This window comes from Rana temporaria, chromosome 5 (assembly GCF_905171775.1).
Source record: "Rana temporaria chromosome 5, aRanTem1.1, whole genome shotgun sequence".
Classification (NCBI taxonomy): Eukaryota; Metazoa; Chordata; class Amphibia; order Anura; family Ranidae; genus Rana; species Rana temporaria.
In genome coordinates, this window is record NC_053493.1 from 52,434,324 (window position 1) to 52,506,412 (window position 72,089).

Below are 72,089 nucleotides of genomic sequence, written 5' to 3' on the forward strand. Positions count from 1 at the left end.
CAGCCCGTCACGGGGCATCAAATACAGTGTAGGGGGGGGGGGGTCAGCCCGTCACGGGGCATCAAATACAGTGTAGGGGGGGGGGGGGGGGGTCAGCCCGTCACGGGGCATCGGATGCAGTGTAGGGGGGTCAGCCCGTCACGGGGCATCGGATGCAGTGTAGGGGGGGTCAGCCCGTCACAGGGCATCGGATGCAGTGTAGGGGGGTCAGCCCGTCACAGGGCATCGGATGCAGTGTAGGGGGGTCAGCCCGTCACAGGGCATCGGATGCAGTGTAGGGGGGTCAGCCCGTCACGGGGCATCGGATGCAGTGTAGGGGGGTCAGCCCGTCACGGGGCATCGGATGCAGTGTAGGGGGGGTCAGCCCGTCACGGGGCATCGGATGCAGTGTAGGGGGGGTCAGCCCGTCACGGGGCATCGGATGCAGTGTAGGGGGGTCAGCCCGTCACGGGGCATCGGATGCAGTGTAGGGGGGTCAGCCCGTCACAGGGCATCGGATGCAGTGTAGGGGGGTCAGCCCGTCACGGGGCATCGGATGCAGTGTAGGGGGGGGTCAGCCCGTCACGGGGCATCGGATGCAGTGTAGGGGGGTCAGCCCGTCACGGGGCATCGGATGCAGTGTAGGGGGGGTCAGCCCGTCACGGGGCATCGGATGCAGTGTAGGGGGGTCAGCCCGTCACGGGGCATCGGATGCAGTGTAGGGGGGGGGGGGGGGTCAGCCCGTCATGGGGCATAGGAGGCAGTCTAGGGGGTCAGCCTATCGCAGGTAGTCTAGGGGGTCAGCCTATCGCAGGTAGTCTAGGGGGTCAGCCTATCGCAGGTAGTCTAGGGGGTCAGCCTATCGCAGGTAGTCTAGGGGGTCAGCCTATCGCAGGTAGTCTAGGGGGTCAGCCTATCGCAGGTAGTCTAGGGGGTCAGCCTATCGCAGGTAGTCTAGGGGGTCAGCCTATCGCAGGCAGTCTAGGGGGTCAGCCTATCACAGGCAGTCTAGGGGGTCAGCCTATCACAGGCAGTCTAGGGGGTCAGCCTATCACAGGCAGTCTAGGGGGTCAGCCTATCACAGGCAGTGTACAGTTCTGCAGCCCCCGGACCCACCTTGACAGCGAACAGCCTGTTGTTGTTCTTCCTGCGGCCCAGATACACCTTCCCAAAGGCGCCCCGGCTGATGGGCTTCACTATGTTAAAATCCTCTATGGAAGGCGGTTGCGGCACAGGGAACCTCTTGTCCCCGCACAGGGACCTGTCCCCCTTCTCCGCCGTGTCCGCTTCCCCGACCCCCATCCTGCCCCGAACTCCCTGTGTGTCCGCACTCCGCCGCTCCAGTTTAAATTCGAGCCACACCTCTGTGCGGCGTCATTCGCTATTCCCACCAATGGGGTGTGCTTCACAAGACAAGACATGACGGCAGGATGCAGAGAGATTATTCGTGGAAGCATCTGAAGCCACGCCCACTGAGCGCTCTTACTGCGGCCATCTTGCTTTTGGGCAAAACATGCTCGTGCATGTTTGTGAGAGCAGGAGTACAACGTTTTACTGTAATTCCAAAGCTCTGTATTTTTTTTTAATATAAGTTAAACTGTACTTAGGAATAACTGTGTGTGCATATATGTGTGTCTATATATATTTTATTATTATTTTTTGCAACATGAAAGTAAATAATGCAATTTGGGTTACCACCTGTTCGGGACTCACCCAGACAGTTTGGGTGATCTGCCGATATGGTTCCGGCTAACAAGATGGTTCCTGTAAGGACTACTCAGGCGCAATCCTTGCCGACGGAAATCTCCGAACCTCGGCCGGCATCCAGGGTGACGTGGAATTTGAGGAAAGTGGCCAGTCGGCCTCACGTCCTCGCTTCGCTCGCTCGGCCTCCTGGCTCTTTTTTTTAACATCCTCCAATCCATGGGGATGTTAAGAAATGGAGCCTGGATGCCGGCCGAGGTTCAGAGATTTCCGTCTGCAAGGATTGCGCCTGCGCAGTCCTTACAGGAACCATCTCGATAGGGGAACCTTAACGACAAGTCACCGACACTAACAGTTCCCCCACGCCTCTACACACACAGATCTGCACCTCTTCTCCCCAGCATACCCCTCTGTGTCTGCACACACTTCAATCCCCGGCGCTGTGCCTAAGAAAAGGAAAGTTGGGGCCGGAAATTTAAAGTCCGGCAGCCCCAGATACATCTGGATGAGAGGTGCTGACTGCCAAGGGTGAGTGAGCTCACCATCCATCCATCCCTGTCTGTGACTGAAGTCTCCCCCCTTCTCTCTCCTGCCTCTGAGTGAGTACACTAAGGTAAATCAGGGTTCTCAGAGCACCCCTTACATCAGAGTTCCCCCCTTACATCAGAGTCCCCAGAGTTCTCCCTTACTTTAGAGTCTGCAGAGTCCCCCCTTACAGTGAAAGGGGAACTCTGTGAATTCAGATGTAAAGGGGGAACTCTGTAGACTCTGATGTAAAGGGGGGGACTCTGTAGACTCTGATGTAAAGGGGGGGACTCTGTAGACTCTGATGTAAAGGGGGGGGACTCTGTAGACTCTGATGTAAAGGGGGGACTCTTCATATGATTAGAAATGTTATTTTATAGCAAAATATATGTATAGTTTATACTATAAAACAAAAAATTGTTGTATGCCATTAAAGTGTTTGGGTTTGACTTGAAGAAAAGGTGGCAACCCTACCTCTGAGTGAGTACACTAAGGTAAATCAGGGTTCTCAGAGCACTCCTTTCATCAGAGTTCCCCTTTACACCAGAGGCCACAGTGTTCCCCCTTACATCAGAGTCCTCTCTATCAGTTTTGCAAGTAACAGCGTTTAAATAAATGCCGTTACGTAACGATTGGCCTCCTGCGGGTAACTAGTAATCTACCTGATTACTTTTACCCTCTTGGCAACGCCGTTCCCACTACATGGGCGGCGTTACCGAGATTACCGATACTGAGCATTTGCGGGAGTACTTGTACTCCCACAAATGCCCCCGATGCCAGATCCTAAACTACCCCCCGCCGCCGCCACATACCGCAACGCCGCCGCCTAGTTAATCAGCGTGCAGGGAACATTACAGCTTTCATTTGATTAGCTGTCTGTTCCCCCGCCGCGCCGCGCATAGACACTCCCCCTTGCTTGGGATTGGACGGGTGATCTGTCTATCAAAGTGCAGATCACCCGTCCAATCCCGAGCAAGGGGGAGTGTCTATACGCGGCGGGGAACACACAGCTATTCAAATGAAAGCTGTAATGTTCCCCGCACGCTGATTAACTAGGCGGCGGCATCTAGGTATGTGGGGGACATGGCTCCATATGATGTGGGGGACATGGCTGTATTTGGGGACACATTTAAAAAAAAGTATCAGTATTCTTTTTTTTATTTTTATTTTTTTGAATGTGGTCCACCTTTAAAATCCTTTCTAGATTTCTAGGTTTGGTATAGATTTTAAAAAAACATGCCCTGCAGTAGAAAAGTCACACAAAGAAAAAAAAGGCATATGATTAACCGTAATTGCATTGTAGAATATAAAAAAAAAATCTCAGTTACTTTGCCGAGTAACTAGTTACTTTGCCAATAAAGTAACTGAGTCACTAACTCACTTACTTTTTCGGACAAGTAACTTGTAACTAATTACTTTTTAAAAGGAAGATGAGCAACACTGCTCTCTATACACCAGAGTCTCCCGAGTTCTCCCTTACATCAGAGTCTGCAGAGCCCCCCCTTACAGTGAAAGGGAAATCAGATTAATTCATATGATTAGAAAGATCTATGCATAGTTCTAACATCTATGCATACTATGAAAATAAATTGCTGTGCGACGCTGAAGTGTTCGGATTTGACTTGAAGAAAGGGTGGCAACCCTAGCTGCAATAGTTTTATTCTTTAACGCACCGCTGCCTGTATATTTACGTTGGCAGAATGGCACGGACAGGCATAGGTACGTACAGGTACGTCCCCTTTAAAATGCCGCCATGTGGTCGCGTGCGCACGGCCGGCGGCGCACTTGCGACCCTGACGCCTTTTCCTTGAGTCTGACTGCGTGTCCCGCAGCCTCGATCACCGCAGGGATACCCGCGATCGTCTCACGGAGAGATAGAGCAAGGAGGTGCTTATGTAAACAAGCATCTCCCCACTCTGCCTAGTGACAATGACAGTGATCACCACTTCCTGTAATCTGTCTTGTCACACACAGCCCATCCCCCCTACAGTTAGAAGCACTCATCAGCGCACACTTAACCCCTACAGCACCACCTAGTGGTCAACCCCTTCACTGCCAGTGTCATTTTCACAGTAATCAGTGCATTTTAATAGCACTGATGGCTGTAAAAATGAAAATGGTCCCAAAAATCTGTCAAAAGTGTCTGAAGTGTCCGCCATAATGTCGCAGTCACAATAAAAATCGCTGATCACCGCCATTACTAGTAAAAAAAAATATATATTAATAAAAATGCCATAAAACTATGCTCTATTTTGTAGAAGCTATAACTTTTGCGCAAACCGATCAATAAACGCTTATTTTACCAAAAATATATAGAAGAATACGTATCGGCCTACACTGAGGAATGTTTTTTTATATATCTTTTTGGGGGATATTTATTATAGCAAAAAGTAAAAAATATTGTTTTTTTTTTTCAAAATTGTCGCTCTATTTTTGCTTATAGCGCAAAAAATAAAAACCGCAGAGGTGATCAAATACCACCAAAAGAAAGCTCTATTTGTGGGAAAAAAAGGATGTCAATTTTGTTTGGGAGCCACGTCGCACGACCGCGCAATTGTCAGTTAAAGCGACGCAGTGCCGAATCGCAAAAAGTGGCCCGGTCTTTGACCAGCAAAATTGTCCGGGCTAAAGTGGTTAAAGAGGAACTGCAGTCTTCTCACATCATTTGTAATAAAAACATATTTGCCATTCTGAAGCTTCCCTCCAACCACTTTGCATATTATTTTATATATAATGTGATTCTGTACTTGCCAAATATGCTGCAGAAATCTCCCCCCACCTAGTCTGGCTGCAGCCATTTTAACTGTGGGCAGCTGAAGCTGATTGGCAAAATCCCGCTGCAGCCTGTGACAGCCCTGGTTAGCACATGTGTGCACCCAGGACAGACCGGATCACAGATCACATGTTCGCCCGATTCTCTTATAGTGTGTACGAGGCTTTTAGATGCCTGGAGGCTAGAGACATGATTAAAGGGGTTGTAAAGGTTCGTTTTTATTTTCTAAATAGGTTCCTTTAAGCTAGTGCATTGTTGGTTCATTTACCTTTTCCTTCAATTTCCCTTCTAAATGTTTTTTTTCTTTGCCTGAAGTTCTCACTTCCTGTTCCTTCTCAGTAAGCTTGCCCCCATCAGCCGAGCCGTTCTGGCTGGGGGTTAGTCAGCATGCTCGCCCCCTCTCTTGGGACTACATCCCTGCGGTGTTCACAGAGTCTCCCCGCAGGGATGTAATTCCAAGGGAGGGGGCTGTTCTGGCTGACTAACCCCCAGCCAGAACGGCTCGGATGATGGGGGCAAGCTTACTGAGGAGGAACAGGAAGTGAGAAATTCAGACAAAGAAAAAAAACATTTAGAAGGGAAATCGAAGGAAAAGGTTAGTGAACCAACAATGCACTAGCTTAAAGGAACCTATTTAGAAAAAAAAGGAACCTCTACACCCCCTTTAACCCTTTTATTGCTAGCAGATCCCTGGTGGCCGGACATGATTCTTGTACAACCACGCCCATGTTAAATGAATGCCCGCCCCTAATTTAAGTACAAATGCTTCTCCTACAGCAGCTTTCTGTACGCACAGAAAAAAGGTGTCTCTAAAAACTTTTATGAAGTGTTAGCAACTATGCTCTGGCCCAGCCAGGTACGGGCCCCGTGATTTTTAGCGGAGGCCCTTATTCCACCAATCATTTTTAGGGCGTAAACCAGGGGTAGGTAACCTTGGGTACTCCAGCTGTTGTGGAACTACATTTCCCATGGGGCATTGCAAGGCTGGCAGTTACAATTACTCCCAGAGGCATGATGGGACTTGTAGTTTTACAACAGCTGGAAGGTCCCAGGTTGCCTACCCCTGCTGTAAGCTAAGCTGAAGTGTGCCCACAAGACTTGTAGTAGAAGTTGTGTTGGGAGGTGTGCAATCCATTCCTCACAGATCACCCCCTTCTCTATGGTGTATAAAAATGTTGCACTTGCGCACTTTTATTTCACTTTTTATTTCATGAAACATCCCACCTGACTGTGCAACGCCTACAGCAAGGTGACCAATCCCTGGTCAACGTTGAATCCCCTGCAGCCATCTTTGATTAGGCGGACGTGACGTCGGTACCCCGGAAGTTCCTGAGTGTCGGGTTATCCGGGTCACCTTTGTTACATCACGTCAGGAAGCGGCGCTACAACCGGTTGCGGAGATTTGTAATCCGGGCGGAACCTTCCCCCGGTGTGCGGACGCCATGTTCTCGCTCAGCAGCACGGTGCAGCCGCAGGTGGGTTAGGCGACACGTTGTTGGGGAGAAGGGGTGTCCGTTATGTGACGGCGGGCGGGGGGAGTCGGTTGACAATGACAGCTGGGCGCTCCCGGGATACACGCAGCTCCGGCCAATCACGTGCTTCGAACACTGGGCAGCTGGAACTTCCGGCATGCTTTTCCCTGCCACGACTCCTGACTGGGCCTGGTTACCAGGGGCAACCCCGGGATGTACAGACACGAGGAGCCGTAGTGTCCCACTGTGTGTGACAGCCTGAGAGGGGACTTCTTACCTCTGGCTTCCTGTGTGTCACTGGGACCGGAAGTAGAAGGAACGTCTCCAATCACACCTGTAGCATGTCACTGCCCATGTAACATGTATGTAGTCTCTGACGTAGTTTCCTTAGTCTCCAACCACATCTGTAACATGTCCACAGTCTCCGGAACCATGTTCTGTTTCTCCAACAACACCAGTAACATGTCTATAGGATCTGATACTCTCCTACAGCATATCCCCAACAACACCAGTAACATGTCCATAGCCTCTGATACTCTCCTACAGCATGTCCCCAGTCCCCAACAACACCAGTAACATGTCTATAGGATCTGATACTCTCCTACAGCATATCCCCAACAACACCAGTAACATGTCCATAGCCTCCTATACTCTCCTACAGCATGTCCCCAGTCCCCAACAACACCAGTAACATGTCTATAGGATCTGATACTCTCCTACAGCATATCCCCAACAACACCAGTAACATGTCCATAGCCTCCTATACTCTCCTACAGCATGTCCCCAGTCCCCAACAACACCAGTAACATGTCCATAGGATCTGATACTCTCCTACAGCATGTCCCCAGTCCCCAACAACACCAGTAACATGTCTATAGGATCTGATACTCTCCTACAGCATATCCCCAACAACACCAGTAACATGTCCATAGCCTCCTATACTCTCCTACAGCATGTCCCCAGTCCCCAACAACACCAGTAACATGTCCATAGGATCTGATACTCTCCTACAGCATGTCCCCAGTCTCCAACAACACCAGTAACATGTCCATAGCCTCTGATACTCTTACAGCATGTCCCCAACAACACCAGTAACATGTCCATCAGATCTGATACTCTCCTACAGCATGACCATGACTATCAACATGTCCATAGCCTCTGATACTCTTACAGCATGTCCCCAGTCGCCAACAACACCAGTAACATGTCCATAGGATCTGATACTCCTACAGCATGTCCCCAGTCTCCAACAACACCAGTAACATGTCCATATGATCTCATACTCCTACAGCATGTCCCCAGTCTCCGGAACCATGTTCTGTTTCTCCAACAACACCAGTAACATGTCTATAGGATCTGATACTCTCCTACAGCATATCCCCAACAACACCAGTAACATGTCCATAGCCTCTGATACTCTCCTACAGCATGTCCCCAGTCCCCAACAACACCAGTAACATGTCTATAGGATCTGATACTCTCCTACAGCATATCCCCAACAACACCAGTAACATGTCCATAGCCTCCTATACTCTCCTACAGCATGTCCCCAGTCCCCAACAACACCAGTAACATGTCTATAGGATCTGATACTCTCCTACAGCATATCCCCAACAACACCAGTAACATGTCCATAGCCTCCTATACTCTCCTACAGCATGTCCCCAGTCCCCAACAACACCAGTAACATGTCCATAGGATCTGATACTCTCCTACAGCATGTCCCCAGTCTCCAACAACACCAGTAACATGTCCATAGCCTCTGATACTCTTACAGCATGTCCCCAACAACACCAGTAACATGTCCATCAGATCTGATACTCTCCTACAGCATGACCATGACTATCAACATGTCCATAGCCTCTGATACTCTTACAGCATGTCCCCAGTCGCCAACAACACCAGTAACATGTCCATAGGATCTGATACTCCTACAGCATGTCCCCAGTCTCCAACAACACCAGTAACATGTCCATATGATCTCATACTCCTACAGCATGTCCCCAGTCTCCAACAACACCAGTAACATGTCCATAAGATCTGATACTCTCCTACAGCATGTCTCCACCAGTAACATGTCCATAGGATCTGATACTCTCCTACAGCATGTCTCCAACAACACCAGTAACATGTCCATAGCCTCTGATACTCTCCTACAGCATGTCCCTAGTCTCCAACAACACTTGTAGCATTTCCATAATCTCTGACACTTTCCTGCAGCATGTCTTGTGTCTCCAACCAAAACTGCAGCGTGCCCGGAGTCTCTGACAGTCCCTGGTAGCATGTCTCCAGTCTCAGCAACCTCTGTAGCATGCCCATGGTCTCTAACAAGCTCTTGTAGCATACCCATGGTCTTTGACAGTCCCTGGTAGCATGTCCCCAGTCCCCAACCAAATCTGCAACATGCCCCTAGTCTCCATCAATCCCTTGTAGTAAGTCCCCCGGCCTCCATCAATCTCTTGTAGGGTAAGTCTCCCGGTCACTGAAAACATGCCCTGTGGCTTCAACAAAACCTGTAACATGCTCCGAGTCTCTGACAGACTTCTGCAGTAAGTCCCTAGCCTCCAACCACAGCAGTAATCTGTCCAGAGTCTCTGATGGCAAGTTACTCGTCTCCAACCACACCGGTAACCTGCCGGGAGTCTCTTTTAGCATGTGCCTAGCCTATCAAACACATCTGTAGTATGCCTTTATTCTCAGACATCATGCTGGGAAAATCACTGGAAAAAACACGCTGGTAAAAGCACTTTTAGTGGTTTAGGACTGTTTAAGAGCATTTAGAACCATTAGCATTTTATTGTAATTTTTGTAAAAAAAGTGGGGAAAGCTCCAACATGTTTAGGAGTGTTTCTGCTGGAAAAACGCTTGAAGAAACTCTAAAAAACATTATTATTTTCTGCTCCTAGACGCTGAAGCTAAAAAAAAGCTAAGGCTTCATGTACATGGGATGTTCTTACAACCTCTCCTGAGCGATTTAACCTGACAAATGGTAACCCACTTTTTTCTTTAAATGGGCAAAAACGATAAACGTCTATAAACTAAACGCTGTGGGTTACCACGTTTAGAAGCGTTTGGCGTCTGAACTAATTTTTTTGCCTTAAAAAAAGGCCTATAAACACAACTGTTTAAAAACGGCAGTAAACAAACATGTACACATAAGATAACGTTGAGGGCATGGAATTGGATCGCATGGGTGTTTTCACCCATGCGATACAATTTCTGTCAGAATCCACTGTTCGCACTGCGATTGATCTACATTGGCAGTTTGAAGAGGAATATCATTGGTATGGCAGCAGCTAGCTGCCATAACCCCAGGATCCTCTTCCTCAGTGGGTGGTCCACTTTCAGATAAAAGAGTTTTTTTTTTATTTTTATTTTTTTAATTAGGGGCAGGAGATGTAAGTCACATATGAAAACAGTGTGGTATCGCTGCGATTGTTAGATCGTTGGCAATAATTCTAGACCTCTTCCCACTCAAAACGGGTAACGTGGAAAGTTTTAAACGTCACCTATGTATATTTTTAAGAGTAAAATTTTGACGCAATTTTAACTCGGCGTAACTTTATCTTTCACAATGTAAAAAAAAAATTGGGCTAACTTTACTGTTGTCTTATTTTTTTCCAAATAAAAAGTGTGCGTGTAAGACCACTGCGCAAATACGGTGTGACAAAGTATTGCAACGACCGCCATTTTATTCTCTAGGGCAGGGGTGCCCAACCTTTTAAAGACTGAGGGCCACTTAAGCAACTTGGTAACCAGTCGCGGGCTACAATGAGCGGAGTGGGCAGATGACAGGTCTGTGTCCAGTCTACATATGCAAAGCATACACCGCCAAATCTACTCTATGGGCCCTCTGATCCAATCAGATGGAAGGGGATTGATCCACTTCTGTGTTTTTTTTTTTTTTTGAAGATCGGATTGGAGGTAGGCAGGTTTAAATGGACTAAAGTCACATCGTGTGAAAGGGGATTAAGGCTGCTTTTACACTGATGGTCTGCGGTCTACCCACACCGTGGGTGCGGCGCAGTGTACCTGTGGTTTTCCCGCCGGTTAGCTGCACTTTGCCATTGATGTGTATTATATCTTGCAGGTGTGGTGCACTTTCTGAAAAGCCTCTTGCTTCCTTTACCACCGGCTTCATTCACAACACTGAAGCTCTGGGATGGCCAGAACAGGAGGTTCAAATCGGAGGGCTCCTGGGGAATATATATAATTTTTGGTTCTAAGTCATTTTTATAGCAAAAAAATAGATTTTTAACTTCACCTCCCATATTACATGTACTGTATATCTCCTTTCAGTTCTGCTCTGTCACTGGCTCTTGTGTAACTGACACCTTTCAGGACTCCCAGCTAATGTTATGTGGCAAAATAAGTCACAAGCTTTTTTTTTTTTTTTCCGGTTATATTGTATAGTAGATATTGCCTTTAATATTTACTGTATGTGACCATTTGGCTGTCTTTTCTGAATATAATAATTTTATACATAAAGTACAGATGAGTTGTTTAATAAAAGCATAGAGATCATTCACATGTGTTCACTTTGAATACCCTATCGTGTTCAGGAAATTAAAGTAGGAGTTCTTTGGCCCCGTACACACGGGCAAGAATCTCATCAGGAAAAAAACGTTGTTTTCCCTGATGAGATTATTGGCAAGAATCTCTTGCCGCCCGAGTGTACACACTGACCTTTTCAAAAGAACCGCAGTTCTCTTGAAAGACAAGAACGCGGTGACGTCGTCGCATACGACGAGCATTCGCTCATCACATTCGATGCTGTCGCCGCTATTTTACTTCACCCTACCTATGCCGTGGAAGCTACTGCACATGCATCAGTCATTTTGAGCATGCACGGGTTTCCACGGCGACAGGTAAGTATACACACTCTTGGGTTTCTCGTCAGGAAACAGGCCGACAAGAATCTTGACGAGAAAAAAGAGCGCAGGTTCTTTTTTTTTCTGCAGAAACCTAAAACCCTCGTACACACGAATGGTAATCTCGGCAAGAAGCAGTTTTCTTGCCGAGAAAACCGGTCGTGTGTATGAGGCCTTAGTCTTAAAGGAAAGATAACCCCTCCACCACTCCTATTTATTTATTTTATTTATTTATTTTTCTTCCTTAACTTTTATACTTCTGTTCCAGCCTCGCTACGGCCCAGTGCGTCACGTCCTCTTCTTCCCCACTGCCTTCTGAGACCTTTGTGTCCCAGAAGATGGGGGTCATTCAAGAAGCGCTGTGCGACTCACGCATGCACAGTAGGAAGCGAGCGGTGAAGCCTCCACTGCCGATTTCCCTTAGTTGGAGTGTTTGTAGCTTCTGAAATTGTTTTTTTTTTCCGACTGTAATACGGCTTAAAGGATAAGTTCTCCTTTTAACAAAAACAAATAAATGCACATTTTTGTTAGAGGTAAAAATAATGTTCATTTACTATTTTGTTTTTTTATTTTGGAGCCTGGAAAGCATTGCACCAGCAGATAACTGATGCCATGCAGGTCTCCTGCACACTGTCAATGTGTGCTGTCTGCCAATATATCGTATGGGCATCAAGTTTTACACTGACAGGAAGAATCAAACTACCAGAGCACTCAACGGCACCGTGGTAGTTCATTGAGAACGACAAGCTGACCGCTGAAAAGCCTGTCGGCACTTGTAGTTTATTGATTCACAGGGATCTGTAAATCAGTGATGTGGCCGTGTGGGCGGAGCCCGGCATGTCTGTGTTCTGTGTTGAATTGTGAGAATATACCTGGGTGGGACAAGGGGAGGTGTGTGTGTGTGTGTGTGTGGCAGCGGGGACTGATGCTGAACATGTTACACCCCAAATGCTGATGTAAACTTATCCTTTACATTGTGCTTTGTGAGATCAGTTCTTACCATAAAGACATTATAACTGCACATTATGGCACACTTGCCTCACAAGTCACCTTCTCCAGCAATGACAGGTCCAGTCACTGTCCAAAGCCATCTCCCCTGACATTTATTTGGGGGAATCCTCTTCAGCCATTGGCTGGCAGTGGTGTGTGTGTTTTTTTTTTTTTTTTTTTTTATTATTTTATTTATTTATTTTTTGTCTTGGACCAGTCTGGGATTACAAAATGGTAAGATCACCATGCATGGCTACATGTCCTATTTATTGGCTTTGGACTAGGTATATAGATTCTAGGCTGGAAGCTTCTCCATGTCAAAGGATATCCAATATCTACTTTGTAATCGAGAAATTGTGAGATAGAATCCACACTAAAAGTTGGTTGTCAAAAACAAATTTATTCCAAAATGGGATAAAATGTTTTTTTGTTACAGAGCCAACAAATTTCCTTCATCAGGGCTGGAAGAAAAGGTTTGGTATATACTGGTCTGAAAAAGGTGTATGCAGTTTTCGGACCTGACTGGTTTACAAGTGCAGCATCAGATTTCTGGCGGGCCAGATGGTCCCCGAAGTCTCTATGATCATTCGGAGGCAGGGGGTGTGAAGTATCGCTGCCATTCCACAAGCGTGTGCAATTTTGAAGCGTGACATGTTAGGAATCTATTTACTCGGCGTAACATCTTTCACAATATGCAAAGAATTGGGCTAACTATACAGTTTTTCTTCTACAAAAAAAAGCGTTTGCAAAATTGCTGTGCGAGATAAAAAGTTGCAATGGCCGCCACTTTATTCTCTAGGGTCTCTGCTAAAAAAATATGTTTGGGGGGGTTCTGTGTAATTTTCTAGCAAAAAAATTATGATTTTTACATGTAGGAGAAATGTCAGAATTGGCCTGGTAGGCAAGTGGTTAAGCGGCCCAATAAATGGCAGCCTTTTTCTTCAAGCCCTGTGGTGGTGGGGAGGAGGGATGTTCTGGGCCCAAAATGCATTAGTGGTAATTATCTTAGGCTGACTGACCATCATTTTGGTGCAAAAAGGTTCCTCTTTTTCAAGGACTAAGGTCAAAATGTGTGTGTCGTGTTAATGTAATGTATATTGATGTGTTATGTGTTCAATGTATAATTTTTTTTTTTTTTTTTAAGTTTTAGTGAACGTAGTTACATTTTTTTTTTTCTTTCTCAGTCTGTGTAGTGCATTGTTCATTTTTAAATGCTGTTAAGATTTGCTTAAAAAATAATTATACCATGACTTTGTTACAGTTTACAGTACCGCTGAGTTACCTGATCACAGCATTCCACTCTCCCAAAACCACAGCGTACTTCCCAAGCGCTGCCTCCCTGAAGGTCGTCCAGCGTGAAGTCGCCAATGACAGTGAGACATGCACTACAGAGGTATGAGGGGGGAGTTCATTCTGATGGATTACTGGGCTTAATGATGAGAGCGGTTTATTGCGAATGATGGCTGGTAGAGGTGGTTTTGAAAGGCACAATATTGGGTTGATGGGGTGGGCTGATTGTTTATATATACTGGTCACAAGAATGTCAATATACATCAGGGGTAGGTAACTTTTTTCAGAGGTGGAGATATACATGGACAGCATGGAAGAGATCAAAGATCATCCCCCCCCCCATTTTTTATTTATTTTTATTTACTAGCAATCCCCCCAGTAAAGGGCAGGGATTGCACGGAGGAAACTTGAATACTCTACTAAAACTAATGCCTGTATAAAAATATAGACATGTCCTACCTTATGTTGGATTCAGTGACAAACTCTGCATTAACTTTTATTCACAATATTTTTTATTTTTTTTCCGTCTAGAGGGTAATTGGTCACCTCAAGCCTGTAGCAGGACTCCCCTGAGAAGGCAGAACTTCTTGTACTGCAGACTGACTTGCTCAATTAGTTTCAGGCCTGGCAGATCGGCCTTGCTTAAGGAGGGTCAGCAAAGCGGGGAATGAGCTTGGGCAGCTTTGGACTAGTGTCGGAAGCTGCCTGAGCTCAACCCTGCAATCTACTTGTCTGTGGTCGACCATTGGCTCTCGATCGATGGTTTGCTGAACCCCTGATCTACATTAAAGATACTGGGGGATTGATGTATTACATTCTTATGTATAATTTATTTTAATCAGCAAAAACTGTTTAAGACCCCTTTCACACTGAAGTGTTTTTACAACGGTTTAGCGTTAAAAATAGAGTTATCAAAGCGCTCGTAAAACACTCTCCATGCATCTGAATGGACCCTTTCACACTGAGTCCTGCAAGCAGCATCTTTGGAGCAGCTTTTGGGCGCTGAAAAAAATGCTCCAAAAACGCCCCTCTCCATTGAAATGAATGCGCTGTAAAAACGCCTTGCCCTTTCACACTGAGGCACTGCAAAAACGCCCTAAAAAGTTAGGGTCTTAGCGGTGCTTTACCAGCGTTTTTCGAGTGCTGGCAGTGTGAAAGGGCTCTGAAAGCACTCGGTCTTTCACATTGGGATTGCAGATGAGGCTTCGCCTGAAAAACGCTCGAAAAACGCCCCAGTGTGAAAGGGACCTTAGGGGGACTGGTACACTTTAACCACTTGCCAACTGGGCCATAGTCAAAAGATGTCCTCGGTAGGAGGTGGAATACCGGGTTTATGGCTGCAGCAATATGCCATAACCTTCTGGGTTTTTTTTTTTTCTCTAACCGATAAAAGTGGTCATAGTGGCTCTGGGAACCCATCCGGTGGTTGCATCTCTATGGTCTAGGACAGGGATCCTCAAACTACATCCCTCCAGCTGTTGCAGAACTACACATCCCATGAGGCATTGTAACACACTGACATTCAGACATGACTAGGCATGATGGGAATTGTAGTTCCTGAACAACTGGAGGGCCGTAGTTTGAAGATCCCTGGTCTAGGAGGACCGGAGCAATGTCATTTCTGGTTCCAGCATATTTAATGCTTTACATTTGTAGAGAATTCTTTTAGGGTCTTGGCTACCCCAGATCTCTCCATAAAAAAAGACCTGTCACTGCTTATAAAATGCTTTTCAAAAACCTGTAGCTATTTTTAAAGCGACGCTTATGGAGTTTTTAAAGTACTGTAGTTTGCTGCCACAAGCATGCGCAATTTTAAATCATGATATGATGATATGTTGGGTATCCGGCACAACATGTTTCATATTTGACCCAAAAAATTGGTTAACATATTTTGTGTGGTTTTTTTTTTATTTTTTTTTATTATTATTATTCAAGTGTATCTCTTTAAAAAAATTGCTTTTGAAAACCACTGCGCAAATATTGTGTTACATAAATTGCAGTGAACGCCACTTTATTCTCTGGGCCGTGATGGCGGCCCTTGGCAGATGTTTTGGAACTACATTTCTCATGATGCTCATGCACTCTGCAGTGTAGATGAGCATCATGGGAAATGTAGTTCCAAAACATCTGGGGTGCCAAGGGCCGCCGTCACTGCTAAAAAAAAAAAAAAAAAAAAAAAGATATAGAGATGTATAATCAATCATTTTGGGGGGGGTTCTAAGTAATTTTCTAGCAAAAAAACAGATTTTTACATATATGAGATAGGTGTCGGTAATGGCCCGGTTGGCAAGTGGTTAATGGGATACATTTTATATGCAGCGCTTGTTAGGTGCTTTCCAAGTTAAAACGGAACAAAATGGGAAGTTCCCCTTTTTATTTGGGGGGAATCTTGTTTCGCTTGGTACCCACTCCATTAAGTGTTGGGTTTTTTTTTTTTTTTTTGCTCCTGTCTATTACTGGTAATTTTTGTCTGGAGCTCCTCTTTAAATGTGGTGACCTGAACTTTACCCTGAATTTATTCACATGCCATTTAACAAACATCTGCTACTGTATACAGCTGCCTAATGATGCATGCTCTGATTTTATCTTGTTTTATATGGTGTTTGTTCTGAGCAAGATTTTTTATTTTTATTTTTTTTTCTTCCCTCAGAATTATGTTCTGAATACAAGTTACAAATAATACCAGTGATTTGTGTAGTTATTACCAAGCCTGTTTCAGGGGATTTTATTCCATTGAGGTTTGTCAGTTTTATTTCAATAAACACACTAAAAGTAATAAACTCCCAGTGAGTCGATGTACTCGCTGTCTTTTATCTAGTTTGTGTCATACTTGAAATGCTGAAATCGTGTGTATAATAGTGAGATGCCAAATACTGTTACAGAATTGGAAAGGACTTTGGTCTTTTAGGGATCTGATTCTTCTGACTAGGGCACTGGGCAAAATGGTGAATACGTTTACCTAAAATAATAATAAAAAAAAAAAAGCACAAGGAACTTTCCTTTTACCCAAATCTTTCTCTTTTGATGCTCCCCCTGCCACCATAATATTGCTGCGGCAGGGGTTAATAGAATTATTGGGCTGTGGTAGGAACTCCAGCACTTGATTATGCCTGACCTGTTCGTTTTTTTTTATTATTCTAAATGGGTTCCTTTTTTAATCTAGTGCATTGTTGGTTCACTTACCTTTTCCTCCAATTTCCCTTCTAAATGTTTTTTTTCTTTGTCTGAATTTCTCTCTTTCTGTTCTCAGTAAGCTTGCCCCCATCATCCGAGCCGTTCTGGCTGGGGGGGTTAGTCAGCGTGCTCGCCCCCTCTCTTAGGACTACATCCCTGCAGTGTTCACAGTGTCTCCCTGCAGGGATGTAGTCCCAACGGAAGGGGGTGAGCATGCTGACTAACCCCCAGCCAGAACTGCTCGGATGATGGGGGCAAGCTTACTGAGGAGAACAGAAAGTTAGAAATTCAGATAAAGAAAAAAAACATTTAGAAGGGAAATTGAAGGAAAAGGTAAGTGAACCAACAATGCACTAGCTTAAAGGAACCTATTTAGAAAAAAGGCTTTAATACCAGCTTCTTTGAATGGACCAGGTGGGCATAGTCGGGCACTGTTGGTGAGTGCCTGTCAAACTTTTTAGTTCTATTTTCACTCCCAATGCACTGGAAGATTGCAGGGGTGAGGGCATCGGAGGAGAAAGATTTTGTCGAGAGGACACATCCGCACAAGGGAGACATCTCACCAAAGGTAAGTATTGCCCCTTGTACTGAATTTTATTTTTTATTTTATTTTTTGTTTTAGGTAAGCTTGGGCTTTAACCAGTTCCTGACCATGCTATAGCTAAATGATGTCCTCCTGTGGTCATGCTTGTGTGGGCAGCGCATAAATGTACTACCACTTTAAGGAAACTTCCACCAGAAACCTGTCGCTGGGGCTGTTATGAATTGCTCAGTCTGTCTTTTGATCGTTGGGGTGAAATGCTGGCTCTGTGATTTTGTCGTGGGCTTTTTTTTTTCTCCAAAGCATTTTACGATCCAATATGGAGTAAAAATGTGCTTTTCTCTTGCAGCCTGTGTTCAACCTGAGGGACCTGGGTTTATCTGAGCTGCGGGTTGCACAGCTTGACGAGATCTTCTCAAGACTTCTTCCTGGCTTCTTTGCTGATAAAAAGAAAAGCCCATCAAACTGGCACACATCTCATGTATCTGCACAGTCTTTCTTTGAAAATAGAAATGGTAGGTGGAATCAGGATCCTTGGGGGGGGGGGGGGAGGGGCTTATTATCAATAGATGCTCTTTGACAAACAGTGATGAATGAATGAATGAATGAAAAACTTATAAAGCGCGGCGCATGCGAACTGAATCGCTTCTGGGCGCTAGTTGTTCGTGTCTCATGTCATCAAAAGAGCAGAGTTTTGATTCGTCTTCTGAAAGTCAGGTGGTTTTCCTCCAACCGAATGCTGGTTGGTAAAGCGTTCCATAGTCTAGGACCCTGAAAAGCAAACCTTCTTTCTCCTTTGGACTTGTATTTGGTTTTTGGTACCCTGACCAGATTTTGGTCGGTGGATCGCAGAACGCGATTCGAATTGTGAGGTTCTATCTTGTCGCAAAGATATTGCGGAGCCTTCCCATGGATGCACTTATGTGTCAGGCAGAGTGCTTTAAATGCAATTCTGTCTTTTACTGGCAGCCAGTGAAGGGTTCTCAACGAAGGTGAGATTGATTCCCATTTTTTTTTCCCAGTCACAAGTCTGGCGGCCGTATTCTGTACGACTTGCAGACGAGAGATTTGGTACTTTGGGAGTCCGAGGTAAAGGGCATTTGCATAGTCCAGTCTGGAATTCACGATTGTTCCCACCACGACTGCTACGTCTTCTTTGGGGATAAATGGAATAAGTCTGCGTAGTAGGCGCAACAGATGGTGCGCTCCGCTGACTACTGACCCTATTTGTGCGTCCATTGTCATGAAGGTGTCGAAGATGACCCCGAGACTTTTGACTTTGGAGCTAGGGGTGATGATTTGGCCCAGAATGGGCGGGGGTGTCCAGGTTGTTGCCAGTTGACTCTTTCGGCTGGCGTGAAACATAAGGAGTTCTGTTTTTGAACTGTTGAGTTTGAGATAACTCTTTGTCATCCAGTTTTCTATCAAAGAGAGACATTTCTCTAAACTGAGATGATGATCCTTTTTGTTGCAGATGCGAAAATACAGTTGCGTATCGTCTGCATAAGAGTGATAGAGTAGTTCTTGGCTACTGATAATATCAAAGAGAGGGCGAAGATAGATGTTGAAAAGCACCGGTGACAGGGGGGATCCTTGGGGGACTCCACATGACACCGTGCGCTTTTCCGACGTGAAACAACCCAATTTAACTGTTTGTGATCGGTTTTCAAGAAAGGAAGAAAACCATGGTAAATCACCTTCTGCGACTTCTGCTACCTTGGCTAGTCGCATCAGTAACAGTTTGTGGTCTACCGTGTCAAAGGCTGCGCTTAGGTCCAGCAGAACCAGGAGACAAGATTCTCCTTCGTCTGCGGCCTCGAGGGCATCGTCCCATATTTTGAGTAAGGCCGTTTCTGTCCCGTGTCCGGGACGGAAGCCTGATTGTAATGGATCCAGTAGATTGTGGGTATCTAGATGCTGTTGCAGCTGTTGTACCACTACTTTCTCCATTATCTTGGAGAGAACATTAAGGCCTGTTATGGGACGGCGGTGAGTTGGGTCCTTGGGATCCAGGTTAGGTTTTTTCAAGATGGGCTGGATTGTGCCCTCTTTCAACAGGGATGGCACTGTGCCTTCCTTAAATGACTGGTTTATAAGCTGTGTGATGGGTGGTGCCAGGATGTCGGCACATTCCTTCAGCAGTTTGGTGGGGATGATATCATTGGGCGATGTGCTGTTCCGCAAAGCACCAATGATATTTTTTGTGGTATCGATGGAGATCGGTTCCAGAGTGAACTTTGTTGATTGTAGAGCGTTTCTGTGGGTGTTTTGTGGTTGATTGACGGTGGGGTTGAGGGGGGTATTGTTTTGCATGATGCTTTCCCGGATTCTTTCAATTTTGTTGATGAAGAAATCCGATAGTTCATTGCAGAACTCTTGGGTGTCTGAGTTGGGGACTTCAAGACATCCTGGGTTCATGGTCTGGGTGACCATCTTGAAGAGTTCGCGGGGGCGGTTTAGGGCGCTGTTAATCGCCAAAGAAAAATGATGTTTCTTGGCTTTGAAGATTTCTTTATGATATCGTGTTGTTATTGCCTTGTAGATGATGAGGTTATCCTCTGCAGGACTTCTTTTCCAGGCGGCTTCCGCCCTTCTGCGCTCTTGCTTCAGAAGCGACAGCTGGTTGTTGAACCAGCCGGACTTTCTTTTTCGAATGCAGGCTTTGCGTTTCGGTGCTACTAAATCGGCTGACTGTAGCAGGGCTGCGTTTATGGCGTCCAGTGTATCTGCGGCTGTTTGATGTGGATGGATTGTTTTGATTCTGTTTCCCAAGGTAGATTTGAAGAGTTCCGAATGAGTTCTCAGATCTGCACGTGAAAAAGAATGCTGTACCACTCCTTTCCAATGATGCTTATACATCTATACCCATGTTTAATAACACATGAATATACCTAAGTGGTAATGAAAAGCATAGCATAAAAAAAAAAATCCAAATCAAATTTAAAAATGTGTGTGTTTTTTTTTTTTTTTTTTTTTATAATCACTCCACTATATACTGTGCATTTAACACCCTCTCTGTGTCTTTGTTAGTCGAATTCCACACTGTGCAGACAAAAACATTGTAAGTGTTCCTTTTTTTAACTCTCCACCACTACAGATGTGCCCTCACTGTATTTCTTTATCGTTACATCACGGGACACAGAGCGGCATTCATTACTATATGGGTTATATGGAGTACCTTCAGGTGTAGACACTGGCAATCTTCAAACAGGAAATGCCCCTCCCTATATAACCCCCTCCCATAGGAGGAGTACCTCAGTTTTTTACGCCAGTGTCTTAGGTGTTAGTCATGGTTTAGCTTGCCTCCGCATCCTTGGGATTAGGTGAGCTACCGGTTCTGTCCAAAAAAGCCTGCGCGCTAAAGTGGTCAGTAACCGGACCCCAAACCCTTGGGGTATAGCCCATAATGCTTTCTTTTTAAGAGAGCTGGACCCTGGGCCCAGAACTTAGAAAACCTTTGGGGCGCCTAATGTTTTCTGTTTGCCAGGGTGCTGTATGGGCCCAGGACAGTGGATCCTTCATGGAAGAAGAAGGTTCCCAGGGCCTGAAGGTCTAGACATCCCCACGGAGATGGGGGAAGATTGGACCTCTTGCTTGGCAAAGTCCTGCGGCATGGAGCAGGTAAGTAAGGGGAAAAACCTGCGGGGCTTGGCTCTTAGCAAGTTTTTTCTGGGAGGTCACAGGGGACATGCCTAAGGTTATGCATTGCATCTGGCAAACCAGTCACATATCATGAAGATAGGATGGCTCTATATGTTATATTTCCCCATAAAAAGTGACCTCCCTGGTAGTGTTGGAAAAGCTGTGAGTGGGGCCTTTTATGTACAAGTGTATGTGTGTGTCAGAGAGCTATGCTTACCTGCAAGCCTCCAGGCGATGCTCTATCCAGTCCTCTCCCTCATGCCTGCAAGGCAGGCAAAACGCTGACCTCCTCGTGTGTTCCAGGCCTGCGGCTGCAGGAACAGAGAGGCCCTTCCTCCCAACCCCCCCCCCCCCCCCGTCGGCGGGCGCGCGCGCGGTGCGCGTGCACGTGTTATAGACGCATTTGGCGCCGTTTTAGCTGGGGGGGAAGGGCGGGTCAGTGGTTTAAAGGAAGGGGCGGCCCTTCCTTAGATGCCACAGCTCATTCATTTCTCTGGCTTAAGGGAGGAAGGACTGGAGTGAAGCACGGGGCGCTGAGGACACACAGTGGCCAGAAAGAATACTACAGTCTTCAGAAGATTGTGGTTTAGCCTAGGAATAGGCTGGTTTTCTTTTCCATCTCATAGTCTTTTCTTTGGCAATACTACTCAGGGGGATAGAATGTTTTTTCTTGCCTAGATTGAAAAAAAAAAAAAAAAAAAGAAGAAAAGTTTTTCTTTGAAAAAAAAAAAAAAAAAAAAAAAAAAGTGTCATCTAGGGTAGAGGAAACATTTTTTATTCCCCAAACAGGTGTTTGGGCATTTAACTATTATAAGTCCCAGGTACCAATAAGTAGCAGGTGTACCTCGGTATTGTACCATGGCATCAAGATCAGAGGGTACAAAAGGTGGGGATTCCCCCGCAGAATCTGAGGTCTCGGATAGAGCTATGCCGCTGCTTTCCCCACAGGGAGCCTTTGGGCCATCGGGGTCTGGGGCTAGAGCTGACGCGAGTCAACCCAACCCTAAGGTGGTCACGGAGGAGGTGTTACTCGCCTCTTTAAATGAGATGCGGAGAAGCATGGGAGAAATGATAGCCGCAGCCATGCGGGGTAGTAAGCGGAATAGATCTCCGTCACCCGTGCGCGGACCCTCGGAAGAGGAGGTCCTTTCCTCTGGGGAATTGGACCTCTTGGACAGAGACCAAGTAGGTTCAGGGATCGAAGATCCGGATACAGAGGAGTCTGGGGCAGTCTCCCTGAGGGAGAGCTGGTGGATTCAGGGCTTGACGGACTTGGTCCATAAGGCATTCAACCTGCCTGTACCAGATCTCCAGGTATCGACGGTTTCAGCTTTGGGCTCACTGAGGGCGCCTCAAAGCAGTGCTGTGTTTCCGATCCATCCTCTATTGGAGGAAGTCTTGTTCCAAGAGTGGAACAAACCAGACAAGGTTTTCTTTCCACCTAAGAAATTTTCTGTCTTATATCCTATGGAAGAAAAGTTTTCCAAGAGATGGGCTTCTCCTGCAGTAGACGCAGCCATCTCATGTGTTAACAAATCGTTAACATGTCCTGTAGAAAATGTACAGGTTTTCAAAGATCCAGTTGATAGACGCTTGGAAGCCCTACTTAAGAACTCCTTCACTTCTGCAGGGGCAGTAGTACAGCCAGCCGTGGCTGCGATTGGAGTCGCTCAAGCTTTATCGGATCAATTTAAGCAAATGCTTGAACTTATTCCTGCCGAGCAGGCAGAAGAATTTTCGGATGTCCCTAAGGCCATATGTTTTACGGTAGACGCAATCAAGGATTCTATCCAACAAGCGTCACGTTTATCATTATCCCTTATCCATATGAGAAGACTCTTATGGTTAAAAAGCTGGGAGGCTGAGCCCCCATGCAAGAAGCTCCTGGCAGGGTTTCCCTTCCATGGAGGACGGCTCTTCGGAGAGGACTTAGATAAATACATTCAGACCATTTCAAGCGGCAAGAGTACTCTCTTGCCAACTAAGAAGAGGGTTCAGGGACCTGCGTTTAAACGACAGTCCTCCCCTGGGCAGGGGCCCTCTAATGCCAAGCAGTATCGACGGCCTCCTGCAAGAACAAACTTCGGCTTCAACAGCAGATCACAAGGACAGGCTGTTAGGGGCAAGAGGCAGTGGTTTCGCAAGCCAGCAAAACCAGCCCCCAAGTCTACCTCATGAAGGGGCGCCCCCACCCACGAAGGTGGGGGGAAGGCTGCGACTCTTTTCGGAGATTTGGGAAGCCAGCATTCCCGACGAGTGGGTACGGTCTTCCGTGGCCACAGGCTACAAGCTAGAATTCCTAAGGTTTCCTCCTCCTCATTTCCAGGAGTCGAGGATTCCAAACGATCTGGAGAAAGGAGCCGCATTAAGGTCGGCTCTAGATCATCTACTTTCCCAGGAAGTAATAGTAGAGGTACCAGTCCTGGAACAGGGGCTGGGTTTCTACTCCAACCTATTCATCATCCTAAAGCCCAATGGAGATGTCAGGCCAATTTTGGACCTAAAGATGGTAAATGCATACTTAAAAGTCCGCTCATTTCGGATGGAATCCGTGCGGTCAGCAGCTGCCACACTCCAAAAGGACGACTTCATGGCGTCCATAGACATAAAGGATGCCTACCTTCATGTTCCAATTTATCAGCCACATCAAAGATATCTACGCTTTATGGTGGCTTCGCGTCATTTCCAATTCGTGGCGCTTCCCTTCGGGTTGGCTACGGCCCCCCGGGTGTTCACGAAGGTTCTAGCTCCAATCCTAGCCAAGCTAAGGATCCAAGGGGTCACGATCCTAGCATACCTGGACGACCTCCTAGTCATAGACCACTCGTCTCCCGGCTTGGAACGAGCAGTGGCCCTCACGGTCCAATACCTCGAGAGGTTTGGCTGGGTCCTAAATCGAGAAAAGTCAGCATTCCAGCCCACAAGGCAGTTGGAATATCTCGGCATGAGATTAGACACGGAACAACAAGGGGTGTTCCTACCTCTGAGGAAGGTCAAAGCCATCAAGGAATTAATCCTACTGGTTCTAAGCAAGAAAGAACCGACTATTCGCCTATGTATGAGATTACTAGGCAAGATGGTGGCTACTTTCGAGGCGGTGCCATACGCCCAGAGCCACACTCGCATCCTGCAGGCAGCCATCCTGTCAGCATGGAGCAGAAGGCCACAGGCCTTGGATATCCCGTTGCCTCTCTCATCAAGAGTCCGGCAAAGTCTGTGTTGGTGGTTAGACCCTCAGAATCTACTGAAGGGAAAATCTTTCAGCCCAGTGGCTTGGAAGATAGTGACCACAGACGCCAGCCTGACGGGCTGGGGAGCGATTGTGGATGGTTCCACTCGCCAAGGTATTTGGGCAAAGCCAGAGAAGCTTTTACCCATCAACATCTTGGAGCTCAGAGCTGTTCGACTAGCCCTCAGGGCTTGGACGTCGAAATTGCAGGGGCTCCCGGTGAGAATTCAATCAGACAATGCCACGGCAGTGGCATACATAAATCACCAAGGGGGGACCAGGAGTCAGGCCGCTCAGAGAGAAGTGAGCTTGATTCTCCTATGGGCAGAGGCTCATGTGCCCTGCATATCGGCAATATTCATTCCCGGAGTGGACAACTTTCAGGCGGACTTCTTAAGCCGCCAGACTCTATGGCCGGGGGAATGGTCTCTGCATCCACAAGTCTTTCAAGCACTCTGCCAAAGATGGGGAGTGCCGGACGTGGATATCATGGCATCGAGACTCAACAAGAAGCTAGACAGGTTCATGTCCCGCTCAAGGGATCCGATGGCCTGCGGAACCGATGCTCTGGTTTGCCCTTGGCATCAGTTCAAGCTTCTTTATGCGTTTCCCCCGCTCCAGTTACTACCCCGCCTGCTGCGCAGGATCCGGGTGGAGCACATACCAGTTATCCTGGTAGCTCCAGCATGGCCCAGAAGGGCTTGGTACTCACTAATCCTAAGGATGGTAGTGGGAAACCCTTGGACTCTGCCTCTAAGGCCAGACCTGCTATCGCAAGGTCCGATCCTCCACCCTGCCTTACGGCATCTAAATTTGACGGCCTGGAAGCTGAATCCTTGATTCTCAGGGGTAGAGGTCTGTCTCAGAAAGTAATCTCTACCCTAATCAGAGCCAGGAAACCGGTCTCTAGGGTGATTTATCACAGGGTCTGGAAGGCCTATATAGGCTGGTGCGAATCCAAGCTATGGCTTCCTCGCAAGTTCACCATAGATAGAGTTTTAAGTTTTCTCCAGCTAGGAGTGGATAAAGGATTGGCATTAAGCACAATCAAAGGACAGATTTCTGCCCTGTCAGTGTGGTTTCAGCGGCCGCTGGCCACCCACTCGCTGGTTAAGACCTTCCTTCAAGGGGTCTTACGTATTAAACCTCCAGTTAAATCCCCGCTTTGTCCGTGGGATTTAAATCTTGTTCTGTCGAGTTTACAGAAACAACCGTTTGAGCCGTTGGCTGAAGTTCCTTTGGTTCTACTGACAAGGAAGTTGGTGTTTTTGGTTGCCATAGTTTCCGCAAGAAGAGTTTCGGAACTGGCAGCCTTATCCTGTAAGGAACCATATCTTATATTTCATAAGGACAAGGTCGTTCTCCGCCCTCATCCTTCCTTCTTACCGAAGGTCATATCCAGTTTTCATTTGAACCAGGATTTGGTATTACCATCCTTCTTCCCTAAACCTACTTCCAGAAAGGAAGGGTTGCTGCATACCTTGGATATTGTCAGGGCCATGAAGGCCTATCTTAAAGCTACAGAGAAGATCCGGAAAACAGATGTGCTGTTTATTCTACCGGATGGGCCCAAGAAGGGGCAGGCAGCTGCAAAGTCCACCATTTCTAGGTGGATTAAGCAATTGATCACTCAGGCCTACGGCTTGAAAGGGTTGCCTCCTCCAGTATCATTAAGGGCTCATTCTACTAGAGCCATGGGCGCCTCCTGGGCAGCACACCACCAGATCTCTATGGCTCAAGTTTGCAAGGCGGCAACCTGGTCTTCTGTCCACACATTTACAAAATTCTACAAGTTGGACGTAAGAAGGAATACTGATACTGCCTTCGGGCAGGCAGTGCTGCAGGCTGCAGTTTGAGACCCTCGGATTCCGGGGGCTCCTCTTTTTTTGAGTTAAATTTAAAATTTAAGATTATTTTTCTCAAATAAGTTGGATTTATTATGATTTGAGTATATCTCTAAATTAAATCCTTTTGTCTTGGAGATGTTCTCCCTCCCCTCATTGTAAGCATTGCTTTGGGACATCCCATATAGTAATGAATGCCGCTCTGTGTCCCGTGATGTAACGATAAAGAAAAAGAGATTTTTAATACAGCTTACCTGTAAAATCTTTTTCTTGGAGTACATCACGGGACACAGAGCTCCCACCCCTCTTTTGAGGACCATTTTGGGAGGCATACTGCTTGCTACAAAACTGAGGTACTCCTCCTATGGGAGGGGGTTATATAGGGAGGGGCATTTCCTGTTTGAAGATTGCCAGTGTCTACACCTGAAGGTACTCCATATAACCCATATAGTAATGAATGCCGCTCTGTGTCCCGTGATGTACTCCAAGAAAAAGATTTTACAGGTAAGCTGTATTAAAAATCTCTTTTTTCTTGACCTATATGTTGCAACCGGTCCAAAAACATTTAACTTCATTTAATTTCCATTTAATTAATTAAAATAAACAAAATTAACACTTCTATTTCTGAAGGCATTCCTAATTTGCTGCATTTTTATTTTTCACACCTGCCTAAGAGATTTGCAGTGTGTTGTATATGTGTATAAATCTGGCACTTATAGTTAGGGTGTAGCTGCGTGGAAGTAAAAAGTGTTGGTTCATAAGTTCTCAGATGTTTTGCAGTTTTTTTCAAAATTGCAGTTTTTAGGAATAGACAGAGGAAAACTACAGGTCAGCATACTTAAACTGCATAATGCAGAAAAATGCCGGAGTGCACCATAATGCAGTCATGGCCCTGTGGTATGAATGGAAGTCTTGTGAAATCCTATCTGGTGTAAATGGGCCCTTCTCTTGTAAAATCTAACATTTTTAAAAATAAAATTCATTCAGCAATGATAGTTTGTGTTTTTTTCCTAATTTTAAGTTTATATTTAAAATTCTTGCAAAGCATTGTCTAAAAATTAAATACATATATAAATATTTTGAGCTGGATGTATTAATAGATGGTTAGTATTAAAGAGGAACTGCAGTCTGCTCACATAATTTGTAATAAAAACATATTTGCCATTCTGAAGCCTTCCTTCCAACCACTTTGCATATTTTATATTTTCTGTGATTCTGTACTTGCCAAATATGCTGCAGAAATCTCCCTCCACTGAGTCTGGCTGCATCCATTTTAACTGTGGGCAGCTGAAGCTGCTCCCTGTTCACTTCCTGGATTTACAGACACACACCTCCAGCTTTGCAGCTATCATTGGCCCACTTATGACTTACCCCCCCCCCCCTTCCTAGCAAACTATCACCAGCGTGAGAGAGAGAGAGCTGTGCATGATGTATGTCATAAGTCTAGGCTTTTTACCTGACAAACAGGAAGTGGGCTGTGTAAGGTATTTACTGCCATAAAAAAGTTAAAACAACAAGGGCAGAGGATTTAATAGATGGAAAGTTGGAAAATGACTGAAGATGTTTTAAGATGTAATTTGTAATGTACAATGTCATATCTTTTATTGAAGGCTATCCCAGCACTGTAAATGCTTTGCGTCTATACCACCACCACCAGCAGCAGATGAGCCCACTGAAGCAAGCTTGTGCAGACCTGCAGCACTGGCCAGGTAAATGCTAAATATCTGTTTTAGCAACATTTCTGACGACTTTACAATAAATATATTGGTTTACACTGTTTTGGATTACCAAGTCAGTACAAAATCAGTTTCTCCCTCTATCGGTTTGGTGCAAAAGATTTATAATGGCACCGGCATGTGCAACAAACTGACAACATTCATATGGAGAAAAGGGAACAATCTTTGGGGCCATTACATGTCATCTCTTGACTTTTGCTGACAAAGATTGACTCGGTCACTGTAATGGCCAATATTAAGCCTTGCCTTGTACACCCTTATCTTGCATGCTTTTATTATGTAGATGACAATGGGACATGAGATATTGGAGACATTGAGGCTTTCCTCCCCCCTTAAAATTACTAGTTGCCTGGCTGCCCTGCTATACTAAATGATTGGAACAGCAAAGCCCACCTTCATTAAAAAAAATACATGACACACAGAAGGTCTGGGCTGTCCCCTACAGTACTTCATCTCAGCACTAGATGTCTAGTTGAACGACTCAGGATGCATTTTGCATCCTGAGCACCCAGGCCATCATAATTCCAGTCTGGGCTTGCAATACTGGACAGCGTGGCCCTCAGAAATCATTTTGGCACAGCAGTGCTTGTAACTGAAGAAGGATCTGTGATGTTCGTAATCCAGCCAAAAAATAGCATTAAAGGTACTGTATTTATTGGCGTATAACACTCACTTTTTTACCCTGAAAATAGAGGGTAAACTGTGCCTGCGTGTTATACGCAGGGGGTTGTGGAAATTTTTTCTTTTCTGAAACTTCCCTCTTAAAGTTAGGGTGCGTGTTATAAGCCGATAAATACGGTAATATATATATATATATATATATATATATATACACACATATATATGTGTGTGTGTGTGTGTGTGTGTGTATGTATGTATATATATATATATATATATATATATATATATATATATATATATATATATATATATATATATATATATATATATATATATATATATATATATATATATATATATTATGTATGTATATATAAAAAAATTTTTTTTAATAACGTTGTTGATGGTTGTTTTCCAAGAGTGCCAGAGAATGAGAAGTTATGTTTTTAAATCGGTGCAAGCATGCATTTAAAGCGGTTGTAAACCGCATAATTTATTATTTTTTAATTTTTTTTAAAGCCAAAAAAGGCATAATCGGCTAGTATGCACCGCATACTAGCTGATTATGAAATACTTACCTCGGAACGAGGTGAACACCACTTACCTGGTCCACGCCGAGCAGGATGTCATCTTGCTCCGGCGTGTCCGGCGCTGTGATTGGCTGGAGATTTAAAATCGGCAGGGTCCGGCGGATGCCGGTCCTATCGCCGTGGATTTCCCCCTGCGCATGCGCCGCCCGCATTGCGAGGGGAATATCTCCTAAACCGTGCAGGTTTAGGAGATATTCTCCTTACCTACAGGTAAGCCTTATTATAGGCTTACCTGTAGGTAAAAGTCAAAATAGTGGGTTTACAACCACTTTAAAGTAAATGTGAACCCTAACCTTGTAAAACAACTCATTCAGTTTAAATGTAGTTTAAAGGCCCGTACACACAGTCAGACTTCCGGCCAACAAACTTCAAAATCAACACGTTTTCACATTTGTCCGACCGTGTGTACGCTCAATCGGACCAACTTTTTCGGGTTTCATCGGACAAAAAGTTTGGTCTGCAAAAACGGACAAACTTTACAACCACAAAAGTCTGATGGTGCCTAGTCCGACCGTGTGTACAGCAAGCCATCGGATTGTCCGAAGTATAAACACGCATGCCCAGAACCAATGTAAAGTTAACCAAAGGGTGGTGATAAAGAGCAGTAAAAACACGTGATGTTGGGAAAGTTTTAGAAAAGTTTGCAGAAAAGTCTGAGCGTGTGTATGCTATGGGTGTGACCGGACAAATCACTTCGGACAAAAATCCAAGGCAAAATTTTGTCGGATGTCCGACCGAGGCTGAATACATACTTTTTTTTTTTTTTTTATTATTATTTTTTTTTTTTTTAAATATGTGATCACATGATCTCCTCCTTTTCTCAGCTATGCAAGGGGCTTAGAAAGGTAGGGGTTGGAGAGAGTGAAGAGCTGTGCAGGGGGCATGTCAGTACAAGTCTTAACCATTGGAAGACAGGCAGGCTGTGGCACAGTCAGAAACTGACCACACTAGAAGCGATCTTCTTTTTTGCTATCGTAGTCAGTTTGAAATGAGAGAGAATCGGGACTGGTGGGGAAATTGGGTGATTCACGCACAGGGAGAAATGCTAAGTGAACAGGATACTATTTAACACAAGTAGATGGTACAACATTCACATCAGGGATATTAAATGTTAGGGTATTTTAAAGAGGCACTCCAGGCTCCTGCGGAAATAAATTAACCGTCGGCGGCTTCAAATACTGCCGCTGACTTTTAATATTGGGACTCTTGCCTGTCCAGGAATCCAGTCAGTGTCTTCATCCGAGCCAATTTTCATTGGGTGCTGCCGACATCTTCACAGCCAGTTCCCTACTGCTCTCTCATTCGGCCAGCTGCAGAGGAAGCGGGAGCGGTCACCTAATAAAACCAGGTCCCTGCTTCTCCCTCCCCACCACAAGGTGCCAAATGTGGCAGCGGAGGGGTAGAGGAGGCAGACAAGCGGCGCTTCCACTTTAAGGTTTCTGCACATGTGATCCACATTCATTTAGAAAGCATTGATGCCAGAGACAGCTGGCTTTCCATCAGTTTATATACACTATATTCTAATATGGCAGCTTTATATCTCGTGACCTTCTTTCTTTTTTATCATAAATGATAACTATATTTCCTCTTTATCAAAGTATATACACAGTCTCGAGGATTCAAGACTGTCAACACAAAAGACAGACGGCTTCAGTCAACCTCTGAACGTATTGCGGCCACTGAAAGATCTGCACCCTCGTTTATGAAGGTATGTCTGAATGCTCAACTGTAATTAAACATGTTGCTTCAAAATTGGTATTAAAGTACTTTTCGGCATTTAGAAAATAAGAATGGTTCAGCAAAAGCTTCTTTTTTTTTTTTTTTCCCCCTTTAGGGATTTTTGATGAGAGATAGGATTCCAGATGTGGAAAACTTGGACAAGATTGTGAAAAGTAAAAATGTCCCTGAAGGACAGCAGGATGCTTTTAAGACCGGCTTTGCAGAAGGATTCCTGAAAGCACAAGCTCTCACTCAGAGGACTACAGGTAATCTAGTACACCTGACTGTATCTGATGCCGTGCTTAAACATTACTTTTTACAGCGGTGTGCTCCGGATTTATCGCATGTGTATGCTCAACTGAACATGTCCGGTCCTCCCGTGATTAATGTCTACTGCTGTTGATATATTTGCTTTTGTATTGTTATATAGTGTATATATGATGTAACTGGTCCTCCATCTGAACATTCTCTGCCTTTTAAACTTTTATTTAAATCACTTCAGCCCACTCTCTGCTGAAAATGGGTCACAGGAGTGCCAAACGAATTGCACTTCTGTGACCCTTAAGAAAAGCCCAGCCAAACTAGCTTTGGCTAGAATGCTCCTTTTAATGAATATGTTGGAAAATGGTTAATAGAAAATTGAGAATTGGATGCAAAAAGTTGAAAATGAGAAACATTGGTTAACTTTCATATTCTTGATGATAATAAGCTGCTAGTTTCTCCTACTCATCTGGTCATTTCATCTTTTTTCAGAGTCACTGAAGAGGACACGGTACATACTGTTAGCTGTGATCATACTTGGACTCTACGGCTTATCCAAAACACCGTTTTTGTCAGGTAAATTTGTTTTGTGAATGTTGACTTCATTAAAATGGTTCTAAAGGCTAGGTGTGTGTGTGTGTGTGTGTGTGTGTGTGTTTTTTTTTTTTTTTTTTTATGTTAATATATTCCCTGCATCAAGGGGGGAAAAAATGCCTAACTATTCCCAAAACCCCCACCATGGGTTCACCCTTGCTATAGGGGACACCCACAGAAAGGAGCGGACAGCGCCTGCAGCCAAAGAGGCAAGTATAACGTCTTTGTTAGTTTTAATTTAAAAAAAAAAAAAAAAAATTAAAACCTCTTTATGGTCTCAAATTTGTACAATTGTAGCTGAATAAATAACATGTTACTGTATGATCTGCTCAACTAATGCTTCATGAACTTATCCTTTGCAGAATCTGTTCCATAACAATACTTTTACTGGTTCTAAACTTCTTAAAAACTTTGAAAAAGGCAAAAGTGTAATGTTTGCTGCAATCCTCACAGTGCTGATGATATATATAATATATATATATATATATATATATAATTTCATTCTCAAAGTTTTTTTATTTCTTGTGTTAAGGGTTGCCCCCCTCCCCTTTTTCAGTTTTTGTTTTAAAATCAAATTTTTTCATTTACATTTCAGTCCGTTTCCGGGCAACATCTGGCCTTGATGCAGCTGTAGATCCAATTCAGATGAAAAATGTAACGTTTGATCATGTAAAAGGGGTAAGTATGATTTGATCTTTAAGACTGGGGCTCTTGGACACGGCAGTATATTTTGACATGCTGAGTAAATTTATGCTTCTTGTGGCGCTACAGCTTTTTTCATGCCCATTAAGATGCCTAATTACAGTATACGGTGCGTGTAACTTCTGGCATTTACATGATCATGCATATGGGAGTGTTTTTCAGAACATGCATATACACATGAATGCTAGTGGTTACACGGCTTATAGCTTTGCGCTACATTTTCTGTTATTCATCTCATTGGGCAAAAATCCAGTGCAGTTGTGGCTCCAGGGTGCCACAACAAGCTTATTTTAATCTGTATGGCTTAATGTGCATTCGTTGCCGCCATATATTTAAAGTGGAGTTCCACCCATAAATATAACATTACATCAGTAGTTTTAAAAAAATGTCATTAGTCCTTTACGATTTTTATTTTTTATTTTTTAGATGCCTTCAAAGTCTTGTTGCTAGGCAGAATAGTTAATCTTCCCACTTCCTGCACCTAGGTGCTTAAGCTTCCTAACCTACACTGCACAGACTCCTGGGAATGTAGTGGGTGTAACTTTCCAGGAGTCTGTGCACTCCCCAGTCTCAAAGAATCATGTGACTTGGACAGCACAGGTGCTGAAACCTGATCTGACACTGCTTGTGCAGCACTGAGCATGTGCGAGATCTGCAAGGCTGAAATCCAGGAAGTCATACAGTCTGGCTTCATGATGCCCACACTTAAGATGGCCCAGTCAATTTCTATTTTATAAAGTGTCTAAATGCTGTAACAACCTAACAAAACGAACCTTAGTTTACAGACTAACTTTACTAGAATACATTAAGCTTGTGTATTACAGGGGTATTTATATTTAAAAAGTGAAATTGTGGCCGGAACTCCCCTTTAAGTTAATACAGTGAGCAAGTGGTTATAGCATAAAATCAACTATATTGCAACCAATCAATTTTGTGTAATGGAGTCCATTGTATAAAAGATGTAGTAAGGCCATTGGGCGGCTGAATTTGCATGAATTTATACTGTATGTAAACCATACCATTGAACTTCTTCTGTTATTTGCTCCCTTTTGGCCTGCTTGATATACTTTTGAAAGTATGTTTTGGTATATCTGCTCAATGTACAGTAGATTTTGGTTTAACTTTCTGTCACTATCATTTAAAATACACCTATGATACAAATTATAGACACTTAATTTCTTAAGTGGGCAAACTTTACAAAAGCAGCAGGGGATCAAATAATTTTCCCCACTGTAAAGGGGGGGGGACTGACCCTGCTGGTGATCCAATGAGCTGATGTCTTGCTATTCTTTGTTTCCATGCTGCACAGTTAGCATTAGTTGGCATTCTTCCCAGCTATATCTGTGAACTACAGAACACCTCCCCTCTGTTATAAAGGGAAGGACAGGCACAGGTGTATTCCTAATACACTTCCTGTCTTAGGGTGACAATGCTGCTGCTCCAAAATACAGTACAGTGAATGAATGTTGTCACCCCAGAGCAGGAGGTTTTTTGATGGGGGGGGGGGGGGGGGGTCCTAAAATAAAACAAATGAAGCCGCCACATTTAAAGAATGGTAAGCTGCAACATATTTACATTCCTGGGTTTAGATATGCTTTAAGACTTGAAGTCTTATTGGTGCTCAGTAGACTAAAGCTTGGTACACACTAAGGGGTATTTTTTTTTTCTCCCCGTTCAACCCAGCGGGCTGAATGGGGGTGAGACGGACAGATCGTTATACTAACACAAGCGAGGTTGGTGCAGAGATCTTGTGCCCCCCCCCCCTCCCCGCCTAGACACATTGGTTGGTTTGATGCTGTTTCTTCAGCATGCTCATTTGACCGAAGCCTATCATTAGATCGGCTTTTGCCAGACAGGCAGTTGTGTACATGGATTGAAAGTCGGACGGTTTCTGATTCAGCCCATGTGTATCCAGCCTCACAGTGGATAGAGATGTTTGGTGTTTAGCTGCACTTCTAGGTCCAGTCGTCCTGCTTTTTTATAGTTCTAGTTCTCATTAGACCTAAGCATTTCTATAAAAAAATAGACACCAGGCAGAGAAGCTGGAGGGTGATGGGACTTGGAAGATTCATGGATCAAGTCTGCAATAGCAGACTGACAGACCAGTATATTTCTGGTGCTGGTAGCACAGTACATTTAGGTCTCTTTCATACGACCATTTAGCCGCATACGCTGGTTTCTAGTAGTAAGATTCATGAGATTCTTGTGCCTGGAATGACATAGATGCATGTGACTAGTAGCAGCCACTCGGCCTATAAAAACAGATCACAGGCTGACAGGGCTGCCACTGTTCATATGAACCTTCACACTGTTGGGCTACCTGTGGATAGGGACACATGTCTGAGCCTAGATGCAGTTGACGGCATCCAGTCTCAGGATCTGTGGAGTCCGGTGTATGCGGCTAAATGGCGGTGTGAGGTAGTTCTTAGAATTAGACTTTACTGTTCAAAATGATTGGAATTCTCTTTTGGAGAGAGCCTGCACACCTATCATAAATACTTTTATCTCTCTCCAGATGTCATATTTCATTTTGGGTAATGGGTTCTAAATATCATGGCTGCTAGTTTTCTAAACTATTGGAAAGTTATTTGTGCAGGTAAGGAAAGCTCACTGTGCTTAATGCTATCAACAGGTTGAAGAAGCAAAAAATGAACTACAGGAAGTGGTTGAGTTCTTGAAAAATCCTCAGAAGTTCACTGTTTTAGGGGGAAAGCTTCCAAAAGGTAAGATCTACTACACGCTTTTATACGCCTCATGTGCCACATTTCTGACTGCAGGAGTTTTTTTTTTTTTTTTTTTTTTTTTTTTTTTGACACAGTGTATTTATTTAGAAGCCCCCATAACCCCATTCCCATTTCATTGTAATGCCCCGTACACACGGTCGGAATTTCCAACAACAAATGATCGCTGTGAGCTGCTTGTTGGAAAATTTGACCGTGTGTAGGCTCCATCGGACATTTGTTGTCGGAATTTCCGACAACAAATGTTTGAGAGCTGGTTCTAAATTTTTCAACAAAAGTTCTTGTTGGAAATTCCGACCGTGTACACAATTCAACACACTAAAATGCTATGCATGCTCGGTATCATTGAAGTTAATTTTTCTTGGTTCGTCGTAGTGTTGTAAATCACCGCGTTCTTGATGTTCGCAATTTCCGACAACATTTGTGTGACCGTGTGTATGAGCGAGTTTGAGCGAACGTCCGTCGGAAAAAAAATCCACAGTTTTGATGTCGGAATGTCCGATCGTGTGTACAGTAAGACTAAATTTACTAAGCTCAAGAGGCTATAATGCATAAAATGTAAACTGCTTGTGCATCGTTAGCATTTCAGTATACATTTTATTGATTTGAATCTAAAGCATCAATGGGATTCTTCCTTTTCTTAAAGCGGATGTGCCACTAAAAAACTATATTAAAAGCCAGCAGCTACAAATACTGCAGCTGCTGACTTTTAATATAAGGACACTTACCTGTCCTGGAGTCCAGCGGTGATCGCAGCAGATGACGAGCCGATCGCTCGTCACCCTGCTGCTCCCCCCTCCATCCACGGTGAGGGAACCAGGAAGTGAAGCGCTCCGGCTTCACTGCCCGGTTCCCTACGGCGCATGCGCGAGTCGCGCTGCGCCCGCCGATTGGCTCCCGCTGTGTGCTGGGAGCCGAGTGTTCCCAGCATACAACGGGGGGGGCGACGGGAAGCGGAGGAAAAACCCGTCCTTTGCCCGTATCGTAGGGCCGGAAGTGGGTGCAGATACCTGTCTGTAGACAGGTATCTGCACCCCCCTCCCCCCTGAAAGGTGTCAAATGTGACACCGGAGGGGGGGAGGGTTCCGATCAGCGGGACTCCACTTTAGAGTGGAGATCCGCTTTAAGTCCATAAATTGTATCTCCTTTGCTTAAATTGTCCTCATGCTTTTTTTTCATTTTTTTTTTTTCTTAGGTATTCTGTTAGTTGGACCACCTGGCACAGGGAAAACCCTCCTGGCTCGAGCCGTCGCTGGGGAAGCTGATGTTCCTTTCTATTACGCATCCGGTTCTGAATTTGATGAGATGTTTGTTGGGGTTGGAGCCAGTCGCATTAGGAATTTATTCAGTATGTTAATTTAGTTTTTTTATTTCCCCCTAATTGTTTACTTTACCTGTCCCTTCTTAATGGAAGCCTGCCTTGAGAGAGATGGAGGGCTGTGATTGCCTTTTGCTTCTGTGCCTGGAGTCATCGATGTAGGGCAACTATATAGAGATGAGGACTTCTGACTTTATCTTTTCTGATTTGCCTTCTTGTTCATGGTAAATGTTTCTAAATATTGAATTGTGTGGTCCAGCATTCCAATCAGGTAACAAGCACTTACAAAAAAAGGAAATTACGTTGCAAAGGCAGCCCTGTATATGTCTCATGACAGGTATACTTTATTTTATTTTTTTGGTGTCGCAATGTAGAGAATAAGATTTCCTATCATCTGTGCCCAGTCTTGCCACACAGAGTTAGGCTGGATTCACACCTATGCAGGGGATCAAAACCTATTATACACCACAATTTTTATTTTTGTATTTATTTTTTGTTCTTTAAATCAGTGGTCTCCAACCTTTTTTGGCACCGGTGACCGGCTGCATGGAAGAAAATTATGCCAAGGACCGGGGGGGGGGGGCGATATTTCGCGGGCAATGGCTAGTGTTGGCGCTTCACGGCACCATGGTTGATAAGGTGTCAGGCATTATTTATATTATTACATTGTAGTAATAAATTAAATGGTTCAACTTGCCATAATTTAGAATCAGTGGAAGCGCTGAGCGTGTCACTTGCCACTGTCGCCTGCTACCAGATGTCGATAGTCTCTTACCATGCTGCCTGTCGCCAGATGTGCAATCTCACTTGCCACATCACCTGCCACAAGATGTGGATTGTCACTTGCCACATTACCTTTTTCCAGATGCGGAAATGTCACTTCCCACATCACCTGCCACACTTACTGCCACAAGATGCAGAATGTCACTTGCCACATCACCTGTCGCACTGCCTGCCACAAGATGTGGATTGCCACCTGCCACGTTGCCTGTCACCAGATGCGGAGTGAGTGGAGCGCCCCTTGTGATATATCATGCAGACAGCTGAGCGGGTGAACTACAAGTCCCAGCACACCTCACCTGTACTCCCACACACAGCTCACCTGTCACTGTTAACGTCACATCTCTATGGGATCGCCCTTCTAGATGTGGCAGGGTTTCTCCCTCATGCTGCAGCGGTATCGCCTGGCAGAGGGAAGGTCCAGGACTCCTTCATCTGTCACTCTCTGGCTCCACCCTTCTGCAAATTTCTGCTTAGCTGTCCGGGGGGGGCAGGCAATCTGGGCCGCTGAACAAGGAATCTAAGTTCTCCCAGCGAGGAGCCGCAGGAGAGCGGCGATGCGGGGCAGGCAGTGTGAGATGTCATCTCTCTGCTCCCTGCCTAACCTCCAACACTGAGGCAGGGTACTGGCTTTGAGGGCGGAAGAGCAGCGATGCAGGGGGCGGAGAGAGACGATATCTCTGCTTGCCCGCCCGCTCACATCTTGCATCCACCCATCGCTCTCATGCCGGCAGCCCAGCATGTCTCTTGATGGCCGCCTGTTCCCCTGGCCCGTCTGCAAAAGGGCCACGGCCTGCTAGTGGGCTGCGGACCAGAGGTTGACGACCCCTGCTTTAAATGAATGAGACTGACTTGACCATAAGAAAAACTTTGTTGAAGGAGAAGTTCAGCCAAAGCTCGTTGGCTGTACTTCTCCTGTGGAGTGCAGTTTTTTTTTTTTTTTACCGAGCTCCTGTGATCTGTTTTCAGCAGACAGTGGACTAAAGCCTGCTGTCAGCTGACATGACACAGCTGGTCTGGGAAAGACTGCAACCATATGGTCAGGATTCACCCACATGCCTGGACCGGCACCCAGCTCAGCCACTAAATGCCTGATTCCCCACGCTTCCGCCCCCTCTACAACCCATCGCTCCAGTGAACGCAGGGGGGCAGAGCAGAGAGCCAGTGACTTGGTAGAGGACTGAGCAATTGGCAGTGAATGATTGCTCAGTTCTTGGCCTTCGAGCTGACGGGGGGCAGATGCAGCATCGGAGTGATGCTGCATCCACCTAGGCAAGTATGATTCCTATACAGTACTTCTGTTTTTTAAGGCAAAAAGTAAGCTCAGTTTCAAACGTTGACCCTGATTTACTGCAACTGGAAGGCATGTTGAAAGTGAATTTTAACTTCTTATGGTGAATGAGGTCAAATTTAAAATTCACTTGAAAATAGAACAGGATTATTACACAGATTATTGGATAATTAAAGTAACCACAACTTTACTTAATGCACTAAGCTGAAAACTGATTTTTGCAAGGAGAACATTCACTTTGATGGTGAATATGCTTTACTTCCTTGGTACATGGACCCCAGAGTGTGACTCTTTAACACTATGGTTCATTATATGCAATGTATTAAGTATATCTAATTACACAGCAGCTACAAATGAAGGGAATATTCTAATTTAAGTACAATTTTTATTAACAGGAGAAGCTAAGGGTAATGCACCCTGTGTTATATTTATCGATGAGTTGGATTCAGTTGGAGGTAAAAGGATTGAGTCTCCCATGCACCCATACTCCAGACAGACAATAAACCAACTGCTGGCAGAAATGGATGGGTAAGCTTATGAGTATTCATCTGTACATATGTTTTTATGGCTGTCTGATCATAACTGAATGTTAGAAGTGTGGTTTGTTGCGCTTTTATTTCTTTATAAGAACAATAGTTCTTATAAAAAGTGTAACAGCACTCGGGCTTTCACACTGAGAAGGCATGAGAGATGCTTTTCAGACACTATGTTTAGCGCTAAAACGCCTAAGAAAAAAAAAAAGTGCACATGCTGTAGAGCAAATTAAGACACCATGCAAACCGTGGGATGGATTTACTGAAACTGTAGAGTGCAAACTCTAGTGCAGCTCTGCATAGAAACCAAATTTTTAAAAAAAATTTTTTTGGTCAAAGCTTAATCAACCACTTAAGGACCGCCGCACGACGAAATACGTCGACAGAATGGCACGGCTGGGCACAAGGGCGTACATGTACATCCCCTTTAAGAACCCAGCCGTGGGTCGCGAGCTGGCGGCGTGCTTGTGACCCGGTCCAAAGCTCCGTGACCGCGCCCACGGGAGCCGATCACTGCCGGTGAGAGGTGTGTAAACAAACCATCCCTGTGGCTTGTCACCCGATCGTCTGTTCCCTGTCATAGGGAACGACGACCAGTGATGTCACGTGTCCAGCCACGCCTCCCTACAGTAAGAAACACACAAGAGGACACACTTAACCCCTTTAGCGCCCCCTAGTGGTTAACCCCATTCACTGCCATTGTCATTTTCACAGTAATCTGTGCATTTTTATAGCACTTTTCGCTGTGAAAATGACAATGGTCCCAAAAATTTGTCAAAAGTGTCCGATGTGTCCGCCATAAAGTTGCAGTCACAAAAAAAATCGCTGTTCGCCGCCATTACTAGTAAAAAAAAAAAAAATATATATATTAATAAAAATGCCATAAAACTATCCCCCTATTTTGCAAACGCTATAACTTTTGAGCAAACCAATCAATAAACGCCTATTGTGATATTTTTGGTAAAAAAAAAAATGTAGAAGAATACGTATCGGCCTAAACTGAGGAAAAGTTTTATTTTTTTTTATATATTTTTTTGGTGGATATTTATTATAGCAAAAAGTAAACAATATTGAATTTTTTCAAAATTGTCGCTCTATTTTCGTTTATAGCGCAAAAAAAAAAACGGCGGAGGTGATCAAATACCACCAAAAGAAAGCTCCTATTTGTGGAAAAAAAAGGACACCAGTTTTGTTTAGCAGCCACGTCGCACGACCGCGCAATTGTCAGTTAAAGCGACGCAGTGCCGAATCGCAAAAAGGTGCCAGGTCCTTTACCTGCATAATGGTCTGGTGCTTAAGCGGTTAAACCAGCTGAAGTTAGAAGCTGATTGGCTACCATGCACAGCTGCACCAGATTTTACACTCCAGTTTTAGTAAACCAACCCCAGTGTCCTTGGAGGAAACCCTAAACCCCCAAAACTAGAGCACCAAGGCAAGAGTGCTATCCACTTGAGTTTTCTAAACGTACACAGGGGTACATTCAGTACACTTGGGCATAGCCCCCACCTCCTAGGTGTGACAATGAATTGCTAATGCCTTCTCTGTATAGTTGTTGGCAGTTTCTATCTTTGTTCCGTTTTTAGTAGCTGCCAAGGTTCAGCAGTAAGGAACTACCCATGTATACAAAAGGAGTAAAGTCTCATTTAGGGCCTGTTGGTGGGCTTGTATCAATGGCATCAGTTTGCTATTTGCTTAAGACATTTCTGAGATCATTTAAAATTAATTGACTGGTGCATCTGACCACCTGATCTGCAGTTGACATGATTCAAGGGGCTTTTGCATTCTCATATCTTTGTACAGGAACTCGCTACAATCAGCGATGTAGAAAACGCCTTTTAATAAATGTACGCACGTGCTTAGTGATTTTGCTATTGTATCATCTGACCGTTTTTTTTTTTCTCTCCCCCCCCCTCTTGTTACAGCTTTAAGCCAAATGAAGGCGTTATAATCATTGGAGCAACAAATTTCCCTGAAGCCTTGGATAGGTATATATGCAGTAGACGTTTTAACAAATTGATCTAATTTATACCGCTTAAATACGGAATTTCAAAATGGCAGTATAACTTTTGTACTAGAAATCTAAGATACGTAGCCAACATCTACGTCAGCCAGGAGACAGTCATTTGCTCTGATGGTTTTTCACATGTTGTGGTATGTTGGCTGTAGACTTAAAGCAGACTGAAATGAGCAAAATTATTTTACTTTTTGTCTATAGTTCAAAAATGAATTCTTTCTAGACAATGCCTGCGTTTGCATGTATAGGGTAATGTAGACTCTCGACATCTGTAAAATGCACAGGAGTTACATCATCAGTGTAATGGTACCCAGTGAATAATCATGTATATCAGGGTATCGCTAATGGTTGTATTTGTTTTTTAGAACATGATTTAATGCTTTCATTGTGTTTCATTTTTTTAGTGCATTGGTAAGACCTGGACGCTTTGACATGCAAGTCACAGTTCCCTTGCCTGATGTGAAGGGTCGCTCAGAGATTATAAAATTGTACCTCAACAAAATCAAATATGATGAGTGTAAGTTTACTTATTTCATACTTTAATTTTGTGGCGTTATGGAAGTTACTAAGCTGGTCATAGACTTCAAATCTCTGTGTTCAGCAGGTGTGCTAAAGTCAATCCATTGATCGACTTGGGTACAACCAGCACGTCGGATTTTCGGCATGCAAATATTGGCATCGGTTATAGCCGATAGCAGGGCCGTCTTAATAGCATTGTGGGCCCCTGGGCAAAGTAATGCTCTGGGGCCCCTACAATGGAGACAGTGCAGGTAAACAGGCATCAAGTAGGTAGGAGGCAGACAAGCAGAGCTTCCCCTTTTGGGTGGAGCTCCGCATTAACTACATGAACAATCATTCTGCACAGCAAAGAAACGGCAGGGAAAATACGACATACATAAAGTAACAAAGCTGTCCTGTGCATATAATATATCTGCTAGATTGATGCACTCTGACACCCCCCCCCCCCTACACCCCAGATACAGTGAGGAAAATAAGTATTTGAACACCCTGCTATTTTGCAAGTTCTCCCACTTGGAAATCATGGAGGGGTCTGAAATTGTCATCGTAGGTGCATGTCCACCGTGAAAGACATAATCAAAAAAAAAAATCCAGAAATCACAATTTATGATTTTTTAACTATTTATTTGTATGATACAGCTGCAAATAAGTATTTTAACACCTGTCTACCAGCTAGAATTCTGACCCTCAAAGACCTGTTAGTCTGCCTCTAAAATGTCCACCTCCACTCCATTTATTATCCTAAATTAGATGCACCTGTTTGAGGTCATTAGCTGCATAAAGACACCTGTCCACCCCATACAATCAGTAAGAATCCAACTACTAACATGGCCAAGACCAAAGAGCTGTCCAAAGACACTAGAGACAAAATTGTACACCTCCACAAGGCTGGAAAGGGCTACGGGGAAATTGCCAAGCAGCTTGGTGAAAAAAGGTCCACTGTTGGAGAAATCATTAGAAAATGGAAGAAGCTAAACATGACTGTCAATCTCCCTCGGACTGGGGCTCCATGCAAAATCTCACCTCGTGGGGTCTCAATGATCCTAAGAAAGGTGAGAAATCGGCCCAGGACTACACGGGAGGAGCTGGTCCATGACCTGAAAAGAGCTGGGACCACCGTTTCCAAGGTTACTGTTGGTAATACACTAAGACGTCATGGTTTGAAATCATGCATGGCACGGAAGGTTCCCCTGCTTAAACCAGCACATGTCAAGGCCCGTCTTAAGTTTGCCAATGACCATTTGGATGATCCAGAGGAGTCATGGGAGAGTCATGTGGTCAGATGAGACCAAAACAGAACTTTTTGTTCATAATTCCACTAACCGTGTTTGGAGGAAGAAGAATGATGAGTACCATCCCAAGAACACCATCCCTACTGTGAAGCATGGGGGTGGTAGCATCATGCTTTGGGGGTGTTTTTCTGCACATGGGACAGGGCAACTGCACTGTATTAAGGAGAGGATGACCGGGGCCATGTATTGCGAGATTTTGGGCAACAACCTCCTTCCCTCAGTTAGAGCTTTGAAAATGGGTCGAGGCTGGGTCTTCCAACATGACAATGACCCGAAGCACACAGCCAGGATAACCAAGAAGTGGCTCTGTAAGAAGCATATCAAGGTTCTGGCGTGGCCTAGCCAGTCTCCAGACCTAAACCCAATAGAGAATCTTTGGAGGGAGCTCAAACTCCGTGTTTCTCAGCGACAGCCCAGAAACCTGACTGATCTAGAGAAGATCTGTGTGGAGGAGTGGGCCAAAATCCCTCCTCCAGTGTGTGCAAACCTGGTGAAAAACTACAAGAAACGTTTGACCTCTGTAATTGCAAACAAAGGCTAATGTACCAAATATTAAAATTGATTTTCTCAGGTGTTCAAATACTTATTTGCAGCTGTATCATACAAATAAATGGTTAAAAAAAATCATACATTGTGATTTCTGGATTTTTTTTTTTTTGATTATGTCTCTCACAGTGGACATGCACCTACGATAACAATTTCAGACCCCTCCATGATTTCCAAGTGGGAGAACTTGCAAAATAGCAGGGTGTTCAAATACTTATTTTCATCACTGTATACCCCCAGCATTCTGTCCCCTCTACACCCCAGATATTCCCCCAGCACTCTGATCCCTCTACACCCTAGATATCCCCCCAGCCCTCTGACCCCTCTACACCCCAGATATCCCCCCAGCACCAGTAACCATATACCATAAGCTACCCCTTATATTGTTTCCCCACTACATTCCTGATACCCCCTACACTGTGGCCTCTCTACAGCCCCGATACCCCAAGCATTGTTTTCCCCCATACCCCATTGATATCTCCCAGCACCAGTATTCCATCCATGTAGTACTCCTTTTTCTAGTGCATGTAAACTTTTGGCTCTGTGCCTACCTCCAGCACTGCACTCACCTATACCAAGCAAGCAAGCAGGCAGAAGGAGGGGTGGAGGAGGGAGCATCCCTGCAGGCATTCCAAGCCTTTTGGTGCAAACAGTGCTGGACAGCTGGGCTCACCATGACACCATCCACAATGCTACTTCTGCAGGTGGCGTCTCAGTACTGCCGACTCAGCAGCTCCCACTCCATCTCCTACCCGGCAGTTTTCGAGTCCTGAGCATTTAAGCGGCATGGGGCGGGGTCAGAGCATCACTGGCACTCCAGCCCCGCCCCTCCCTGCTGGCTGTGAAATAATAGGTATCATTCTGCACAGCACGGCACACTGCTGCCAGCCTGCCTCCCCCCTGTGTATCCATCACTCTCGGTGCCATCATGGGGCCCCCAATTTCAGGACAGAGTGGGCTCAAGGACTGGCTGTTTTGGGGAAAGTGCAGGGGCCCCCTATGCAGCTGGGGCCCCTGGGCAGTGCCCAGGTGTGCCCTCTCATTAAGACAGCCATGGCCGATATCGATAATCAGTGTTTTCCAGTCAGGGATGGCTCTCCACGTCCCCCTGCTGGGAGAACATAATGGCTCCCCACGCCCCCTGCTGGGAGAACATAATGGCTTCATAGGAGGGATTCCCCCATCAATACTGACTGTGCTGGCTGCAGGAAAGTAATTTGTATCTATGATTGGCCCCCCTCTGTCCAATCGGCAGTCCCAGCGGACCTTATTTCTGCTGGGCCACCCGAGAGCATTTCCGGGAGAGGCAGAACTGTGGTCTGCCTATGTAAATGAGGCAGATCGCCGTTCTGACAGGGTGAGGATAGAGATCGGTGTTCCTGCTTAGCAGTAACACAAGATCTGCCATCACCCAGTCAGAGCAGCCGCACACAGTTAACCCTTTGATCGCCCCTAATGTTAACCCCTTCCCTGCCAGTGTCACTGTAATGTCACTGGTTCCCAAAAAAGTGTCAGGTGTCTGATTTGTCCGCCGCAATGTCGCAGTCCCGGTAAACGCTGATCGCCGCCCTTACCAGTAAAAAAATAATTAAAAAATATCGCATAGTTTGTAGACACAATAACTTTTTGTGCAAACCAAGCAATATACATGTATTGGGATTTTGTTTTATTATTAGTAATGTCGGCGATCAGTGATTTTTAACAGCACTGCGGCGGACAGATCGAACACTTTACTGACATTTTTTACACCTTTTTGGGAAATCGGTGACATGAATACAGTGATCAGTGCTAAAAATATGCACTGTTGTACGAACACTGGCATGGAAGGGTGTTTGTTTTTTTTTTTTTACTGTTTTGGGTATGCTGTTGGAATGGGAACACTTAACAAACATATAGTGGGTGTTTTCAAATTGGATTTCAAAAGTGGGCATACACTTATTTTATAAATTCTGCTAAAATCTACTACTTTTTATTTATTATTTTTTTTTTTTTTTTGTACAGCGATTCAAGCCGAAATAATAGCCCGTGGCACAGTGGGATTCTCGGGAGCAGAGCTGGAGAATTTGGTTAACCAGGCTGCTTTAAAAGCTGCTGTGGATGGGAAAGACATGGTTAGCATGTGGGAACTAGAGTTCGCTAAGGACAAGATTCTTATGGGTAAGCCTTGGTTGTATCACTGCATGGGTAGTCATGCTGCAGTAGTGTCAAATGCCATCAATGCTTTATTTTTTTATATCTTTTACTTCAGGACCTGAGAGAAGAAGTGTAGAAATCGACGACAAGAATAAAACCATCACTGCTTACCACGAATCCGGCCATGCTATTATTGCATATTATACCAAAGATGCAATGCCTATTAACAAAGCGACAATCATGCCTCGGGGGCCAACTCTTGGTCATGTGAGTCAGTAGATTATAAATGGCAATGTAGTTTCACTCGATTTGCTTTGTTATAGTGTGGCCTGAAGGTCACCATATTTTCATGAACTCTTCTTTTTCTTTTATGGTGATTATGGAAGTAGTCTACTCTCCTAGGACAGGGGTACTGAATAGAAATTCATGGGGGTCCAGTCAGCCCAAGTGTCATATTGGTGCTATCACTCGGATCCTTCACATCACAAAAACATGGATCTCTTCACAAGTGTGAACAAGCCCTTACATCAGTGTTATCAGCCCCCTCCCCCCCCCCCCTTCACATCACAGACCGACCCATCAGAGACCCCCTATCCCCATTACAGACCTTACCATTTACAGACCCCTTGATCAGATCCACCTCCATCACAGAGCGCCCCCCCACCCATCATACACTCCCCAAATCGCATCCCCCCCATCAAAGTCCTCCCTCAATATTGGAGTCAGACTGTCCCTCTCATAACATCGCTGAACCCACCTCCCCACACTGCCCTTACCTTATTCACACAAGCGGGGAACATGACAGTTCCAGACAAAGGGTGGGACTTTTCATGTTTAAAGGTGGGTTATTGGTTGCTGGGACTGCCCCTCTGTCTAGCAACGATCACCGGCTTTGTAACTTGAAAAGTCCTGCCCTTTGTCTGGACTGGCCATGCTTCCCAGCTTGTGTGAGGAGGGGGCAGGAGAAGAAGGGGGAGTGCTGCAAAGATAAAAGGGACAGACCTGCCACATCTCTTGTGTAATCGAGGATGATGGCGGCCGGCGAGCCGGCAGTAGGGAGAGACCACTAAGGCAAATATTTGGTGAGGCTGCGGTCCAGATTGGACTGTTGGTGGGTCCGGATTCGGCCATTTAATAATGCCTGACCTAGGATGATGCAAGAGAGTTTGGGCACAAACTTTAATTTTAAATCTATTCTTCAGTAGCCACAAAGTATATATTTCTATTTTGTGTACTTCTAATGCCTTTGCAAACCCAGGTATTCCCTTTATAACACACTGCAGTCGTTTTAAGATGTACTTTACTGTAGTATAAGTAATTGCAATCGTCTGAAATGGAAAGTGAACAAAGCATATCCTAAATTGTGTACTTGCCTTGAACCAAAGCACCTATTGTGATTTCTGTCTGTTCTGTTTTCCCTCTATCCAAATTGCTTCTACCAGTCTATTCTACACCAACCAATCCTGGGAGACTCATACACCCTCAGCACAAAGCAAGTCATTGACAACCTCAGATATGCATGTTTCCTTATGGGACTGTAGGGGGTGGTGTCCGTTCCCTCCACTCAGGTCTCAGATTACACTCGACTCCCTGCTTTATGCTGTGTGGTGTGTGACATCAGTTCCTCGCCCCCTGCCTTCTATAGCATGTGCTCCTATCTTTATACTGAGATAGCTCTACAGTTTTGTTGTCATTTAAGTAATTTATTTGATTGTCTTTGTCTTTATTTTTGCTTGTGCTTATATAGGTGTCTCTTCTGCCAGAGAATGATCGGTGGAGTGAGACAAAGTCTCAGCTTTTAGCTCAGATGGATGTGAGCATGGGAGGAAGAGTGGCAGAGGAAATAATTTTTGGGCCAGAATATATCACCACAGGTATCCTGATCTGTCTAAAAGTACACATTGTGTTAATTGTACACACCTGTCCATATAGATCAAATTCTTCATCTTCTATATTTTAGGGGCTTCTAGCGACTTTGACAATGCTACCAAAATTGCAAAGCTCATGGTGACCAGATTTGGGATGAGCGAAAAGGTTAGTGCTTCCACAGCCTTGTATACACTCTCTACATTTAACCACTTCCTGAGCAGCCACTGCCGACACATGACGGCAGGTCGACTCTATTTCTCAAATCGCCATACCGGTACAGCGGTTCGTTTAATCGGCCGTACCTGCCGCCCGCGATCACACCACAGAGCCAGAACTGGGATATATCAATGTAAACACCTCCCCATTCTGTCAGGGGAGTAGAGAGAGATCGTCTGTTCCTAGTGATTGAGAGTACAGAGTTCGCGGTTCCTAGTTAGTCCACTCCACCCACAGTTCGAAACGCCTTCCTAGAACGTAACCCCTTGATCGCCCCCTAGTGTTAACCCCTTCCCTGCAAGTGACATTTATACAGTAATCTGTGCATTTTTTATAGCACTGATTGCTGTATAAATGTCACTGATCCGCCGCAATGCTGCAGTCCCGCTAAAAATAGCTGATCACCGCTATTGCTAGTTAAAAGAAATAAAATACAAATATGTAAAAGTATACATATTGGCCTAAACTGATGAAGAGATTTTAGTTTAAAAAAAAATAATATTTGGGGTATTGGATATATCTCTAATATATACATTTTTTTCCCAGAAATATATATATTGTTATAGCGCTAAAAATAAAAACTGTAGAGCTGATCAAATACCACCAAAAGTATCCATAAAGACATGGATGAGTGAGTTTGGGGTGGAGGAACTTGACTGGCCTGCACAGAGTCCTGACCTCAACTCGATGGAACACCTTTGGGATGAATTGGAGCAGAGACTGCAGCCAGGCCTTCTCATCCAACATCAGTGCCTAACCTTACAGATGTGCTTCTGAAAGAATGGTCAAACATTCCAATACACACACTCCTAAACCTTGTGGACAGCCTTCCCAGAAGAGTTGAAGCTGTTATAGCTGCAAAGGGTGGGCCAACTCAATATTGAACCCTACGGACTAAGACTATTAAAGGTCATTGGCAATATAGTGCAGACCTGTAATACCATCAAGCCATTAGCTTTAAGTTGGACTCCATGAGTAATAGACCATTTTCACCTCTAGAAACCACTTTATGGCTTTACTGAATTGGTGTGCCTTCTGGTCAGGGTTGGGAATGTCACAAACAATGCTGTAGAAGTGGTTTTACTTTACAGCTTTTTAAAACCTTTTTTGTTTTCATTTTGAAATGTAAAATGTGTATTCAATATTACAACAGATACTTATTGTTTAAAAAATATTTCAGCTTGGAGTCATGACTTATTCTGATACAGGGAAACTGAGCCCAGAAACGCAAGCTGCTATTGAACAAGAAATTCGAGTTCTGCTCAAGGTAAGAGGGATAAACTTTCACGTATGTAATGTTACCACTGAACTGCTTGCCAGGATTAAGTACAGTAATACCTCGGATTGTGAGTAACGCGGTTTATGAGCGTTTTGCAAAACACACAATTTTTTTATTTTTTCAGTCATGACTCGGTTTGCGAGCGTTGTCTTGCAAAACTAGCAGGATTCAAGCCTCTCTGGTGTGCAGTACTGCATTTGGCCAGAGGGTGTGGGGGGAGCTGGTGTCTCAGAGCCTCTCCCAGTGCATCTGAGCAGCTTCAAGTGCTCTCCTGGGTGTTTCTGAATGTCTCCAGCACCCCCCACCTCTGATTACATGCAGTACTGCATACACTAGCTGTGCCACTGGAACGGATTATCTGAGTTTCCATTCTTTTCTATGGGAAAACTAGCTTTGATATACGAGTGCTTTGGATTACAAGCATTCTTTTGGAACAAATTATGCTCTTAATCCAAGATACCACTGTACAAGTTTAACCTTGTGATGAGTGAATAAAAACCATTTGCCATTTACCAACCATAGAGGTGACCTTTTTTTGGTCTCTTCCCCCACCTTCCTGACATCAGTACGTTAAAATTACTCTGTTATGAGAAGCTCAGGGGCTTCCAGTGCTGACCTCTTTTTTTGAAATGGCTATTTGCCTGGCTGTGTCTAACTTTTGTGTCACAGACCTGGAGCAAGCATGCTTTAAACAATTGTCAGAAAAGTGTCCCTTTCTTATCTCTATATCTGTTCAGCCAATCGGACTGCATTGAAACCAAAGCATCAGTGCGACTGCCAGAAGAGGGTTCGGTAGTTGATGCCTTCCTAAAGAAGCTAGTTTTGTCTGTACTTCTCCTGGGGATTCTCTCTCTCTCTCTCTCTCTCTCTCTCTCTCTCTCTCTCTCTCTCTCTCTCTCTCTAAGCAGGCTTTGTGAAATGTGTGACACGGCAAGGCACATTCACAGGGAATTTGTCTCATAGAATCCAAGGAAGTAAATGTGTGGGGCTCTTCTGAAAGTATCTTTACACTCTTCAAGATATTTCAGTTTAACCACTTGCCGACCTGTCACTGTCTTTATACTGCAGCAGGTCAGCACAATCCTGCTGTACAGCGGTCCCTTTTATCATGATAGCGGGCCCGTGCACGCCACACTGCAGGGGTGGCGTTGTCGTGACCATTGGCCAAGCAATTGTGGGCACGAGAGGCAGAACAGACGTGTGTATATGTATGTGTATATGTATGTGTGTGAGATTATATATATATATATATATATATATATATATATATATATATATATATATATATATATATATATATATATATTCGTAAGTTTACATACCCTGGCAGAATTTATGACAACTTGGCCATTTTTCAGAGAATGTGAATAACACAAACTTTTCTTTTACTCATGGTTAGTGTTTGGCAGAAGCCATTTATTATCAATCGACTATGTTTACTCTTTTTAAATCATAATCACAACAGAAACTATCCAAATGACCCTGATCAAAAGTTTACATACCCTGGTGATTTTGGCCTGATGACAACATGCACACAAGGGGTTTGAATGGCTATTAAAGTAACCATCCTCACCTGTGACCTGTTTGCTTGTAATTAGTGCGTGTGTGGACCCTTGCATCTTTCTTCCAGTGCTGCACTGACGTTTCTGGATTCTGAGTCATGGGGAAAGCAAATTAATTGTCAAAGGATCTGCGGGAAAAGGTGGTTGAACTTTATAAAACTTGAAAGAGCTATAAAAAGATATCCAATGAATTGACAATGCCAATCAGCAGTGTTCAATCTCTCTAATCAAAAAGTGGAAAATGAGGGGCTCTGTTGAAACGAAACCATGGTCAGGTAGACCAACTAAAATTTCAGCCACAACTGCCAGGAAAATTGGGGAAACCCCAGAAATAACTTCAGGTGAAATGCAGGACTCTGAAAACATGTGGTGTGGCTGTTTCAAGATGCACAATAAGGAGGAACTTGAAGAAAGATGGGCTGCATGGTCGGGTCTCCAGAAGAAAGTCATTGCTACGCAAATACCACAAAGTATTACAATGAGCCAGACGGCACAGAGACAAGCCTCAAACCTTCCTGACACAGTCATTTGGAGTGATGAGACCAAAATTGAGCCTTTTGGCCAAAACAATAAACTCCTTCATTTGGAGAGGAGTCAACAAGGCCTATGATAAACACAGAGGTGGATCGCTGATGTTTTGGGGGATGTGTGAGCTACAAAGGCACAGGAAATTTTGGTCAAAATTGATGGCAAGATGAATGCAGTATGTTATCAAAAAATACTGGAGGAACATTTGCATTCATCAGCCAGGAAGCTGCGCATGGGACGTACTTGGATATTCCAACATGACAATGATCCAAAACACAAGGCCAAGTCTACCTGTCATTGGCTACAGCAGAATAAGGTGAAGGTTCTGGAGTGGTCATCTCAGTCTCCTGACCTCAATATCATTGAGCCACTCTGGGGAGATCTCAAACTCATGCAAGGCAGCCCAAGAATTTACAGGAACTGGAAGCTTTTTGCCAGGAGGAATGGGCAGCTTTACCATCTGAGAAGATAAAGAGCCTCATACACAAGACTTCAAGCTGTCATTGATGTCAAAGGGGGCAATACATGGTATTAAGAACTGGGGTATGTAAACTTTTGATCAGGGTCATTTGGGTAGTTTCTGTTTTCATTTATGATTTAACCACTTAAGCCCCGGACCAATATGCAGCCTAAAGACCCAAGGTGTTTTTACAGTTCGGGACTGCGTCGCTTTAACAGACAATTGCGCGGTCGTGCGAAGTGGCTCCCAAACAAAATTGGCGTCCTTTTTTCCCCACAAATAGAGCTTTCTTTTGGTGGTATTTGATCACATCTGCGGTTTTTAGTTTTTGCGCTATAAACAAAAATAGAGCGACAATTTTGAAAAAAAAGCAATATTTTTTACTTTTTGCTGTAATAAATATCCCCCAAAAACATATATAAAAACATTTTTTTTCCTCAGTTTAGGCCGATACGTATTCTTCTACCTATTTTTAGTAAAAAAAATCGCAATAAGCGTTTATCGATTGGTTTGCGCAAAATTTATAGTGTTTACAAAATAGGGGATAGTTTTATTGCATTTTTTTATTTTTTTTTATTTTTTTACTACTAATGGCGGCGATCAGCAATTTTTTTCGTGACTGCGACATTATGGCGGACACTTCGGACAATTTTGACACATTTTTGGGACCATTGTCATTTTCACAGCAAAAAATGCATTTAAATTGCATTCTTTATTGTGAAAATGACAGTTGCAGTTTGGGAGTTAACCACAGGTGGCGCTGTAGGAGTTAGGGTGCACCTAGTATGTGTTTACAACTGTTTGGGGGTGTGGCTGTAGGAATGACGTCATCGATCGTGTCTTCCCTATAAAGGGAATGACGCGATCGATGCGCCGCCATAGTGAAGGACGGGGAAGCCGTGTTTACACACGGCTCTCCTCGTTCTTCAGCTCCGGGGAGCGATCGCGACGGAGCGGCTATAAACAAATAGCCGCGCCGTGGTCCCGGATCGCTCCCCGAGCGGACCCGACCTCCGCATGTAGCGGGGGGGGTCCCGATCGGACCCCCCACCCGCTAATAGGCGAGGACGTACGTGTACGCCCATGTGCCTGTACGTGCCATATTGTGGACGTATATGTACATGCGGGGGTCGGGAAGTGGTTAAAGAGTAAACACAGTTGATTGATAATAAATGGCTTCAGCTAAACACTGACCATGAGTGAAATTTTTTTTTGTGTTATCATTCATATGCTCTGAAAAATGGCCAAGAAATCATAATTATGCCAGGGTATGTAAACTTATGAGCACAACTGTATAAACACTGAGGAGATGCAGATCGTGAGTTCCTACAAGCTGGGAACCACGATCTGTCATCTCCTATAGTGAGCCCCCCCACAGTTAACCCTTGATTGCCCCCTAGTGTTAACCCCTTGGCTGCCAGTGACATTTACACAGTAATCGGTGCATTTTTATAGCACTAATCGCTGTATAAATGACAATGGTCCCAAAAATGTGTCATGTGTCCGCCATAATGTTGCAGTCCCGATTTTTAAAATTCACAGATCACCACCATTACTGGTAAAAAAAATAATATAAATGTAGACGCTATAACTTTTGCGCAAACTAATCAATATATGCTTATTGCCATTTTTATTACCAAAAATATGTAGAATATTTATCGGCCTAAAATGAAAAAATTGCCTTTTTGAAAAAAATTAGGGATATTTATTATAGCAACATTTCATATTTTTTTTTTTTTTTATAGGGCAAAAAATAAAAACCTCAGAGGTGATCAAATACCACCAAAAGGAAGCTCTAATTCTGGGGGGGGGGGGGGACTTCAATTCTGTTTGGGTACAATGTTGCACGACCGTGCAATTGTCAGTTAAAGCGACGCAGTGCCGTATGGCAAGAAATGGCCTGTTAACCATTTTCCGGGGCTGAAGTGGTTAACGGGAGTAGGCTAGAAATAATTAAAATTAAGTGTGGAAACTAATAAGATTATGCTTTGATATCCCATTAAAAATTATCCTTAATTCTGGGTGTTTGAAATAATTTAAAGTGGACCTTTACCAACGGTTTGATAAATAATGAATGTTCTTTGAAAAAAGAATATACATTCCACATGAATAATTCTGAAACCAATATTGAGTACACCATCCCTGGACATTGGCCAAATGTATAACTTAAATGTGCTGACTTTACAGAGATGCTGACGTGCACTGCATAGTGAAATGAGCTGCAAACCTTCTTTTAATCATGCTGACTTTTTCTTTCTTTTAAGGATTCGTATGAACGGGCAAAACTTATTCTAAAAAATCGTGCCAAGGAGCACAAGAACCTGGCAGAGGCTTTATTATCGAATGAGACATTGGATGCCAAAGAGATTCAGATGGTAGTAGAAGGAAAGAAGCTGGAAAAAAGATGATACGGTCGGGACCGTGTAATAAACGTTGGACTTTTGTTTTATTGTCACTGCAGCATAGCTCATTTGTTATTTCACTTATTTTTACTTAAGGTATGCTTTCTGATTCCTCAATCTAAATATTTAGATGTCATCTATTGCAAGATGTGGCTTCTCAGAAGTTCCATTAGGCAGTATGTTGACAGAGGTCTGTAAAGAGAGGCAGTGCAGATGGTGTGGGGGGGATCTCAGGGCAGAATGATTGGTAACAGGCAGCAGAAATATCCCACAATGCATTTCCCCAGGCATGGTGTTGCCAGTGTTTGATGTCTAAGAGGCTTTGTCTGTCACTGCTACCGTTTACGCTCAGTACGTGGCCTCTTGGTGCTCCAGTCATCTACTGCCAGTATGCGTGTCCATGTGCAAAGCAACTGCACAGCATAGTGCTATCGTACTTTAATGCTTGACACCTTGTAAATACCAGCAATCAAGATCACCATGTCTAGAGGAGGAATCTGCTGCTCTTCTGCAAAAATATAAAGAGACAACAGACTTCATTTGACATCTAAATAGGTTTATATAAGCAATATTGGTTACTTTAAGCCTTTGGTTAATTTCATCTAATTTCTGTCTTCATGAAAGGGTTAACTTCCAGGCCAAGGGATTCATAAAGCCTGATTCTTACCAGCCCAATTTCTGGTAAGGATTAAGGCTTGAAAATTAGTGACTCGTGGTGGTGGTGGGGAGGCAAGCACTGTGGTCATATACTAGTTCAGGCACCTAGAAAAGCCCACACATACCTGTTGCATTTTCGAATAGTGTTTTAAAACTTGCCCCCCCCCCCCCTTTATACTTTCATCTTGGCTCATTACTAGGATTGGTTGAATGTCTGCCCTGTAGAAATATGTGAATGATGAGGGGTTCTTCAAGTAATGGCTCTACCAATAAAGTTGGAAGCTTTGAACTGTAAAAATGGCCAGCAAAGGAAGCCTCAGCTATTGCAGATATATGCAGGCACTTCTGGTTGCCTGCACTGTATGCATAGAATTGGCTTTTTTTTTTTTTTTTTTTTTTAACAGTCCTCAACTCCGAGCCACATATGGTACAATGGGTGCACATGGTCATTTTAGTGTGAGTGCTGGGATCCTAAATTCAGCAGAACAGAAGGCCAATACAAGAGCTCCTTTTTATGTCCTCTAAAAGTTCTGATGAACACTCATTCTTTAAAGCAGCCAAATATATATATATATATATATATATATATATATATATATATATATATATATATAATCTTACACACACCACCTGCTTCAGTGTGTGTAATCTAGTTTGAGTCATTTGTCACCAGTAGAGAAAAGCAAAGACAATAAAAGCATTGTCAAAAGTTGTAACCCTTACTCATTGTACTTAACGTATATTATCAGAGCTTACGACGCATGCACACGCATGGTGTTGGTGTGTGTGTGGCATTGCCTCCACAATCTAAAATATATGGCAAAAAACAGCCTAGGATTGTTTGTAGTATTTGACTTGAGTTGCCTAATTATGTGTGAACTTATAGATGCATTCAAATTTGAACCCGACTTAAGAGGTCCAAGATAACAATGGCATGATAGATTTTAAATCCATCCCATCAGTGTTTTATGGATCCTAGGTGTCAGCTGCACCAAGGAACTCTGGGAGATTAAGCCTTCAACTGATTCCAGAGCTTCAGTGGGCAGTGGAGGTGTCTGCATTTGACACTTAAAAATAAATAAAATAAGGCAGAACTTGGTGCCAGGGAGTGGGATCAAATCTCAGTTTAGAGTGAAGTTGAGGCCCTGTGTGTGACCACTGGAGCCATCACCTAAAGTTCAACGGGCTTCATGGGGATTGATTTTAATAATGCAGATCATTTGCTGCACTTTTATCGTTACCTTAGGCACAGGTTCGAATAACTTCATTGATTTTATTTAGGCAAGGCCTGGAGTACAAAACATGCAAATTTGCTTAGAATATGTCCATATTATTATTATTTTTTTTTTTGTTAGGCTAAGCATATGTAAGGCCACTAAGGCAGGCCATACATTATTTTTTCGTTTCGTTCAACCAGGGAGGTTGAACAAAATAAAATGGTACATCATATGTGTGGATGAGGGAATCGCTCCGTTGAGCTATTGTATTCTGCCGGCTGGGAGCCCTCAGCACTGATTGTTTTTGGGGAAAAACCCAAAATACTGGTTGTATGCAAGTCTGTCAGTAGATCGACTTGTGTACAACCAGCTTGCCCATACATGGATCAACATTTGATGGGCCCTGCTAAACCAGCCAAATTTCAATCCATGTATTGCCAGCGTAAGACCTGAGCATAATTTAGCCATCTGGTGCATAAAGACCATGTAAAGAACTGACCATGTTTCAGATAATTTTTTTATTACTGTAAGCATAAAGCTTGAATTTTAGGTCTATTCTGAATTTCATTTTGTTTTATGGTAAGCAGTGTTCAGATGTTAAAACCACCCGTGAGCCTTTTGTACAGTGCAATCTCTGATAAACTGCTTATTATCCTTTCTGATCTGGAATGTAACACATATTCCTACCTGTGTAAATTGAGGTGTATGAACATATTTAAACATGTAAATAAATTTCAAATCTTATAGCAAATTATTTTTGTTTGCCCCTTTTTTGCTCCTCCCCCCCCCCCCCCCATTGTGATGGGTGAACCTTCAGCTGTCTCTTTATTTTCTGTTATTTATTATTGGGTGTACAATAAAAAAAAAATAATTATACAAAAAATGTACCAAAGTAGTGTCTTCTCCACATAATGTTTTTAGATGTAATAGGCAAATTGATGGGATATATGTTTGCAAAGGTAATTGCACCGCAACTCCATGGTATTTGAAGGACTGGACAATCTGAAAACTAGACCTTTGGTGCATTATACCCGCCAGGTCAATAGGAAAGAAACTGTATTTCTCCCAATTAACTCGGAAACCCGAGGAGACTTTTCATACTATTTTACTACAGTTGGCAGTCAGTGCCAGGACTCATTAGGATCCGCCAAGTACAGTATACCAAGGTATTGTCGTATAATATGCGCTCCTCTAAAGTTGCAATAAGGAGAACCAGCACACCACGTGAAGTGCAGGCAAGGGGCTCAATGGCAAAATCAAACAAAAGGGCTGGTGCCCTGCCTTGTTACTTGGTAAATATGAAAAGAGGCAGAAACCTGTCCATTTATCTGCACCATTGTTATAAAGGGTCATTATACTAGATCCGAATCCAGGCTATCAATTGTGGGCCATAATTTAGTAGTATTTGGAATAGGTATGGACACTACGCTCCACACATCAAAAGCTCTACAAGTATCAAAGACAAAATGATCAGTGTGGAAATGGGCATTGGGAATACTGGAGATTATAAAAGTCTGTGAATAGTCATTCTAGTAGACCTGTCGAGGATAAATTCCACCAGATGAGAGGTCACCTTGTTTATACGCTTGGCCAAAATCCTAACTTTTACATTGATCAAGTAGATTGGCTGATAAAATTCACATCTGGTAGGGTCCTTTTTGGAGTTTCAGCACTTCCCTCTACGATAAGTGTGCCTCTCGTAGAGGGAAGAAAACCCCCAGCCTGTCTGATAAGTTTGACAAAAAACTGTCACTGCCCTTACCCATGACTGGTCTTCACAGCAAGGAGCATTGGAAGGGCGGACGCATGTCAACAAACACACAGAATAACCAAGCTCAACTTGGCAACCAATCGACAAGCAACCGCATTCACCTGTCTAACAGTGCGTTAAAACGGGGGTTTAGTTGCACGCATTTGCAAATACATGCGTAAGCTGCAGGCCCCATCAAGGCTCCCTGTGTACTGCAGTCCTAACTCTTTGATGTACCTTTTTGTCTGATAAGTTTGAAGGAGATGAGGGCTTGGCAATTGTTTAAATTGCACGTGCCATGGGGGGCTGTTGCTTGGGGATATGGAGGAACGAGTATCATTATACGCGGACGATATGCTTCTATACTTGGGAGATCCGGACGTTTCTTTAACGGCTGCATTTTCCCTGATACAAGAGTTTGGAGATTTCTCTGGATTCCGGATCAACTGGTCCAAATCGACGCTCTTTCCTCTGGATCCACAGCCAAATTTGACCCCACCCACTCAATATCCTCAGAGTGATGATCCGTTTTAAATATTTGGGAATAAATATAGAATTGCCAATGGACACGTTTTCTGAGACAAATTTATGGCCAGTGATTAGAGACTTCAGGGACAGGGTGCAGAAATGGAAAGACCTTCCACTTACATTACTAGGGAGGGCCAATCTATTTAAGATGATATTTCTCCCAAAGTTCTTATACGTTCTCTCTAACACCCCCTTGTTCATTCCTAGGAAGACCTTTAGATATATTGACTCCCTGCTGACCTCCTTCTTGTGGGGCTGTTTGGGTGGCGCTGGCTGTCTTGCAACTACCAGTGGGGAGGGGAGGTCTGGCGATCCCCGACCTCCGTCTGTACTACTTGGCATCACAGCTGGTCCAGGTGCATTGGCGAATGTTTCCCCAGCTGAACAACGCCGCTACGGCAGTGGAGGCCGCTGTGGCAACCTCCTACGAGACACTACTGAACTACTTCTATAGAGGGGAGGTCCCCACTGCAGGTGTAATGACGGTATTTAGTTAGGTCGGCTAGAAGGGTGCTTGAGATTTGTAGGAAACATATCCAGGATAGTCCCTTACACTTGTCTCCTAACGCCCCTCTGTGGTTTAATCACAGATTGGCGGATCTCCTCCGGGTGGACGATGGGCATTTGTGGGCCAAATTTGGCCTTCTCTATCTGCATCAACTATTTGAAAGGGGGAACTTAAAACTTTCACGCGACTGAGGGGAGAGCTGGGTGTACCTGAGACATGGTTGTTCCAATACACCAGACTGAAGCATGCTGTTCATGCTCAGTTTGGTATGGGACCCGTTGTTTTAGAGAACACTAAGCTGGAATCATTGATATTGAATCCTGAACACACTAAACTGATTTCTACTTATTATGCTGTGCTCATGGGAAGGAAACAACCAAGGGAGGAGAAGACGAGACTCAGGTGGACGGTTGTGATCCCTGAATTGACTGAATCCCACTGGGAGGAGGTTCTGACATCTTATCTCCCTACAGTGATCTCCGCTAGGGACCAACTAATACAACTGAGGTACCTGCACCAAATGTATTACACACCACACAGATTATATAGGATGGGCAGAAGAGATGACCCTGTTTGTCATAAGTGCCTGGTGGCAGAAGGCACCTTTATTCATATGGTGTGGGAATGTAACGGGATACGTCCGTTATGGTCGCAGGTTACACAGTTTATCGCAGATACTTTTGATCTCCCGAATGTATGTAGCCCACTTTTGTGCCTCCTAGGCATCATAGAGGATGAAGTAATGAATAATAATACGCGAATATTCCTGAGGTTTGCGTTTTTACTATGTCAGGAAGCTGGTTGTCCTGAATTGGGTGAAGAGGGACTATCTCACTCTGTCTGCCTGGAAGGGATTGGTCAATACTAATGTCACGATGTATAAAATGACTTATGAGGCAAGGGGTAGTAGGAAATTTTTTTTGTGGTGTATGGGGTAGATGGGTTGACTCCATGGACACCAATCCTGGAGAGACATAAGGGATTGTTCTTGATTGAATTATGTGACACTCACTGTGTACTTGATGTGGGGATTGGAGGGACAGCGGCATACGAGATGGGTTCTTATTTGTTTTTGAGGGCAGTTTTTTTGCTCTATTTTCTTTAACCTTTTTTTGTTCACTGATAGCTATAGCGCTCTATGTCTATTTTACATGATATGGACTACTGTACTATTTAGTGTCTCCTAGACAAGAGTGTGAGGTTAATTAATAGCTATAAGTTAAGAAAATGCTGTATGCACTTTGAGAATCCGTGTTAGGATTGTTCTATGTCATTCTACTGTACATGGCGATGGAGGACGGGGGATATTGTGCCTCCCCCGTTCTAAGGATGTTTTTCTACTATTCTTGTGCCTTATATACGCTGTTGTTTTCTGTGAATGTGTATATGGCTAATAAAAACCTTTAAAAAAAAAAAAAAAAATCACGTGCCATTCTGCTAGAAAGCAACCCAGGCCCAGTGTTTTATGAGATGGGAGCTGCTACATAGCCAATTCAATCTCTTTAGCGATGATGGGATCATCCAGCTTAAGTGGGAAGAGATATACCCGCTAGGCATGTGATTGGCTGGGTATCGGCATAATGCACAGTAAAGGCATACAATGAGAAGTAAAAAACGCAAAGGCATTCAGAATCCCATGAGGGGATATACTTGAGGGATGGAAGTAGGGAGGTAATCTGGCCTTGCCAGATATGCTAGGAGACAAACCGCCTTGTTGCCGTGCTCAAACAATTTTTGAGTAGTACAGTATTCAATAGTCTCTTGGTAAGTTCCAAAAGGTGGAGTTCATAGGTTTGTTCATAGGTTTGTCACTTATGGAGCAAATCAGTATAGTGGTCAGGGGAGGGGCCATAGCATAATGCTTTTCTGCCTGAAGCAGTATAGTGGTCAGGGGAGGGGCCATAGCATAATGCTTTTCTGCCTGAAGCATAGTTGATTCTTTTAGTGAGCATTCGGACATTTTTTTTCAAAGTATGCCTGTAATAAACATAAAGATACCTCACAAGGATGTCTTAAAGGCATCCCATTCCAAAAGTAGGGAGGGATTATGCATATTAATACTCCAAAATTCAGCTATACCTTTTGGCACACTCCATTATACCAATGCGGTTCTCTAGCCATTGAATGTTCAGAGGCCATGGACCCATGCCTGTAGTGGGAAGAAGTAGGAGATCTAGGGCAAGGGGCATTTGATATATGCCTTTGGGCGAAAGTGTGACATCAGCTAACAGACGTGTCAAGGATGGAGTAAGGGCCAAATTAATTCTGGACCTGGTATTAAAGGTGTCGGTGACGAGAGATTTGTCGGTTATATGGATGACTCCACCTCCATATGGCAGGAAAATCTTGGTTTTCTATCCAATAAACAAATGCAAACTGCAATCTACCAACTCCACGTAATTGGTCCTTGGCAGGGTCAGGTAAAGCATTAAATTCACCCACAAAAAAAATGCAGCGGACCATTCGCTACACCCAAAGCCAAAAAATAAATTTTATGGAAAAGATCAGGGGGAAAGGTGGGGGAATATATACAGTATCTCACAAAAGTTAGTACACCCTCACATTTTTGTAACTATTTTATTATATCTTTTCATGTGACAATGCTGAAGAAATGACACTTTACATTGTAGCAAAGTAGTTGGTGTGCAGCTTGTATAACCGTGCAAATTTGCTGTCCCCTCAAAATGACAACACACTGCCATTAATGTCTAAACCACTGGCAATAAAAGTGAGTACACCCCAAAGTGTCAGTTTGTGTGGTCACCATTATTTTCCAGCGCTGCCTTAACCCTCTTGGGCATTGAGTTCCCCAGAGCTTCACATGTTGCCACTGGAGTCCTCCTCCACGATGACATAATTGAGCTGGTGGATGTTGGAGACCTTGTGCTACTTCACCTTCCGTTTGTGGATGTCCCACAGCTCAATAGGGTTTGATCTGGAGACATGCTTGGCCAGTTCATCATCACCTTTTACCCTCAACTTCTTTACCAAGGCAGTGGTCATCTTGGAGGTGTGTTTTGGATCGTTATGTTGGAATACTGTCCTGCAGCCCAGTCTCCGAAGGGAGGAGATCATGCTTTGCTTCGCTATGTCACAGTACATGTTGGCATTCATGGTTCCCCCCCCCAATGAACTGGAGCTCCCCGGTGCCAGCAGAACTCATGCAGCCCCAGACCATGACACTCCCACCACCATGCTTGACTGTGGAACAAGTGTGTCTTGCCTACAATCAACAGGGCAATCCTATCCTTGAACAATATTGCTAATAGAGAAGGAATTGGGAACCATAAAGAGACTGAACCAGGCAATCAGTGGATGTTAACAGTATTATAAGCAGGGTAGAGCACATCACCCAGTAAGTTAACAGAGGTAAAATAACAGACGAGTACTTGGCTGAAAGCTCAAGATCTGTTGGCCAGTGGAGAGAGGGACTTCTACTCATTCAACCAAGCCACAGCTTCATTGGGAGAGGAGAAAAAAAAATTGCCTTGGCTGTGGAGATTGCATGCAGTATACAACATGGTGCAATGGAGGCCTGTATCTCAGATGTGTGCTTTTAACTTCCGTGAATGGGGCCCACTGCCTCTGGACATCTGAAAAGTGAAGGCATTTACAAATCGTACCATTGTAATGGAGCTGTTCCATAGCTCAGGTGGCCTTGAGGACATCAACTTTATCTTGGAAGTTGAGAATATGGACAGTTAGCAGCCGCTGAAGGGCTCCTGAGTTAGGGGGGCAAGGTGCAGTTATGACCACTCTCAATGGTAATTGACATGGCCAGAGGGTCTTTCCCCAGTCCTTAAACCACAAGGTGAGAAATTGTTCAGGAAGGCCCATGAAGAGCAAATTGTTGCTCCGTTATCTGTTTTCTAGATCATCTAACTTAGATCCGAAGGACACCATTTTTTGGGAGGCATCCTGCGTAGGGGCAAAGAGTGGTGTGAGTGTATCCTTCAGAAAGATGGTAGGTTCCTCCACTGCCGCAGTCCTTTCCTGTAGAGTTTGAACATCATCATCTGGAGGATCTGGTGGTGGCAGTGAGGTAGGTGAAAAGAGTGGGATCTGTCACCTTGTTGCCGGTGGTATTTTGCCAGCCTCTTTGCTATGGTAGTCAGTCCTGTCTGACCGATTTTTACTATGGTAGATGCCCAGGAGGTAGTCTCTCACAAAGGGGTGAGCATGCTACAGAGTTGGTGGGCAGAATCACCCCCAGGATGACTGCTCAGATGGAGTTAAAGAGCCGGAGCTAAGGAGGAACTAATGTGTTCTCAGGTTGGTCATGCCCCTCAGTTCAGCAGCCTTAAATTGTGTTTTAATAAAGTATCTTTACAAAACCATTTGGGTTTGGACTTGTTAAACTGGAATTCCTGTTTGAAGCAGTATTAAAGCAAATGTATTATATTGCAGCTTACCAATTCATAGATATAATGGCGGTTTCCTTTTTTTTTTTTTTAAGAAAAGCTGGGGGAAAGGTGGGGAAGGGAGCAAGCACGTTGTTACCACTAATATACAGGTAACCAAGTGAGATACCTGTAGTGGATCCATTCACCTTGTAAGGTGTTGTTACTGTAACCAATTAGCATAGACAAGGGAAGGGGTAGCCTGTTGATAGACAGGGTAAAATGGAGTTGCGCTTGGCAACAAGAATTATGGTCAAGACTGGAATAATCCCAGAATTCATAAAGTTTATTCCAATATCAAAAGTTAAATATATAAAAAGTGCAGTTTTGGAACCAAGTAATGGTATCAATAGGAAAATAATTGCAATGAACATAGATGACAAACAGGACACACAAATGACAAAACATAAAACACAGCAATAGTCCGGACGTTGAAGTCCAGCCTCAAGTTATGCACAATGAGAATGGTAATTTAGCCCTATTAGGGAGGGACTCTGGGTAATTTAATTAAATAGATAAAATTATTGAATATTCCCTTGTAAAAATCAATGGGTGCAACTTACAAGGGGCTGGACCAGGTGTAAAAGGGAGGGAGGGGGGATAGAGGTGGGGAGCATATTGGGTGATCACCTAAATGGATTTTATTTAGAGCAGCACATGCAATCAATAATTAAGAGTCATGTTTGGTAATTCCAAGTACTGAAATAATTCCTGGCGTTGACAAGAATAATTAATCAATTATCCACAGGGGCCAACAGTATTACTGAGATTTCAGTTTAAATTGCTTGTTTGGTCTTGAACAAAGACCTTCTGTAAGTTGTAGTTGAGTTAGTCCCCTCATAGGTATAGTTGGACTCCTAAAGTTTGATCATAGACTCAATTACCCCACGCTAGATTGGATCAAAAATAGGGGATCAGCAATAGCCTTGCAATTATGACACTGGCCTGGTAATATTGTATCAGTTCAATCTATAAACAGGTACAGGTTGGTATGTTCAATCATACATTACCGCTGTGTTCCCCTGTATCATGCTCAATGATATTGGCCATCCGTCCATACTGCGGCTTGCTGAGGTTATGGATTCATCTATTCAGCGTTGTAGAGAGGGCGAAGGCTATCCCGGCTGTCCGCTGGTAGGTTTAAATATTCGAACAGTGTTCAGTGTCACTCGTCCCGGCTGCCAAACATCTTAGTCCCGCAAAACGCTGAGTGCTCCTCAGTGGCCCCGTCTTCTCACTGCATCCACTGCTCGCTTCGGCACCAAGCAACGTCACGTGGCTGGATGGTGACGTCAACCCTTTTTGCCGTGCTCAGTGGCATAGCTTTGTCTCGGACGTTCACTTCCACCAGCCAGCCTACTTATATGCAAGTCGGCTGGTGCTTAGCACCAATAAGACAATATAACTGTTTAGAGCCTGGTCCTATTTCAAAAAAAAAAAAAGGGTCAAATAGTTCATGTTACAACTCTCCGTGGTTTAAGGTTATGACTGTACCGTTCGTATTGACAATGAGAGGAAGAACAGTTCAATTAGAACGTCCCCTGTCATTATATCTGCTTGGCACAATATGTGACCCATCTTGTGTTCTTACTAAATAGCTACAGGGGATTGGAGGGGGAGGGGGAAAAAAACAAAAACTAGCAACAAAAGACCAGGACCGACATTCAGGATACTTACAAAGCAAGATACAAAATATGGGGGGAAAAGGGAAAGAAATGAGGGAGAGACGGAAATCAGGAATGGTGATCTTATAGAGTGATCTTATCTACCTGACACTTAATAAAGTGCCTTCTATGAATAATTTACTTCAAAGCAAGATAGGGAAGGAAATGAAAGAGTAGGTACATATGGCCAATGGTTACCATTACCAAAATATTACGCATGGGCATATCCCATGAGCTACGTTAGATGGATTTTTAAGTCCCCAAAAAGATCTAAGTTTAGCTCAGTGTTTAGGCCAATTGGTACGAGCGACTTTAGACGATACACCCATCTTCTTTTTTTTTTTTTTTTTTTTTTTTAAAGAATGCGGTTGAAATCCCCTCGTCTAGTAGGTAATTTTAGAACATAGATCCCCTTGACTTTCAAGACCTTAGAGCTCCGGCCGTGGCACTGGGAAAAGTGTTTTGCCAATGGCTTTTCAGGGATCTTCTCCTTGTCATTTATCTCTTAAGTGCTCCCCGATCCGTATCTTAAGGGATCTTTTTGTCTTGCCCACATAGATCTTGGGGCAAGGGCAGGTTATCATGTAAATGACACGGGAGGTGGAACAGTTTATTAAATTCCTAATTTCAAAGGACCCGTTGCCCTGGGCATCAGTGAAAGTAGGTTCTATGGACAAACAGGCATACCTGGCATTTATTGCACGGAAACATGCCCGTGGTGCGTGGATATTCTGAGAGCCATGTGGTTTTGGGTTCCTTGACAAACTCTGATTGAATCTGCATATCGCTGAGGCTTCTGGCACGTCGCACCACAAGCATGGGCGAATCACTGACTATATGGGACAAGTCCGACGTATTGGCCAGTGTGTCTCAAGGACAGAGCGAACTGAATTCCACTGTGACCCAAATGAGGTAATGATCCATATTGGGTCGTTGGGGTACAGTGGAAGCTCATCAGACGATGGCTTTTTTTAATAAGAGGTCTGAGTGGTCTCTAATCGCTGCCTTCTTTTTAGCCCTTTTTATCTGCCTGTGCGAGTAACCGCGCTCGCGGAACCTCGCATATAGATCTTGACTTTCTCGTCCTATAGTCATTTGCGCTTGAGCAATTTCTTTTAATGCGCAACAACTTCCCAACTGGAATCCCATTCTTCAGCCAGTGGGGATGATGACTTGTCACATATAGAAGAGTGTTAGCTGCTGTATCTTTGCGATACGTGCAGGTACTGAGTTGGCCCTGTTTCAATGTAATTTGTAAGTCAAGAAATGACAAACTTTCTTGATTGAAAGTACAGGTTAGACGTATATTTCATTGGTTCCTGTTGAGTTCCAACATGAACTGATGGAGTGTATCGGGCGTACCCTGCCATATCATCAGAACATCGTCGATGTACTGCCACCAGGTAAGTACTAGGGATGAGCCGAACACCCCCAAGTTCGGTTCGCACCAGAACCTGCGAACAGACCAAAAGTTTGTGTGAACTTTAGAACCCCGTCTATGGGACTTGAACGTTTGAAATCTAAAGTGCTAATTTTGAAGGCAAATATGCAAGTTATTGTCCTAAAAAGTGTTTGGGGATCCGGGTCCTGCCCCAGGGGACATGTGTCAATGCAGTTATTATTTTAAAACGGCCGTTTTTTTCAGGAGCAGTGATTTTAATAATGCTTAAAGTGAATCAATAAAAGTGAAATATTCCTTTAAACATACCTGGTGGGTGTATAGTATGTTTGTTTTACCGTGCTTAGAACTGTCCCTGCACAGTGTCACCTGCAAGTCACTGGAAAAGCCTGGGTTTTCCCTTGCGTCAGAGGGAGACTGGGTCACGTGACGGGTGGCCCCGCCCTCACCTACATAAGAGCGGTCACTGGCTCCCGCTGCATCATTCCTGGAGTGTCTCCGGTGGAGACAGGTGATGCGCTGCGCTGCGGACATCTCATCGCTGGATCCTGGACCTGGATGGAGAGGAGATCTTCTCATCGCTGGACCCCGGAGAGGAGATCACCCATCGCAGGTTACCAACAGCGTTGGAGCGGAGACCGAGAGTGGCTTACCACCGCTGGAATCTTTTTTTATTTATTTATTTTTTTTAAATAAAGGACTTTCCCAACAGTGTCTTTTTTTTTTTTTTACAATTTGTTACACTTTCTTTGTGAAATGGTAGGGGTACAATTTACCCCATCACCAATTCACATGGGGGGGCGGGATCTGGGGGTCTTCTTTGTTAAAGGGGTCTTCCAGGTTCCGATAAGCCCCCCGCCTGCACACCCCCACAACCACTGGGCAAGGGTTGTGGGGATGAGGCCCTTGTCCCCATCAACATGGGGACATGGTGCTTTGAGGGGTCACTGTTGAGGACATGTGGCCTGGTACGGTTCAGGGGGGCGCTCTCTTGTCCCACCCTCTTTTCCTGCGGCCTGCCAGGTTGCATCCTTGGATAAAGGATCTGGTATGGATTTTTGGGGGTAACTCAACGCCATTTTTTTTTTAAATTTGGGGTGGAGTTCCGTTTAATATCAATACCAGACCTGAAGGGCCTGGTAATTGAATTTGGGGGGACCCCCACGCATTTTTTTTTCTTTTTTTATCAATGACTTTTCTCTGTATTGCCGGGAGCCGACAATTCATTATAGCCGCGACTTTTTTTCCTTCAGTGAGTGAGTGAGAAACTTGTATAGCGCAACACTTGCAAACTGAATCGCATCAGGGTGCTTGATATCCATTTCCTACTGTATTTTGCCTTGAGAATAGATGTGTTTTGAGTTTTTTCCTGAAGGCCAGGTGATTCACTTTCATTCTGATACCGGTTGGTAGGGCGTTCCATAGTCTAGGTCCTTGGACTGCGAATCTTCGTTCTCCTTTGGACTTGTATCGAGCCTTGGGTATCTGGAGTAGATTTTGGTCGGTGGATCTGAGAACGCGATTGGGGTTGTGACATTTTAATTTCTCACATAGATATTGGGGGGAGCTTTCTTGCACGCATTTGTGTGTCAAGCATAGTGCCGTAAACATAATTCTGTCTTTTACGGGCAACCAGTGGAGGGCCCTAAGGGATGGGGAGATTGATTCCCAGGGTATTTTTCGTGTTACAAGTCGTGCCGCCGTATTCTGGATGACATGTAGACGATCAATTTGGTATTTTGGGAGTCCAAGGTAAAGGGCGTTTGCATAGTCGAGTCTGGAGTTAATTATTGTTCCCACCATGACTGCTATGTCTTCTTTTGGGATGAAGGGAACGAGTCTACGTAGTAGGCGCAGCAGATGGTGGGATCCCCTGACTACTGAACTTACTTGTGCATCCATTGTCATGTCGGAGTCAAAGGTGACTCCAAGACTTTTGACTTTGGTGCTGGGGGTGATGGTTTGTCCCAAAAGGGCCGGGGGTGTCCATGTAGCCAGCCTCTTACGGTTGGCGTGAAACAGAAGAAGTTCTGTTTTCGATCCATTGAGTTTAAGATAACTCTTCGTCATCCAATTTTCTATCAGAGTAAGGCATTTCTCTAGTCTGTGATAATGATCCTTTTTATTGCTGATACAAAAGTAAAGTTGGGTGTCATCGGAATGGTAGAGTAAATTCTGATTACTGATGATTTAGAGGAGAGGGCGGAGATAGATATTGAATAGTATGGTCGACAAGGGAGACCCCTGAGGGACTCTGCATGACACTGTGCGTTTTTCAGAAATGAAAGGACCTAGATTCACTATCTGTGATCGGTTTTCCAGAAAGGAGGAGAACCAGGGGAGATCCGAGTCTGCCACTCTTGCTACTTCACCTAGGCGGGTCAGCAACAATTTGTGGTCTACTGTATCAAACGCTGCACTCAGGTCCAAGAGTATCCGAAGACCAGATTCTCCTTCATCTGCTGCTTCGAGAGTGTCATCCCATATTTTGAGAAGTGCTGTTTCTGTCCCATGACCCGGACGGAAACCTGATTGAAGTGGGTCCAGTAGTTTGTGGGTGTCTAAATGGAGTTGTAGCTGTTGCACTACCGCTTTCTCCATCACCTTGGAGAAAATGTTTAGGCCTGTTATCGGTCGGCGATGTTTTGGGTCTTTGGGGTCAAGGGTGTTTTTTTTAGAATGGGTTTAATTATGCCTTGTTTCAAGGGGATCGGCACCATGCCTTCCTTGAATGATTGATTTATGAGGTGCGTGATTGACGGTGCCAGAATATCGGCACATTCTTTCAACAATTTAGTGGGGATGATATCATTAGGCGCTGTGCTGTCTCGCAGGGTACCGATGATATTTTTGGTGGTGTCGATGGAGATGGATTTTAGCGTAAATTTCATTGATGGCGGCATATTTCTGAGAATCTTGTCTCTCTGATTTAAGGGGGGGGGGGGGTAGAGATTCTATTTTGCTGAATAATTTCACAGATTTTTTCAATTTTGTTAATTAAATAATCCGATAGTTCATTGCAAAATTATTGCGATTCAAAATTCGGAGCCTCTAGGCAGGCTGTGTTCATGGTATGAGCGACCAAGTTGAGACGTGTGTGGCTCCGCATACCAGTTGCTGCAGACCTAATCCTTCCAAGTGGTCAATGCAGGCATCAGCGAAGGGGTCCTGGCGTTGGCCCAGAGGTTGAAGTCCCCAAGTAGCAGGAGATGTTTGATGTTTAAGGTATAGGTAGAGCTGAATTCTGTCAAAGATGCGAGGAGGTGCGTTTTTGGTCCAGGTGGTCTATAGCAGAGTAGTATGGTGAATGGGGATTTGTTTGAAGTTGCAGAGTGAGGGTTTCCATGAATGGCAGTGAGCTCTGTAGATCTGGTTTGGTGAGCGAGAGATACGCCTTGTAGATCACTGCTAGGCCACCTCCTCTTTGCCCCACTCTGTTTTCGATAAAAATACCATAATTTTCTGGCACCAGTTCTCAGAGAATGGTGTTACAATCCAATGTTAGCCAGCTTTCTGTGATGAAAAGGCAGTCAATATTGTGTTGAATGATTAAATTGTGGATTTCCTGTCAGTGCTTTACTGCGGATCTTGTGTTGATCAAGGCGCATGATATATGTTTTTGCTGAGGTGTTGGCGTGTTATTTTTGAATATCGATCGTCGATCGGTTCTCAGCAGATGTTCTTTTAGTAGTAGTTTTTTGATGACATCTGGTAATGTTGAGGCGGTAGTCCTTAGACCCAAAATGGTTTTAGCAGAGTATTGCATGTTAACCATGATAGCCGATGCACCGAGGACAGTGAGGATGGCTGGTGGTGGTTGCACTTTACTAAATGATGGAGGAAAATTCTGGTGACATGGATACCCAATTTAACACCCCAGATGGTCCAGAGGAAGGCGGAAAAAAACTTTACCGAGCAGAGCCGATCAGCTGCGGTGGGGAAAAAAATTCCTTCCTGATCCCTCAAGGGCGATTGGGCGAACCCTGGATCAACTTACTATGGCCGTGGGGTGTGGGTTTCTTACCTGTTGGCGTTGATGGTCGGGGTGCCTGCTTCCCCAGCGTTATGCGGCCGACAGTCGTTTGGTGCAGGCACTGCAGGTGAGCAGTGTGTGGACACGGAGGGGGGGGGGAAAAAGAATGATGTGATCTGATGTAGTCTGTGGGTCGAGGGGGGGGTGGGGGTTAACCAGAGGGTGCTGCTTGTGGATGGTGTTGATGTGGAAGTGAGAGGGGGTGAGGAACAGGGTGATCCCTGTTCCTCAGGTGTAGCAAGATGGACGGCGCTAGGCCCGAGCCGTGGATTTTCCTGACCGAGCAGGCGGCCGTTGGCTCGGGGGGGGGCTCCAGGGGACAAGGCAATCGAGGAGACTCCTGAGGGCAGGGGGGGTTCTGAGGAGTCGTGCTAAGGTTGTGGATGCGGCTTTGCCCAGCGTACTGTGCGGCGTGCCGCTAGGCCGCAGCCGCGGACTTTCCTACGGAGGCCGCCGCGGAGTACGGGTCGTTTTTTTTAGGGGAGTAGGCCTTACCGTCTTGTGTGCTCGGTCGGCACACTGTGGCTCTCTGCCTCTGAGTCCTTTGTTGGTGGTTGGCGGTACCAGGGGAGGACGCAGGTACGAAGGTATGGATGAGACTTTGTGCAGGGACAGTTCTAAGCATGGGAAACACGCGCTGCTTTACATGCATACTATACACACCCCCTAGGTTTGAAATTTAAAGGAATATTTCACTTTTATTATAAATGGGGTAAAACTCCTGCGCTGTCTGTGAATGGGGAAGGGAAGTGAAGGGAGCACTGCTGCAAACACTGAGAAGGTCTACCTTAATAGACAAAAAGTGATAAATAAACAAGTGAAAGTGTCTGCGCTGTAAAAGTTAAAGCACAGAGGCTATAGGTGAATCCAGGAAAGGGGCACAAGTGACTGGGCAACCCCCAATAAAAGTAAGCAAGTGAAGTAGTACAACATGGTAGCAATAAATGAACAATCTCTATATGTAAAATAATGGCACACATAGGTCTAGAGCAGAAAAGTCCAAAGAAAAGAACCACACAGTCAAAAAGTCTGATGCAACTGCTGAATGGAAGAAAAGAAAGTCCAATGATGAAAGACCCCGCAACTGAATCTTGTGAGATAGGCAAGCCGCACACCTTGAAGTATCACACACACCACTAGTGGTCCCAGCAGCTCACCTCACAGCTGGCATGTATAGCCTGATCGGAAGAGTTTGCATACGAGGGTCTGATCTTGTAACGAATGCTGCTCTTAAAGTCCCAGTCCCAGGCAACACATGCAAGGAAATAACATACAGCAAAATGGTGTAATACTGGTATGACAAAGTGTAAAACACGCAGCCAGCACTGGATGCACTCACATGAAGTGAAGGAATAAAGAGCTTATCTCCACGAACAGCGAGCTCGCCTGTGTCCTGCTTCCCCTCTTGCTCCGAGTCTTCAGTATGTCACTCTGGAGATGCTAAGTGACTCGAGTGGCGATGTCCCTCCCTCTATTTTTTGTGACATTGCCACTCGAGTCACTTAGCGTCTCCAGAGTGACATACTGAAGACTCGGAGCAAGAGGGGAAGCAGGACACAGACGAGCTCGCTGTTCGTGGAGATAAGCTCTTTATTCCTTCACTTCATGTGAGTGCATCCAGTGCTGGCTGCGTGTTTTACACTATATTTCACTTTTATTGTTTTACTTTAAGCATTATTAAAATCACTGCTCTCGAAAAAAATGCAGCAACATTTTTTTGCATTGATACATGTCCCATGGAGCAGGACCCAGGTCCCCAAACACTTTTTATGAAATAACTTGCATACAAGCCTTTAAAATGAACACGTTAGATTTCTCCCATAGACTTTTACAGGGTATTCCGTGGGTGTTCCGCCGGAGCCCACACCACCCCCTTCGATGTGCCTCGAATTTGATGATAAAAAGTACTCAGGAATTGGAAAAAGTTTTTATGTAGGGTGAAGTCCAGTAGTTCGACTATGAACTCTTGCTGATTGAGCAAGACCACATTGCGTTTTATGTTTTGTCATTTGTGTGTCCTGTTTGTCATCTATGTTTATTGCAATTATATTCCTATTGATACCATTACTTGGTTCCAAAACTGCACTTTTTATATCTTTAACTTTTGATATTGGAATAAACTTAATGAATTTTTGATTATTCCAGTCTTGATCATAATTCTTGTTGCTAAGAGTAACCCCTTTTTAGCCTGTC

At 44.3% G+C, this 72,089-nt stretch overlaps 2 protein-coding genes across 3 annotated transcripts in view; one reads left to right on the top strand and one right to left on the bottom strand.

Moving 5' to 3' along the window:
- The window catches only part of MASTL (microtubule associated serine/threonine kinase like), a 31,277-nt gene extending 29,959 nt beyond the window's left edge, over positions 1-1,318 (bottom strand). The window contains exon 1 of one of the 2 annotated variants that reach the window (XM_040352576.1): positions 1,096-1,318. In XM_040352576.1, coding sequence (XP_040208510.1) covers positions 1,096-1,281 — 186 coding nt within the window. In that variant the 5' untranslated portion in view covers positions 1,282-1,318. The remainder of the gene's footprint in view (positions 1-1,095) is intronic. The other variant, XM_040352577.1, reaches the window with a different exon arrangement.
- Positions 1,319-6,293: 4,975 nt separating this feature from the next.
- YME1L1 (YME1 like 1 ATPase) lies at positions 6,294-54,959 on the top strand. The gene is made up of 19 exons (XM_040352578.1): positions 6,294-6,456; positions 13,576-13,707; positions 17,669-17,834; positions 27,645-27,743; positions 30,580-30,689; positions 30,816-30,966; positions 31,454-31,537; positions 32,151-32,233; positions 34,890-34,980; positions 36,194-36,346; positions 38,783-38,915; positions 40,843-40,905; positions 41,339-41,451; positions 45,293-45,448; positions 45,540-45,691; positions 47,172-47,298; positions 47,385-47,458; positions 48,690-48,776; positions 53,603-54,959. Exons 1-19 carry the CDS (start codon positions 6,424-6,426, stop codon positions 53,744-53,746), a joined length of 2,151 nt encoding a protein of 716 aa, XP_040208512.1. The 5' UTR covers positions 6,294-6,423; the 3' UTR covers positions 53,747-54,959.
- Positions 54,960-72,089: the final 17,130 nt, after the last annotated feature.

Coding starts and splice junctions, on each gene's coding strand:
- YME1L1 (XM_040352578.1), top strand. CDS start 6,424: ATGTTCTCGCTCAGCAGCACGGTGCAGCCGCAG. Junction 32,234..34,889: donor CGTTTGATCATGTAAAAGGG/GTAAGTATGATT, acceptor TGCTATCAACAG/GTTGAAGAAGCAAAAAATGA. Junction 47,459..48,689: donor GATTTGGGATGAGCGAAAAG/GTTAGTGCTTCC, acceptor AAAATATTTCAG/CTTGGAGTCATGACTTATTC.